The 63,650-nt window shown below is 33.2% G+C and overlaps 5 protein-coding genes across 5 annotated transcripts; 2 read left to right on the forward strand and 3 right to left on the reverse strand.

Annotated features, from left to right (window-relative positions):
• Window positions 1-277: 277 nt before the first annotated feature.
• On the forward strand, window positions 278-24,375 carry LOC129891504 (G-type lectin S-receptor-like serine/threonine-protein kinase At1g11330). The gene is made up of 8 exons (XM_055966891.1): window positions 278-722; window positions 17,256-17,903; window positions 18,474-18,629; window positions 19,348-19,514; window positions 21,151-21,361; window positions 21,778-22,015; window positions 23,056-23,206; window positions 23,851-24,375. Exons 1-8 carry the CDS (start codon window positions 278-280, stop codon window positions 24,151-24,153), a joined length of 2,319 nt encoding a protein of 772 aa, XP_055822866.1. The 3' UTR covers window positions 24,154-24,375.
• Window positions 24,376-26,216: 1,841 nt separating this feature from the next.
• Window positions 26,217-29,324, forward strand: LOC129892989 (receptor-like protein 6). The gene has a single exon (XM_055968486.1). The coding sequence runs from the start codon at window positions 26,217-26,219 to the stop codon at window positions 29,322-29,324; it is 3,108 nt and encodes a 1,035-aa protein (XP_055824461.1).
• Window positions 28,967-32,895, reverse strand: LOC129891507 (pentatricopeptide repeat-containing protein At1g09410, mitochondrial-like). Its single transcript, XM_055966895.1, has 3 exons — window positions 30,624-32,895; window positions 29,883-30,113; window positions 28,967-29,082 (listed from the first exon to the last, which is right to left on the reverse strand). The coding sequence occupies exon 1, from the start codon at window positions 32,728-32,730 to the stop codon at window positions 30,760-30,762; it is 1,971 nt and encodes a 656-aa protein (XP_055822870.1). The 5' UTR covers window positions 32,731-32,895; the 3' UTR covers window positions 28,967-29,082; window positions 29,883-30,113; window positions 30,624-30,759.
• Window positions 32,896-40,040: 7,145 nt separating this feature from the next.
• On the reverse strand, window positions 40,041-45,825 carry LOC129891512 (uncharacterized). Its single transcript, XM_055966900.1, has 3 exons — window positions 45,393-45,825; window positions 41,098-41,121; window positions 40,041-40,522 (listed from the first exon to the last, which is right to left on the reverse strand). Exons 1-3 carry the CDS (start codon window positions 45,577-45,579, stop codon window positions 40,224-40,226), a joined length of 510 nt encoding a protein of 169 aa, XP_055822875.1. The 5' UTR covers window positions 45,580-45,825; the 3' UTR covers window positions 40,041-40,223.
• A 2,190-nt stretch (window positions 45,826-48,015) lies between these two features.
• Window positions 48,016-54,558, reverse strand: LOC129891513 (uncharacterized). Its single transcript, XM_055966901.1, has 10 exons — window positions 54,046-54,558; window positions 53,298-53,478; window positions 52,131-52,264; window positions 51,678-51,790; window positions 50,979-51,102; window positions 50,186-50,341; window positions 49,353-49,505; window positions 48,776-48,855; window positions 48,401-48,450; window positions 48,016-48,261 (listed from the first exon to the last, which is right to left on the reverse strand). Exons 1-10 carry the CDS (start codon window positions 54,403-54,405, stop codon window positions 48,137-48,139), a joined length of 1,476 nt encoding a protein of 491 aa, XP_055822876.1. The 5' UTR covers window positions 54,406-54,558; the 3' UTR covers window positions 48,016-48,136.
• Window positions 54,559-63,650: the final 9,092 nt, after the last annotated feature.

Here is a 63,650-nt window from a genome sequence, read left to right on the forward strand (position 1 = left end):
TCATATTAATACAATATTTGTATAGCTACACAAATATTATTTTTTATTTGGTGTCTAAAAGTATTTAAATTGAAGTTCGATTAAATTTGAAGTTGCATATTGTAGGGCACAATTTTAGAGAAGGCGCTCTCAATATGATTGTTTTCATTCTCAAAGGCTTAAATCTGATATCATTAATTAAGAATGAATAAATTTCAACCATTTCACCACGACTCATTGGTCGTCTGAAACTATATAATATAAATATATCTCACCCAAAATCATACTAGTTTCAGCCATGGCCTATTTCTACACTATTGTTTTCTCATTTTTCTTCCTCCACCAACTAATCATTTTCTCTAATGGCCAAAATATTACAATTAAGGGAGGTTTTTACCTGCTTAGGGACAGTGGATTAGACTTAGACAAAATTGATTTAACTCCTTTCTCTCATTTATTTTGTGGATTTGCTGATATAAATTCCCAATCCAATCAATTAATTCTCACTTCACCAAATTCATCATTCACACAATTTATAAGCATAGTCCAACAAAAAAATCCTTCTGCAAAAACATTATTGTCTATAGGTGCAAATACCACAGCATATGGAGACATGGCTACAACACCAAATTCAAGAAAAAGTTTTATTGATTCATCAATAAAATTAGCCAGACAATTGGGATTTCATGGCCTTGATCTTCGTTGGATATTCCCAGAATTAGCTGATGACATGAGGAATTTAGGTACGGTATGTTGAACTGTGTGGTCATTTCATCTATGAGCTAATTTAATCAACTATTAGATATCATGTCTGAATATTTGTTTTCTTTTTCTTATATATTGTCACGACCTGAAATCGGATGTGATGACGGTTGTCCTATCCCACCGGAACAAATCAGCCTATGTTGAAAAACTTTAAATAATTCATTCCAGATTTATAAGTAAATCACTAGACATAAATATCAATATAAAAGAATGAAAATGGAACACTAACCTTTATCCATGACAATAGCTTGATTGAATGACTTGATCTTCTAAACCTTGAAGATAATTCTTTGTATTATTCTTTATTTGAGATGGAGAGAAAAAGAATAGAATGTATCTTCTGATTTAGGGACCATGTATATTTATAGATTTTGAGGTGTCTTTTCATGTTGAAAAAATACCTTAACTTAGAATGTCTTTCCATGGAAGATACATTTTCTTAGAATACCTTTTCATGAAAGGTATCTTTTCTTATAAGTTTACATCATGATTATAGGAAAGTGATAATGGAATGATAACATATCTATATACAAATATATTAATATGTGAGTCCATAAAATAGAAATTACTAACAATCTCCCACTTGGACCACATATATTTTTGAAGAATCGTACATAAATGAAACTTTATTGTGCACAAACTTTTGCTATCTTAAGTGAAATATCTTAAAACAATCTGGTCCATCGATAATACCAATATAAAATCAAAGGGGTTTTTGTAACATATATTCGTAACTAAACCCATCAATGGTCACAAATATCAGCAATACCAATGACAAAGATCAAATACGAAAATTACATGTAAAACAAAAAATCTAAGTCATGTCTATTTTCAACTAGTCCTACTTTATGATTTTAATAATCCAAAACCACTTTCTTCTACGTTACAAACCGCAATGGAAAGCTAATATCTTTATTTTTTCAGAGTTACCAATAAACACATGAAATTCATAAATTTCATAAAACTTCAATTTGTACAGAAAATAAACTTTAACATGTCAAAAGCATAACAAAAATATAAACTCTCACTAAAGTGACACATCATCGAATCTGATAACACCCATATGAGCCACGTACCTATGAAACACTTTAGGCGGCAAATTGTGAGAGGATCCGCAATCATCGAGTTTGTACTAATGTCACGTCTTAGGAGGGTACCCTAGGCGTTGCCGGCAATCAGAGACTATTGCTAGTCCCCAATCAAACCACTTGGCATGTTTACACAATCATTCAATCAACTCTCTATCAGCGGAAGACTTACTCATCAAGAAAATAACTTATAGAATAAGGCCAAAAGCCAACAATCTATCTAATCCAATCAACAAGACTAGTATGAATGAACTAGCCAAAAGACAATCTCAAATCAACAAGTCAACAATCTAGTCTATAAAGCCTCTATCACTACTATCTAATTGGTGTCAATGACAGGTTCATGGCTACCTCAATTCAAATGAAGAAAACTACACTTAAAAGCTAGAAAGATAAGTGTGGCATCTTCCGGAAGTAGGGAGGACTCACCAATCAGCTGAATACGAATAGATCCTCAATGATGCGCCTGTTGATGATCTCTAGTACCCGTTTCTGCATCATGAAATGATGCAGGCCCAAATGGACGTCAGTATATGGAATGTACGAGTATATAATATGATAGAATAAAATATGCATAAGGTGGAATACTATCAACTCAAATAACTCAAATCAAGAAGTAAGAAACTCGATCAGGATGTTATAAGTCTAAAGCAAGAGTAAGGTTTAGATATAGACCAATCGTATACTATCCGATCCAATCCAATCAAATCAGAGTACTATCAAGACCTATATGCGAGTTTCTCTTATCCGACAACAATCACTTATGAGCCAGTGACCGTATAACAAATGTGTTGCTGTTGCCACAACCGTCCAGTATTTTGCCGGGGTAAAGGACAAATCATCCAATCAAGCAATCAAGTCCTATCTTTTCAGGACATTCACATCAAGTAAAACATCCGACTTTAACGGTTCAATCCTCTCCTATACTGGCTACGTAGTTATTGAGTTCGAGTTATTACTTACTCTTACCCAATTCGTTGCTCGATACTCCTCCGATCCCAAGAATCAATTCTCATAAGGCAATCAATCCCAATCAAACCAATCAACAAGTATCATATGGACTTTTATCAGTTCATCGGTTCTATCTAATCAATCCTTTCGGATAATCAATCTTCCAATCATTCCCAAATCATTCATTTATGAGTAGTTGGGATAATTATTTATGACAACGTTTAGTTGAGACTATTCAATTGAGTTCAATAATGAAGATGCAAAGACTATAAAGTTTCATCAAGACTATCATCATGCTTACATCCCTATCACAATTATACATTCGCAAGTTCAAGGCTCTAGACTCAATCTTTAATCATATTTATCTAATATTAGTCAAAATATCATGAGGGCTTATGAAGTAAATCATCAAAAATCATTTGTTCAAGAACAGGTTCGTAGAAATCATCAATTTTGCAATATTATGTAAAAATATGTTAAGTTTGAAAATTTTCAAGAAACACAATTATGGGGACTCAATTCATTCACAAATCAACCTATCACAATCATGGGGCACATGAAAGAACAATGTCCATGCTTTAGCTTAGCCTTACAAGGTTGGACAATCAAACCGCAACGGATTTGCTTGATTAGCTTGAACCCTAACCTCTTCTCCTCTCCTTAGCCCTAGATTTTAAGTTAATTTAGCATAAAGGACTTAAGAATGCACTTAGGAACTCTTTTAAGGTCGAAAAAGATCTATATCAGTCGTGGGTTAATGTTGTGGCTACAATTGCACACGCAAGTGTACGTAGTCTCTCAAGTAGTAAAACGGCTCTTTCAAGCCAGATATCGAACCCACAGGGACCTTGATAAGGCAAACAGTTTCTTTCAAATGCCTACACTAATTATAGTTATGCAATGAGGTTAAGATTGTTTGTTACTAATTTTCGGAAGTATAAACACTTTCTCGAAGTGAAGACAATGCAATAGTTATGTATATTAATCAGGCTTTAAGAGATTCCAGGGCTATAACATAACGTGAAATCAAGTTTACTATCATTCAATCTTAGTTTCCGAGGGGTTATTTAATTACTGATAAAAAGGGTTAATAATCCAATTATGGTTTTCCGACCTATAATTGCCTATCTTCATTGCCAACCTAACTACATCATTGAGCGGTGATAGGTATGAAATAATAAAAACGCATTTAACTATCATTCTTTATCATAACCAAATGTGGTAAATAGGTATGTGTCACAAGCATCCTATCTACTAATCACGCTAACGTATGTTAGTATGAACATATTTCTTCCCTTCTTTGTTCTATCTACCTGTCCTCTTCCGAATTCAAGATAAACAACATATATATCTTAATGCTGGCCAAACATCAAAATCATAATCACAAGAATGGAAGAGTAATTATAATCAACAACCCATCTTCCACCAAGTTTAAATGCTATTAAATCATGTTTCGTAGCTATAGCCCCGGAATTTGGGTGTTTAGCTACTCATATGTAAATAACAACAACAAGGAATCAATTCCAAATACATTAAAATACACTAAGGTAAGAAAAGAACCTAAGATGTTTTTGTGCTTCTCTTCTTCTTTCGTCTTTCTTCTCTTCTTTTTCTGCCTCCAAAAACGTCTCTACTCTTGCCCTAGCACACCCCACTATTTAAAGTGCTCTCTCTCCTTTCAATTATTAAAGGGTAGAATAATAAATAATTGGAAAGTTGATGGCGCTGCAGTGGGGAATCGCACCACTATCGCGCCCAGAGAATTTCTGAACAATTTCGCTTGCGCTGCAGTGGGGCATCGCGCCACTATCACGCCCCAGAGTATTTCTGAAGACTTTCACTTGGCGCTGCAATGGCGCATCGCGTCACTATCGCGCTCAAAACATGCCTCAGTAGTTTGCATCCTGGCGCGTCGCGCCACTAAAGTCTGTGCAGGTTTTGACGCTACAGTGGCGCATCGCGCTACTATAGCGCCAGGACCATTTTTCCTGCCTTTTGCTTTGCAAAATTCCTGCATATGTTGGACTCATACCTTATTTCACACTTGCTTGATATTCATCCAAAACACGTCATTTGACTTCAATTACTTCTCAGAATGCCACACAACAATGGCCAAACATAGTGCATGGGCTTATAAATGCGCCCAAGATCTATTAAGTAGAGGAGGGGTGGAGAAAAAACCAGAAAGCCCCTCTTTATAAGTAACCTTGGCAGAAAAATTTGGCCTGTGGGGGAACAAGTGCATGACGCAGACTTGTTCCCTCATAGTTCATTTTTTTCCGATGGTAAAAATTGAACTATCCTGGATCAAGTCTGTGATGCGGACTGATCGCGTACTCCTTTGGAATTTCAGTTTTACTCCAAAAAATTATCGTATGATCCGGTTGATCTAAAATTCAACTTTGACCACTTTTCTACATGATTTTTTCCCATGATCGTTATTCCAGCCTTAGATTGACCGAAAAAGTTAAGGATGATGTGTTGTGCAAGCCTTTTTTATTCTAGGGGTATTATGATAATTTTACCGAGTGTAACAACTAATATGCTCAATTGACATAAGACATCTCTGAACTCTTTCTTTAACATCTAGGAATTTTATATCATTATGCTTTGACTTTTAATATTTATCAAACACACACATATATGAAAGGTGAGCCCATCTCAAGATACCAAGTACATATTATTTAGTGTTTGGACAAAAATAATAACTTATAAGTGGTACTCTTATATAGAATTCATAAACATTGATTACTTAAGCAGCCTAACAATATGCCTTTTTTGGACCGACATATTACTAGCATGCATTACAAATGTATCACATATTCATGACTATTCATAATCTGACCAAAATAATCTTCCTCTAGGATAATTATTTCACATAGATAAAACATATTTACATGTTCAAAATAAATAGAATTTACACAATAGAGGTTACTTTGGCAACATATTTTTTAATCTACTCACTCTTAAATAAAAAACACTAGTGACGTAATGATTAAGATATTAGACTTTTAATTCATAAATCAATCAAGTCTATTGTTGATAATCACCAACTGAAGTAATGAAAAAAATTCATTCTAATTAAAAAAAATGATCTTTGACAAAATGAAAGTGAAACTTTCTATCAACATGTTCCATTGATAAGAGTCTCCTTAATGGTTGAACTACAAAATATCAGGAATTTGTCTTAAGGATTTCATATTTACTAACAAAATTCATGGACTAGTACAACATTATAAAAAGAGATCGGAGACTGAAAAAATCTTGCAATGCCACTTTTCATCTATCTAATAACTCTAGAAACTCCAACAAAAGCAAATCTAGCCAAATATCACTTTACTTTACACACTTTTCATAATTGATTAGAGAAAGTTGAGTCATCAAGTTCTGAAACTAGATATCTTATGACAAAAACTTATGGAAAAGTGATGCGCAACAACTGCCATAACATCAGTCATGATCCAAAAAGGTCCATGAGTGACACCCACACTTAACCTTCTAGGTGGGCGAACCAACGTTACAAACCCCAACTTATATTAGTTGTTCAACTTATAAAATACGATAATAATGCGGAAGCTAAAATTTTATTAAAGTAACAAATACAAATCCACTAGAGTCTATTGCATATCATTTCCCAAAATCTGAAAGTCATCACATCAAGGACATGTAATTCTAAAATACTAAGTCTGAAAATATCAAACATCAGAATAAATAAATAACATAGTGTGTCAGAAAACTAAGGATATCATGCCATGACCGAGAGAATCCAACATGAGCTAGCACTAAACACTGGTTAGAGCTGAGGTCGAGTCGAAATCGATGGTACACTCGCTGCACTTCACAATATAAAATAAAGAAAAATACAAGTAGAGGTCAGTATAGAGGAACATGTATGAGTAGGTATCATCGGCCGACTCAAAATAGAAACCAATATACATAAAGTAATAACAGGAAATCAGCTATACCACTTAACAGGTGACAAACAATAAGATCAAGATCAAGTGACAACACAATAGTATCAACAATATCAAGAGTATACATAAGGACTCTGGCCTCCACACCACGGTCTTTTGATATCAAGACCTTGAAGATAATTCTTTGTGTTATTCTTTATCTAAGATGGAGAGAAAAAGAATAGAATGTATCTTCTGATTTAGGGACCATGTATATTTATAGATTTTGAGGTGTCTTTTCATGTTGAAAAGATACCTTCACTTAGAATGTCTTTTCATGGAAGGTACTTTTTCTTAGAATACATTTTCATGAAATGTATCTTTTCTTATAAGTTTCCATCATGATTATAAGAAAGGACTCATGGAATAATAACATATCTATGTTCAAATATATTAATATGTGAGTCCATAAACTAGAAATTACTAACAGCCTAAACCCAACAATTATAGGAAATACTGCAGAAATACTACATATATAAAATAAACAAAAGCGAAAGTCTTAAATAGTCTCAAATAACCCCAAAATATGATTGTCACATGTATAAACCACTAATAAATATAAAATAAAAGATAATACAAGTCTCAAATGTCTTTGTATCTCAAATAGAACTAATCATAAAATAAAAAAGGGACAAGGGAGATCGTTGGACGTCAATCATCTACCTCTCTAAGTCACTTCGAAGCCTCGGAGGATAATGAATAACTCAAACTCACTGTCCGAACTTAGAACCTACACAGGTGTAGAAGCAAGGAGCGAGTACCAAACAACACGATACTCAACAAGTCAACTAACAAAACTAGGCAAATCTAAAGACTACAGGAACTCTTTTCATCCCAACTGAACCTCCATAACAACAACCTACACAGAAAATCAGCCCAACCTAGATCTTACAATACAAAGTTTAAATATGTTCCACAATCACAGTTAAGTCATCACAATACAGAAATCACAAGTATCTCATGAATCAAACAAAAGAATCAATACACCACAAATAAGTATGCAAGGATGCTCAGACCTCGGCATCACACTCTCGCCAGCAAAGACCTCAGCATCACACTCTCGCTTGAAATGACCTCGGCATCACACTCTCGCCAAAAATGACCTCGGCATCGCATTCTCGTCGGAAATGACCTCGACATCACACTCTCACCGAAAATGACCTCGACATCACACTCTCGCCGAAACTGACCTCAGCATTACACTCTCGCCGAAAATGACCTCGGCATCACACTCTCCATCTTATCACAGTGTCCAAGAATAAAATATAATTCGGCATGTGCACACAATAATGAAGCAATGACAAGTTAAAGTAATTCACAATCACAATAGAACTATCAAGGCATATCATAAGATTCACATCAATGTCAATATCAAGTTTTTTACATTTTTCAATCACAATCATAGCAACACCTTGCCTTTTTATTAATCCCGTTCATTTAGTAAGATCAACTCATATGAATATATAACCCATCACCTCATTCTCATTACTCCCTAACGCATATAAGAAAGGAATTTCGAGGATTCTAAAGATTTATGAAAATGACCTCAGCATCACACTTTCGCCGGAAATGACCTCAGCATCACACTCTCCATCTCATCACAGTGTCCAAGAACAAAATATAATTCGGCATGTGCACACAATAATGAAGCAATGACAAGTTCAAGTAATTCACAATAGAACTATCAAGGCATATCATAAGATTCACATCAATGTCAATATCAAGAATTTCACATTTTTCAATCACAATCACAGCAACACCTTGCCTTTTTATTAATCCCGTTGATTTAGTAAGATCAATCATATAAATATATAACATATCACCTCATTTTCATTGCTCCCTAATGCACATAAGAAAGGAAATTCGAGAATTCTAAAGATTTACGGAGTTTTAGAAGTTCACTTGCCTCAAATAATTGAACAATCATTTCAGGACTTGAGACTTTTCATTTCGCTTGGCTTCAAAATCAATGCAATCTATTCAAATAAATAATCACAATAAACTTTCGAAACTAACAACATCTATATTACTATTGTGCACGGTTCGAAGATAACCCACTACAATTCATTATACACTAACCCTAATGATTTTTTTTTTTTTTATGGGAACAGACCCTACACGAGGCTCCCACCTCTCGTGCACAGTCAGGGGTTAAGCAACACCCCCAAGCCTTAACATAAATAATCAAAATAAAAATACAAGGAGGGGGACACAAACCTTACCTCCGATCCTATGGTGGTTCATAAGTTGGCTAACCTATTAAGGTCGGCTAACTCATCCCCGATACAAAAAAGAGACTAACTATAACTAGAAAGCAGTAAACCTGTGAGAGGACTCCTCCCGGTACAATTCAACTATGAAAGCATAAATGAGGGAGACTCTCCCCTTCCATGAGAAAACGAAAAGTAACCTACACTAGTCCTATTCCAACTATGCTACATACCAGACATAGCTTCATTGAAGAAGAACAAGTATACAAAACTTCTATCTCGCATGGGCTGGGAAATTCTTTTCATCTTTGCTCTTTTTAGTCTTGTCGTACCAAGTAGGTCCAGGTGAAGTGTGCCTTTGTATCATGATTACCAGCTAAGGAGGCTGAAAGGAGAGGAAGTATATGGAACTATAGTAGCCAACAGCCTTGGAGTTTTTGTGGAGAATCTGTTGTTGCTGATGTTGTTGAACTTCATCTTTCAAGTCTGCACCTTCAGCTTCAGCTCTGTGGTTGAATTGTTGTTTGGTGTGTGGTTGAGCAGTTGTTTGGTGTTGTGTTCCCACAGTATGTATATGAAGTTGATGGAGATGTAACATGTTACAGCTACTCATGATAGTGTTGTTGGTTCTTGGATGTTATCTCTGAGGTTGTTGGAGTTCCATCTTAGTTCCACTATTGCCTGTATCTCCAACAACCTGCACAAACAAACAAGCAAACAAACAAGCAAACACACAATTCCAAGAGCAGGTCCAACAGTTCTGACTGTGGTGCCAATCCTCTGTTGCAGCTGGCTTCTTTAAATTCTGTATTTGCAATATTGAGAGTCTCCCATATGTTGTTTGATGTTGTTGGTTGTTGCAGTATGTCAGTTCAGCAGCTTCCATGTGTAGGAGTTCTTTAGTATACCTGCACAAGCAACTAAAATGAAAGCATACAAACCTGCCAATCTGCAGGTTGCTGGAGCTTGCATTTTGGACTTGTAAGTGCTCCTTATGTACTGCAGATTGTTGGAGCTCATTTGGTGTACCAAGGCTCATCATTAATCCTATACTTAATGAACTTAAAGTTGCCACCTGTAGGCAGCTTCTTGTTGCCTTCAATGGAGAGATGAGCAGCTCCTTTGAAGGTATTTTATGTGCCTGCACATAACAAATGCAATGGGGCTGCTGCAGCTTAGTTACAGATGTTACAGGGAGGGTGTTGGCATGAATGAGAGTCTGACTATTTGGTGAAGTCCTAGCATGCCAGGTAACCCTAATGATTGAGACAATCATTAGCCATGATTACAAATGATAGCCACCCAAAATCATGTATTCCTCAAGTTAAAAATCGCCATCAACTGCCGGTTGAAGGTCTACAAATTAATTTCTCCCTTTTGCTTTCTCACTTTCACATCCAACAAATTAGTGATGATAACACAACATGACATATATCTATATACATAATTCATAGATTTTTGGTGGTTTACCTGAGAGGAGTTGCGTGCCCTTTTTTTTTTTAATTATGTACTAAAAGTGAGAAACTCTACTTACTTATTTTAATAAAATAAAGTGGTATAGGGTATTAAATAAATTGTCAATTTAGTCCACTAATTTAATTATTTATCTAAAATTATCGGTCAACTAAATAACCGTAGTTATCGAATAGTCCAGAATTTCCAACTTAAATTTATGAAAAGATTGTTTTATGAAAAAGAGAGGATTCGTTCTTAAAATGACCTAACGGGTCATTACATATATGATTGACGAAATCTCTGAACAAGACACCTTTGCCTGCTTTGATGTTATTTTGAATTAGTTGATTTCTCAGATGGTCACTCAACTAATAGTTATTATCTCAGAAAATTGAAGTCAAGTATTAGTTGAGTAACCACATGAGAACCTTACTTTCATATCTTAAAACATCAATATTTATAGAGAGTCCATACTTAGTTAGCTAAGGAAGTAGTTCAAATTTACTCTTGAATTTTGCGAAATAATTTAGATTTGCTCTTCGATAATAGTTGAAGTCCATTCTAAAAGTGAGTAAAATTTGTCATTATTGCCTAACGCAGGGGCGGCTCAATATTATTTGTGGCCTAAAGTAAAATATTAAAATGTGGCCTTAATTTTTTTCTCAAGAAAAAAAAGATTTTAAATATTTTATTTTATTTAAATTTTATTTTTATAACTTTTTAGATGCAAAATTATGAATAAATTTGTTTTATAATCGATTTTATCAATTTTAATTTTCAGATTTTTTTTTCAGCCGAGACACTTGTTATAGGAACTCTACAAACAATATATGCATTTGAAAAATGATAAAATCTTCTTATCTAATTGAAATATTTCTTACCTTTCTACTCCCTTTGTCCCTCACGTTCATTAAGCAAAATAATAAATATAGGGTATAATTTACTTATAAATTATTCCTATTTATTAGATTCTTTTTCTTAGGATTGAGCAATATTGAAAATAATTATCAATTTTAATCTTAAATAATTATTTTTGGGCTCTATCACAACATTAATATGAGACGGAAGATTATTAAAAGTACACAATATTTTGTTTTAGAAAAAATCTACAGGACTATTAAACCTATAATTGCTAAAAATCTAAAGCCTCGGCTTCAGTAGCTTCATGCTGAAGTCGGCCCTGACCTAACGATAAAGGCTTTTCAGTGGAAAAAAAAATTCTACAAGAAAAAAAGGGTTAAATTTACATTTGAAATTAAATACACAAAATAGTTTGAATTTGTCCTTCAACTTTGCGAAATGGTAAAGTTTCATCATGGCAAATTTGAAAGTCTCTATGATCTTGTTTGAGGACTGAGCCTCTCTCATACAGCTAAGAAGAAACAGAGGAAGAAGATGAAGATGCAGAGAGAATGAAGAGAAATCTTCCTTTGAACATTTGGGCTGAAATGCCCTAATCAGTCACAGTACATGATTAGCTATACATATATAGCTAGTTAGTGAGCTAACTGACTAACAAATGGTGGTTAGTTAGTTCTAACTGGATATGTAGTAAATAACTATACTACCCTCACATCTAACTAACTCTTCTAACTTCTTTAACTATTTTCTTTACATCTCAACACTCCCCTTCAAGCTAGGAGGTGCAAAAATGTTCAAATCCCCTAGCTTGGATAGGAGATGCTCATGTTGAGCTCTAGGCAGCCCTTTAGTCAATATGTCAGCTGGTTGTTCTTGGGTTGGTAGATAGTCGACTTTGATCATACCCTGTTGCAGTCTTTCCCTAATGAAATGACAATCTATTTCTATATGTTTTGTTCTTTCGTGATACATTGGATTGACTGCAATTTGAATTGCAGCTTTGCTATCACTATACATCTGCACTGGTACCTCAATTTTAGTCTCAACTTCTTTCAACATTCCCAACAGCCAAAAAAGTTCTGACACAGTAGAAGCCATGCTCTATATTCAGCTTCAGCTGAACTCCTTGATACTGTGGTCTGTTTCTTGGCTTTCCATGATATTAATGAATTTCCCATCTTGATCAAGTAGCCCATGACTGATTTTCTGGTGAGTGCACAAGCTGCCCAGTCTGCATCACAGAATGCTGTAATTTAGTTGTTTGATTTACTGGATAATAGTATACCTTGTCCAGGTTGCTTTTTCAAATATCTGACTACTCTTAGTGTTGCATCCATGTGGGATTTCTTTGGCTGATTCAAGAACTGGCTTAATATTTGGGTACTGAAAGCTATATCTGGCATTGTCATATTTAGGTACAAAAGCTTACCTATAAGTTTTTGATATGCTGCCTAGTCTATCAGGGGATCATGTGATTCTGCTTGCTCCTTATTTATATGTTCATCATACTGCTTTGATGTAAGCTTGATGTTGGCATCTATAGGTGTTCTTGCTGGCTTGGCTACAGTCATCCCCACTTCTGCTATGAGTTCAATAGTATACTTCCTCTGATGCATAAGTATCCCCTCTGTAGATCTTGTGAATTCAATCCCCAGGAAGTATTTGATCTCTCCTAAGTCTTTCATCTTGAAGGCTCTTTGTAGAGCCTTTTTTGTTTCTTCTATCAGCTTTAGGCTACTCCCAGTTATTAACATATCATCTACATATACAAGTACAAGTACAATACTTTCTGTTGACTTGTTGATGAATAAGGAGTAATCATATTGACTTTGTTTAAACCTGAGAGACAATAGAGCTTCAGTAAGTTTATGGTTCCACTGCCTTGGAGCTTGCTTGAGTCCATAGAGGGACTTTGTTAGTCTACACACCTTCTCCCCTTGACTAACAAAGCCCTGAGGCAGCTGCATATATATTTCATCCTCCAGGTCTTCATGTAAGAAGGCATTAAAGACATCCATTTGGTGAATATGCCATCTGCTGGAAGCTGCAATAGAGAGGATAGTTCTGACAGTCACCATCTTCATAACAGGAGAAAAAGTTTCTTTGTAGTCAATGCCTTCTTGTTGACTGTATCCCTTTGCAACTAACCTGGCTTTGAATCTTTCTATTTCACCTGTGGATTTGTATTTGACTTTGTATATCCATCTACAACCAATAGGTCTTTTACCTGCAGGTAATGAAGTGATCTCCCAGGTATTGTTGGTTTCTAAGGCCTGAATCTCTGCTTGCATAGCTTCTACCCATATTGGATCCTTGACTACTTCTTCATAGCTGGTTGGTTCTATCACAGATGAGGTAGCAACAATAAAACACTGGTGAGAGGGTGAGAGATGAGAATAACTTACATAATTAGACAAGGGATATTGGACATTCAGAGAAACAAAGTCCTTTAGCCTTAAGGGAGGCTGTTTAGATCTTGTGGATCTTCTAGTGATAGTTGGACTTCCTGTATGAGGTACCTCAGTGTCATTAGCATCATTGTGTGGCTCAAGTTGCTGCACACATTCTTGCTCACAGCCACCTGTATCAACACATGCATCCCCTTCTGATAGCACAGATGGAACATCACCTGGAACTGATAATGGAGCCAGTTGAGAAAATTGTTGATCTGTCTCACCTAGTCTTTGCAGGTTCTGTACAAATATGTGCTGTTGGGCAGAATTGTCATCTTTGGAAAATGGAAATATGTTTTCTCTAAAGGTAACATCTCTACTGACAAAGAAGGAGTTAGTGTGCAAGTCAAATAGAATATATCCTTTATGCACTTCAGAGTATCCCATGTGAGCAGTTGCCTTTGATCTGGGCATGAGTTTATCATGTTCAGTGAGAGTTTTTGCTAGGGCTAGACAGTCAAGTGTCCTCAGATGAGATAGCACTGGTTTCTTACCATAAAGTCTTTCATAAGGAGTTTTGAACTCAAGTACACTACTGGGAAGTCTGTTGATCAGATAAGTAGCAGCTAGGACACAATGACCCCAAAATCTGATAGGTATTTTAGCTTGAAATCTGAGGGCTCTTGTGACCTCTAGCATATGTCTATGTTTTCTCTCAGCAATACCATTTTATTGAGGAGTGTAAGGACAGGATCTTTGATGTATAATCCCTAGTGATTTGAACATACTCTCACATACTGAGTTAACAAACTCAGTACCATTATTAGACCTTAGTACTTTGACTACTTTGCCAAACTGATTCTTAGTATACTGCAGAAAGAGTTTAAGAGATACACATACATCTGATTTTTGTTTAAGTAAGAATAGCCAAGTCATTCTTGAGAAATCATCAACTATTGTAAGAAAATACTTGTTGCCATCAAAGGTAGTTGTATTATAAGGTGCCCAAAGGTCAATATGTATTAAGTCAAAACAGCTAGTACTTTTGATGATGCTAGAAGGAAAAACTGATCTGATTTGTTTTACAAATGGACATACTAAGCAATTAGACACCTTACACATACTGATTTTATTTATAGTAAACAACTTGGCAAGTACAGCTGAAGATACATGCCCAAGTCTTTGATGCTATAGTTCCATGTCTGCCTCCTTGCTTGTTGAATAATCAACATCAACAATATAAGCAGAGTCTTCTATAGTGTTACTTGCATTACCTTGAGTTAGTTGTCTCCACAACAGATATAAGCTTCCCTCTTCTCTATCAACTTCCTTCACCTTCCGAGTGTAGAGCTCCTGGAAAACACAAAAATCAGGGAAGAAGGAGACTGGACAACCTAATTCCTTGGTTATTTTGCTGACAGACATTAAGTTATACTTGAACTCTGGTATATGGAACATATTAGTTATCACACTTCTAGATGGTAGTCTATAAGACCCAAGGTGAGTTACATGAGTTATACCACCATTTGGTAGACACACATCCTTAGGAGTGTCAAGCTTTATCACAGACTCCTTTAGTAACATCTCCAACTTGGAAACCATATGATTTGTTGCATCTGTATCTACAATCCACACATCACTGTTTTCAGTTACAAGTAATGTTTTACCTACATTGTTTGCCTTATTGCAGTTAGGTGCAATGACTTTTGAATCTGACTGTTGGCTCATCATCTTTAGAATTTGTTCATACTGATCTTTTATGAAGGTACACCCCTGAAGTAGTTGCTTGACATCTTTCTCTGCTTGACTTACAGTCTTGTTAGAAGTAGACTCTTCAGCTGGTGTTTTGATATTTCTGCCCCATACTGATTCATCCTCCACATATTCAGGCCATAAGTGAAATTAGCCTGAACTGCTTGATGAGGTTGACTAGTAAGACCAGTAGTATCAGCAAATGCAATGTTTGCACTTTGTACCTTCCTTTTGGATTTGAAATCTGGTAGATACCCAACAACCTTGTAGCAGGACTCTTTGGTATGACCTTTACATTTACAAAACTCATAGATGAGAAATGTATTCTTCTTGAATCTATTACTGCTGCCTGAACTGCTTCCAACTCTAGAGTACATAGCAATTGAATCCTGACTAGATGTGTGTAGTCCCAAATTGTTGATGCCTGTAACCACAGCCTTTTGACTCTCATCCCCTACTATCATAGCATATGCTTGATTGATGGTTGGTAGAAGATCTATCATAAGAATTTGACTCCTAGCTTGATGATAGGAGTCATTTAATCCCATTAGAAATTGGTACAACTTTTGTTTGTTCATGTGAGCTACAAAACCTATAGATTTTTCACAATTGCAACAAGGTGATGGCACCAATACTTCAAACTCATCCCACAATGCTTTCAGTTTTGTATAATATGCTGATACAGAAACTGTTCCTTGTTGTAGAGTGGCTATTTCTTTGTGCAAGCTGTAAGTTCTCGAATCATCAATTCTGTCAAACCTCTCTTGCAGGTCTGTCCACACACTTGAAGCACTTGAAGCAAATGCAATTCCGCTAAGTAAACTCCTTGAGACTGAGTTCATTAGCCACGACAACACAATCGCATTTACCCTTTCCCATTAGCCCCATAGTTCTTCACTGAATATTTCTTTCCTGCATGTTCCATCCACTAGCCCTAATTTGTTTCTTCCTAACAGAGCAAGTTTAATTGAGCGATTCCATAAGGTGTAATTTTCAACACCTCGTAGCTGAAATGATATGATGTTAATACCACTCACACCTGTAGGACTAAGAAATAGGGGATGGTTATAGTCAATACCTTGTCCATTGTTACTTACAGAGCTTGTAGACACAGGTATTCCAGCTCTTTGGACATTGACATGCGTTTGATTGAGCTGTTGGACTGGATCTGTGGTAGCCTCACCTATCATTTCTTTAACCTTTTTTTGAACCTTTTGTTGCGGAAGTCAGTGATGATTGCAGTTTTAGCTTCAAGGAAGCTCAAATCTGCAAAATGAACTTGACAAATTTGATGAATCTTTGACTCTACTCTTGAGTCTTTGACTCAACTCTACTCGATCTTCACAGTGATTACTGTGACGGATGCTCTGATACCATGATCTTGTTTGAGGACTGAGCCTCTCTCATACAGCTAAGAAGAAACAGAGGAAGAAGATGAAGATGCAGAGAGAATGAAGAGAAATCTTCCTTTCAACATTTGGGCTGAAATGCCCTAATCAGTCACAGTACATGATTAGCTATACATATATATAGCTAGTTAGTGAGCTAACTGACTAACAAATGGTGGTTAGTTAGTTCTAACTGGATATGTAGTAAATGACTATACTACCCTCACATCTAACTAACTCTTCTAATGTCTTTAACTATTTTCTTTACATCTCAACACTCTATCGTTAGTCAATAAGAGTAAATATAATTTATTTATGTAATAACAGGGATATATCTAACCTTAACTATAAAACAAGAAGTTTGAAAGTGTAATCGACTTTGTACTAAGAGCATTTAATGTAAACGTTTGAACGGTTAGCCGAAGATATTCTTTTATTTATTTAATTATATATTATACAGGTATTCTCTTAAATGAGTGGCGCGAAGCTATCAACACGGAGGCAAGAAACTCTAGCGAATCGGCTTTACTTTTCACGGCAGCCGTTTCCGGTTCGCCTGATGTCAATGGTTCGAGTTACCCGGTTCAATCATTGGCAAGAAACTTAGACTGGATCAACCTACTAGCATACGATTTCTACGGACCGAATTGGTCGCCTTCACAAACGAATTTACATGCACAATTATTCGACCCAGTGAAAGGCGTGAGTGGTAGCGACGGACTCAACCAATGGATTCAGAAAGGCATATCGCCGCAAAAAATAGTTTTCGGAATTCCCTTTTTTGGATACGCGTGGCAATTGAATAATACAAATATTCACGATCTCAGGGCTCCGGCTATCGGAAAATCGGACGTCTACGATGGCCCATGGATGACATATGCCCAAATTAGGGATTTTATAGTGCAGCATCGCGCTACGACTGTACATGATGATAAAATTGTTGGAGATTATTGTTACTCAGGAAATACTTGGATTAGTTATGATGATATTCAAAGTGTTAGGACTAAAGTTTCTTACATTAAAAGTAGAGGATTGCTTGGTTATTATGCAATGGATATTTCAGGAGACACTAATTGGAATTCTGTTCTTTCTCATGCTGCTTCACAAGGTATAAATTAACTCCATTTCATTTTGTTATTTATTTTTTATATTAAAAAAAAGGAACGTAAACATTTCAATTTTAAGAATGCATATATAGACATCTTTAACTTGTTTTTATTGTGTCAATTGAATACTCTAACTTACAAAATGATCATCTAGACACCTTCAAAAATTTATGTGTCACGTCAGTACCGGATGTCCACAAGACACAAAAAATCATTATTTTCCTACTGAAAAATGATCAGTAGTTATTTCCACAAATATTTTGATTGAATCGATGAGGAAAAAATATTTTCATATGTAAAAATTAGAAAGTTTCTCAATATTTTAGTGAGAATCTATTTCCACTATACATTTTCCCAGTGAGCTAGTTCGGTGGGACATGAGTGAAAAAATCATGTTCTATAACATAAATTTCTTATTGATTCGCAATGGAAAAACCTTTGTTTCTAAATATGCAGTGTTTATTTGTCAATTAAAATCAAATTTGAGTGTCTATTTATATATTATATCTATGGATGACTCAATTATAATTGTGTTGTTGTCTTTTTAATATAATTATTTTTTATAAATTTAGAAGCTGATGGAATGACAGAAGGAGGAATTGTGAACAAGAAGAAAAAACTCAATCGACTAGTTATCATTTTGGTTCCAATTGGTGCAGTATTAATATTGATATTGCTACTGTTGATAATTTGGTGTCATCGAAGGAGACAAGTACTTAAATTTCAAGGTAACTATCCTTCTGTCTCATTTTACGTGAAGTTATTTGAAAAGTTGATTAAAATTTTTAAATATGTTAGAATTATTAGTTAGGTTGGTTTGTCGAATAATAATTTTTATTCAAAAATATTTCAATAAAAATGGAACTTGAGCTTACAATTTTAAAAGTATAGGATTTTTGTCTAAGCTTATAAATCTGCCAAATTAATTTATAAGTATTTTCTGTTTTTGACTTATCTATACAGACTATACGTTTGGTAACACCAAAGGTACTTTTAAATCAAGGGTTTATAAACCAAAAAATCGCAAAAAATCATATGTTATTCACTCTTATAATTTTATAGCTTATAAATATTTTTGATTTGATCAAAAAAAATTATATAGGAGAATACTATAAAATTTATAAATTTTTTATAAATAGATTCAAGGACGTTATAGTCATTTTTATGAATAAAGTATCTATCAATAACTTTTTACGAAACACACTACAATTTACCTTCAATTTCAACACTTCTATCCATATATGTAATAATTTATTTATAAAATATGATTCAACACTTGATGCTTATCGATACTTTTAACCAACTTAGACAAATGGACTCTAAATTTAATATTAAGAATTCTAAAGATCAAATTAATCAAAAAATAAAAATAGATTTGTTTTTAAATTTATTGTAATTAAAGAGGAATTGAATTAAGGGGTATTATTGATATTCTTTTTTTATTAGAGTTAGAGAGGAACCAAAGGAACAACATGGAAAGCAAAAATAAAGCAAGAAAAAGTGGAGATAATAGCAATTTGCAAGATTTTAGTTTTGATGAGATGAAAGAAGCTACAAACAATTTTTCATTTGAAAATAAGCTTGGAGAAGGTGGATATGGACCTGTTTACGAGGTAAATTCTATCGATATTTATATTAAAGGATCAAAATCATTTTTCCTCGAACTTTGGTTTAAAAATCAACCCCTCCTAATTTTCAACAATAATCATTTTCTCCCTTTTTTTTATGAAATTTTTTAAAATATCTATTTTACCTTTTGTATTATCAATCTTTGTCTTTTTTTTTTTTAACCTTTGTATTATCAAACTTTGTCTTTTTTTTTTACTTCTTTAAAATCATGAATTTTTATTTTTTATTCTAGGTAACAAATTTTCTATTAAAAAACATAAATTATTTTTTCTATTCGAAAAAACTAAAGTAAAAAAAAATCCTAATTGAATATATAAATTATTGACGTTCTATAATGAAATAAATGAGTAGAGTAAAACGTGAATATTTTAATAATAATCAAAATTCTAATGTATACTATTCATCTTTCTTAATCTAAGTATTTATAGATTTTTATTAAAGCAAATTAAAATTATAAGTATAATAATTTTTTTATCATTTTGTCATTAAAATTTATGTTATTTTTTATTATTATTATTTTAACATTACATGCATTTAATATGTATATGTATTTAAATGCATGTTTCAATTTTCTCTTATTCTTAAATGTCTGAATAGATAAATAATTTTTGTTTGTCAAAAATGAAGTATTTTTTAAATAAAATAATAAAAAATTACTTACAATACAAATAGATAATCTTTTAATTTTTTTATAGGATATACCTTTATTTTTATTAATATTTTTGTATTATTTTTGAAATATATTTAAAAGCTATTATATTACCTATTATTTTTATTTGTATAAATAGGTGATGGAAGATAAAAAATCAAGGGCAAAATGGACATTTCATGACCAAAAAGGGGGGGGGGGGGGAGGGAAATGATTATTGTTGAAAGTTGGGGGTTGATTTTTAAACCAAAGTTCGGGGAAAAATGATTTTGACCATTATATTAAATCAATAAATATAAATATTTGAATTTTATATATATTTATTATTTTGTTTAGTTTTTTATAATTAGAGACTATTGGGGCACGATACCTTTTGAGTCTTGAATATGAGGAATAATTAAAGCTAGAGCAATTCTTTAATACTGGGACACATACAACAAAAATGATGCCACATAAATTAGGACGATGAAAATATTCATTATATTTATGCTTTATGGCGAAACATAGTTAAGCATGTCATTCATTAATCCAATAAATGGTGTATTTTCTTTTTCTAGGTCTATATATTTGTGTATTGAAGCTCAAAATATTATATATTACGATAGATATTGGGTGCACCTCTCTAGGTCAAGTTAAAAATTTTAATTTTATATCTATTTTATTCCTTTTTTTTTTTTTGATACACTACCTTTCTAACTAGTTATTAGTGTTTTCTTTCTTTTCTAAAACTTGGTGTACCTAAGTTGTCATTTGGTGTTATGTCTTGCATTTTATTAAGCTATTCTTTTAAAATTTTATTTGATCACAACATCTTTGATTTAGAGTATAACTATATATGTAAAACAATAATTAGAAATTATGTGTCATAAGAATTTAAAGGTTGAACTGATTACAATTTTATTTGAATTCACCTCTTCATAACAATGCATCAATCTTCTCGAAATTCTGAATCTGCTTTTAAATTCAATTAGGGTAAGTTAAGGAATGGAGAAAAAATAGCAGTGAAAAGGCTATCAGAGACTTCATCTCAAGGATTGGAAGAATTTGAAAATGAAGTGATTCTTACAGCAAAATTACAACATATAAATCTTGTAAAAGTTGTGGGATTTTGCATTGAGAATGAAGAAAAAATGTTGATCTATGAATATATGCCCAACAAGAGCTTGGACTACTACATTTATAGTAAGTCATTCTTTGCCCTTTCTTTTTATATTGAGTTTAACTTATCTATATCATATCAACAATCGGTATAGTGGAGTGGCTATAGTCAATTAAAAGATGATTATAGGTAAATATCCATATATTTAAAGTTAGTTATATAAAAAAGGATTATCTTTTATATCAGGTTAAATTACATTAATAATATAAAAAAAATTATTTTTATAAAAAATTAAATTATATTGATAGCATAAAAAGTTCACTATATTGTTAGTGCTGATTAATACTAATATGTATTGCTTGATCTAGGCATCCATCTAGATCTTCTTTGTCGAAAAATTATATTATAGTACAAGGTCTAAATTATTATTATTATTATTATTATTATTATTATTATTATTATTATTATATATTCATCAATTGAATTTTTTTTCATGTAGATCAAGAAAGAAGATTTCTTCTAGATTGGGAGAAGAGAGTGCAAATAATTGAAGGCATTATTCAAGGGCTATTATACCTTCAAGAATACTCAAGATTGACAATTATTCATAGGGATATAAAAGCCAGCAATATTCTATTGGACTTACAAATGAAACCAAAGATTTCTGATTTTGGAATGGCAAGAATGTTTAAGGAGGATGAAGTTGAAGCAAATACAAGCAGAATAGTTGGAACAATGTAAGTATTATATCCATCGTAAAGAATTTTTACACTATCAAATTATTTTATATATGTGATAGGGTAAATAAGTAATTTTGTAAGTGACATTTCATATTAATTGTCTCCTTCTGCACCCATTCCCGCCGCCTCCAACCCTCATCCTCCAAATTCCCATTCCTCTCCACTCTGCCCTCGTAGTATGTGCATAAATTATATATAAATGCTCTTGAAGTAATAGTTAATATATACTTACCAAATACATTTTGATGGTATGAAAGAAATTTTTTTACTTGGTCAAATTATTTGAAAAATATTTCTTTAGGAAAATAACTTCCTTAAAAAAGAGGAAGCAAGCAAGAGTAGGAAAAATAAATTCAATAAGTGTCATTCTAAATTCATTGTCTCCTCCCCACCTATAATGCCCCCAACCCCCACTCCTTGACCACCCCTCAAAAAGTTTACATGTTTGGTATTTTTTGAAAATATTTTCTAAGAAAAAACAAATTTCTTAAAAAAGAGGAGAGTAACTTTCCTAATGAAAATAGGAAAAACAAATTCCATTAGCGACATTTCAAGTTAATTATCTCTTCCCCCGCCCATAATGCCTCTAACCCTCACTCCTTGACCACCCCCCTCTACCCCTCAACCCACACTCCACACACCAACCAATAGTGTTTTTCTAAAATATCATGGATCAATATTCTTTTTCTTGTTTACCAAATATCAAAAATTAAGCAAGAAAGTTATTTATTTTTCATGAAAAGTTTTTCCAGAAAAATCATACCCAACACAACCCTAGACGTTTACACCAAACCATATCAACCTACCATGGTAATTAAGTGATCGAATAAAGAGAAAATATCTATTAATTATTCATGATTAAATGAGAGAAGCCTATATGCAAACACATGCTATATATTTGTTACTTTTGATGCAAACGTTACTCCGTGACTTATCTTATTTTCAAGATTATGAAATTGTTCTTTTATGCAAGTTACATTATAATATAAAAAGTTGTTTTTATGTGAATTACTTATAATATATATATTTATTTGTAGGGGTTATATTCCACCTGAATATGCAATTGAAGGTAGATATTCAACAAAATCTGATGTTTTCAGTTTTGGAGTACTACTTCTTCAAATCATAAGTGGGAAGAAGAATACATGTCTACATGGTCCAGATGACAACTTAAACCTTCTTGAATATGTGAGTTGCAATAACTTTTTTATTTTATTTTTATTTCGTAATCGATATTTATATTTGATTTGATTAATTAAAATTTTGCGTTGCATAAGACCTATCATAAAAGAAAAAGTAAGCTTTCCTTATCAGGATTTTTTCTATCAATCCCACTATGACTTGTATAATTTTAAATGTAGTTATTATTACATGTATGTGGTGGCTACTTAGTTATAAATATAAAAAATCTATTTATAAATATTCTGTAATAATTATTTTCCTTCTAATATATTTAGGATCTACATTAAATTGAAAAAATATATTTTTATCTTTATTTTCTCTATAAATAATGAGGTAGTCTTTTATTTCGATTCAATACAAGAAATAATAAAGTATAATTATCATTTTTCTCTTTACTTTCTCTGAATAATAATTAGGGTATATACACAAATAGAGGTGGAGTTAGAATTTTTTAAAGCTTATGGATTTAGGATTTTAGTCCTTTTAAATTATTGGACTCCAAATTAGTAAGTGTTCAATTACCTTCTTACGACAAATATAGGATTTGAATCAAAGTTACTGAATTCAGCTGAACTCGAAATGTATATTTTTAAACAAAATGCAGGGTTTAACCTTCTTTTTTTGGCTATGTTAAAAAAAAAATAATACAGGCATTTGAGATGTGGAGAGATGGTAAAGGCATGGAATTTATGGATGAATCACTTGATGATAATATATCATATTGCAAACTATTAAATTGCATGCAAATTGCACTACTATGTGTCCAAAAAGACCCATTGGATAGGCCTACAATGTTAGAAGTTTCTAATATGTTTAAAAATATTGCAAATTTGTTCATGGAGTTCCCTAAGAGGTCTGCATTTTCTGTAAAAGAAGATGAAGAAAAATATGGCTTAGTGCAACAAAGAGAAGAAGTTAACACTGTAACAATCACACAATTGATTGCAAGATGACTCATGTTCACAAGCATTTTAGTGGTGTTAATCGTTAGATTCGATTTAGCTTTTATACTGTCTCAATCATCTTAATTTCTATTCAGTTTCGATATTGTTTCGATTGACAATAAGGGAATTAAATGTGCCTTGTTTTTTGAATTTCCGTCTGGTGTTCGAATTGGAGTACGATTAATTCAGATACATATATTAATAATAGTTGTCTTGTTTTCTTTCTTTTGATCTTTATACTTCACTACAATGTCTCCATTGTGCGGCGCTATGAAAGAGCACAAGCCTATCCCCAAAATGTAGTGCTAACGCTTCATGTTCTTTCTATTCCATCCCATTTCATTTTGAGATAGGCGGCTAATACAAAAAATAATAAGTGATGTAGTCATCGTCTGACCAATCGACTCAAACACTAAACCATCCGTGTCTACTCATTTGTTTTTCGCCTTAAATAGAATAACTCTCTTAGTTACGTTGCACCCCAACCTGAGTCCCAAGAATGTTATTTAGTGAGTTGCTAACAAATATTTGTTAGTTCATCAAAAGGGGTATGAAGTCTAAAAAGAAATCAGTACCATCACTATAGTTGTGACTAATCAAATATCATAAAAACATAAGTAGTAGAATTGGAAACAAACCTTGGTGGCTTGTGCTTAAAAATTGCAAGAATCAAATTAATTTCTCAATAGTATATGCTTGACATCAAATGCTAGTAACTTATCATCGTTCTATCATATGGCAGGTATCAAGCCTCATTTTTTTTTCTTCTAAAATAAAACTTGCTAGCAAAGTTTTTGTCATGTGACCAGGATTCAAATGGTAGAAATATCCTCTTGCAAAAATGCGAATTCATAGCACATCCAAGAGGGGGGTGGGGGTGATTTAGTTATATAGAGACCGTACTCGGGCCTTAAATTATCTAGTATATTATGTTAATACTTTACACAATCCATTAGAGTGGACCAAAACTGTCTCCATTTTGTAATTTTAGAGGGATGAAAATAATTCTAGCTGTATACTTGAGGGACTATCTCGATATTTTTCTCAAGATAAATGGAGTAGAAGAAGTCAATTTATGATTTCATCACATTTATGATATGTTATATTATTATACTCTATATAGACAAACCTGTATGGAGCTTTAACTACTTAATTACTTGTTCTAGAAGGAGTCAAGGAGATAATTATGAGCCATCCTGGAATTGAATCTTGAGCTTTCATCTTCAGATGAAGGAGACATCATTAGCTCACTTGTCTTGGTTTAGTCTTTCGACCCTAAAAGTATAGAGCAGACTCATTTTATGTAGGGTTAGGCCAATTACCATAGTAGCCTAACGGTTGACCGGTCACAAAGGACACTTGAGACAGAGCCCTCTTAACGAAGGGTACCTCAAAAACAACTTCGAATTGGGAGGGCGATCCTCCCGGTGAACTGACCGTACCCCAAATCGACACAGGTGAACAAGTAGAGTATACTAGGGCGCTTGAGAGAACCATGTCGAAGGAACTCGGCAAAATGACCCCGGGCTCAATGGAAAGACAACCCCGTTCTACACTTCATCAAGACGAAAATCAACCCTATTTTTTTTTTTTCAATTTCGAGAATCAACCAACGGAAAAATCCCTTTCACTCAGCGACAGCCAAAGCTACTAGAGAAATCAGCCATCTATGACTATTAAAGTTCAGAAGAGGTGGAACAAAGAAAGCGGAAGAAGAGGGAGAATGGGCACAGCCCAAGCACTTTATCGATCACTAGATCAAATCATTGGGTGACGGGTGTCTAGTCATCATTTGTATATAGAGTCGCAATTATCTGAATTTTATCAAATATGAATGTCAAAGATACACCTAGCGTGATGAAATCGTCAGTCAAACAGAAACAATAAAGTTGACATTTAAGATATACACACACAAAATTCTATGATTGCAAGCTGCTTAATGATTTGACAATCAATTAGGCTGATTTTTATTACTTGTTCTAGAAGGAGTCAAGAAGATATTTCATACCTCAAGTATAAAATCTTGTGAATTATTCCTTCATTCCTCCAGTACTTTTGTTTTTGTGCAGATCATGGGATGCCTACTTCTTCTTCTTCTTCTTTTTGTGTTACAATATCCACTTGTTATCTTTTCAAGTCATCTATGTCGACGAGACGAGAGTTTGGTTTTGCAAGAATTGAAGCTTAAATTGTCCATACATGACACTGCTTCTGCTGATTGTGAATCCAATGACTACTTTCCCTATCCAAAGACACTTTCTTGGAATAGAAGCACTGATTGTTGTACTTGGGATGGAGTAAAATGTGATAAAGTTACAGGTCGAATTACTCGGCTTGATCTTAGTTGTAGCCAACTTCATGGAACAATTGATTCCAATAGCACCCTCTTCCAACTTTCTCATCTTCAAAACCTTAATTTAGCTTACAATGATTTCTCCCCTTCCCAAATTTCAAGCAAATTTGGCTGGTTTCCAAGTTTGACACATCTTAATCTATCGCGTTCTGGTTTTTCAGGGAGAATTCCTTTACAAATCTCATATCTATCTAAGTTGATATCACTTGATCTTTCTACAGGTCTTGAAGAGTTGAGATTTGAACCTCACACTTTCAAAATGCTCCTTCAAAACTTAACTCAATTAAAGGAGCTTTACCTCACCTCAACGTACATATCTTCATCACTTCCATCAAACTTGTCCTCTTCCTTACAAGTACTGAATCTTGTCGGAACGGAATTGTCTGGGAAAATCCCTGATGACATTTTCCATTTACCAAGATTACAAATACTTAACCTTGGGAGCAACTTGTATCTCACAGGGCATTTGCCAAAAACTCAATGGAACAGCAGCAACTCTTTAAGGGAATTAGATCTTTCGTCGTCAGGCTTTTCGGGGAACATACAGGATTCTATTGGTCATCTCAACTCTTTAAGGGAATTAGATCTATCAGGCTGCTACTTCTCTGGTAACATTCCTCCAACTGTTGGGAATCTCAGAGAGCTTACGAGTTTGCGACTCTTCTCCAACAACTTCAATGGTCCACTACCATCAACAATCTCAAATCTGGTGCAACTTGTTGAGTTTGATATCTCATCTAACAACCTTACAGGCAACATTCCAAATATTTTCAGTAACTTCACCAAGCTCAAATCTTTATCCCTTTCATATAACCTCTTTTCGGGCCTTTTTCCATCCTCGGTTACAAACCTGACAAAACTGGAGAGTTTAAACCTCTCAAATTGTTCGATAACTGGTCCTATTCCTTCTATCATCCCCACCGGATTCCCAAACCTTGTCTTGCTCTTCCTACCACATAACTCCTTTAGCGGAGAAATACCATCTTGGATATTTAATCTTCCTTCCTTAAAATACTTAGTTTTGAGAGCTAATCAACTTACTGGTCAACTTAAGGAAGTTAGATACAACTTGCTAGAAGTTGTTGATGTCGGTGAGAATAAGCTAAATGGACCTATTCCAATATCATTTTCTAAACTAGTGAACTTGACAACACTTGATCTTTCTACAAACAACCTTTCTGGCAGTCTAGATATTGGTATGTTTTCAAAATGCAAACAACTTAGACGTCTTGGCCTTTCTTTTAACAATCTGTCTGTACTTTCCAGTCAAAAAGATGCGACCTTGCCAAGTTCTCTTGGAAGTTTGTATGCATCTTCTTGCAACATACGGGAGTTAAATTTCCTACGAGCTGCAAAATACATTGGTAATTTAGATCTTTCCAACAACAACATGTATGGAAAAATTCCTGATTGGGCATGGTCTAATTGGCAAGTCTCAGTGTCTTATTTGAATCTTTCTAGCAACTTTCTAACGGCTATTGATCCGTTTCATCACTTTGAGAGTCTTTACTATCTTGATATTGGATCTAACTTGATTCAAGGAGAATTAACTGCTCCACCTCCCTATTTGTTCCTCTTCATAGCCTCAAACAATAACTTCACGGGGAAGTTACCTAATTCACCATTATGCAAAATGAGTTCCCTTGTGATTCTTGATTTGTCCAATAACAGCCTGAGTGGCGTAATTCCAAAATGTTTGGTGAACATGAGCACAAGTCTCTCAGTGTTGGACCTGCACGATAATCAGTTTAGTGGGACAATTCCAAATAATTTTGGTAAGGGAAGTACTCTGAGAAGTCTCAATTTGCGGAAAAATAAACTAGAAGGAACATTGCCAAGAAAGCTTACCAATTGCAGAGGACTCGAAGTAGTTGATCTCGGAGAAAACTTGTTGAATGACACATTTCCCAAATGGTTGGGATCACTTCCTAGGCTGCAGGTTCTCAGTTTGAGATCCAATCAGTTACATGGCCCGATTACCATTTCAAGAAACCAAATCTTGTTCTCAAAGATGAAAATCCTTGATCTCTCTTATAATGACTTCACTGGAAATCTGTCAGAAAGTTTCTTCAACAACTTGAAATCCATGATTATAGAAGATCGAACAAGAACTCCTTTAACGTATATTGGAGAAATTCGTTACCATGATTCCTTGAGATTAGCTATAAAAGGGCAGCAGATTGAACTTGTGAGGATTCTTTCTATCTTCACAACCATTGATTTCTCAAATAACAAATTTAAAGGTAATGTACCAAAATCCATTGGCAATCTTGGTTCCCTTCGTGGGTTGAATTTGTCCCATAACAACCTTATCGGACCTATTCCTCAGTCTTTTGGAAATTTATCTGTTCTTGAGTCACTAGACCTTTCGTGGAACCAACTGTCCGGGAACATTCCTCAAGAAGTTGCTTCTCTGAAATCTCTTGCTGTCATGAATCTCTCACAGAACCACCTGATGGGACGGATACCTAGAGGTCCACAGCTTGATACATTTGAAAATGATTCATATTCAGGAAATGCTGGATTATGTGGATTTCCCTTGTCAAGAAACTGCGGAGATAATGAGATGCCTCCTTCTACTGTACCTGATATTGAAAAAGACGAAGAAGATTCAGGTTTTATGGATTGGAGAGCTGCGATAATAGGATGTGGTTGTGGATCAGTGTTTGGGATGTTTATGGGATATATCATTTTCTTAACTGGGAGACCAAAATGGCTTATGAGATTTGTCAACCAACAAATCAACAGGATCCTTTTGAAAATTGAGGCAAAGAGAAGAATTGAAGCAAAAAAAAGAAGACGACAGAAAAGAAGAGGGATGAAGTAAATACCGCAACTCCCTTCTGGTTTTTGTATATACTTCATGAATTATTGCCTTGCAACATACACAGTTTTAGCTTAATGTTTCTGTTGTTGTTATTGTTGTTTCTAAACTAGGTATCTTTGTATTTCTAATGAGTATTAACTCGTTTTGCTCACCTCATGCAAGGATTTATGATAGAGAAATGTACATATGTGCTTTTATTTTGCGTCAACAAAGAAATGCTTACATGTGCATTTTGTTAGTATAATTAAAAAAAAAATCTCTTTCTCGAGAGTTAGCTGGAGCACGGTTCAAAACTCAATGGATAATGAGTCCCAAAGTTTACCCTCTGCTATTTAAATACCAGGCTTTAGTCTTTACAGAGCTTGTTATGCATCGTGCTGTTACCTTTGAAATTAAACATAACACATTGAGCTCTTTCATGTGCATATATTGAAGGAATAACATATATGAGCCACTTTGAGGCTTTGAACTCGTATAGAGAATTGATACAACGAACTAGAGTAATAAAGGTAAGAAACAGATATGACTTGCTATGAGAAAAACAGAATATCAACTTACAACTATTATCTCATTCAGCTTTCAAAACTAACCACTTTCATACCCATTTGGTAGGTCCTACAGACTTCATGTCCATCACAGCATTACATTTCTCTACCTCAGTGAACTCAGTAGCTAATCTTCTTTACTCCACAAGAAAATGTAGGTTCCTTGCCAGCGTTCAAGCAGCTAGCTCTTCCTGATAATAACTGTTCAACTGCTTCTCAAAGTCTACTTTGAGATCAGGTTCGCCTATACATAGCAACAAGAGAACATCATCAGAAATGTAGTTTAACATGATTGGAGTAAAAACTAAATCCATAACTTAAATTTAAAAAAGCCAGCTAATTATAGAATATAATCAAGCCAAAAAGCTTTATGAATAGCACTACTTCTTAAGAAGAATTCAAAAAGAAGTGGAAGTTAATGATGTGGAGAATTGGCAAGCCTGCACAAGCAGAAATGAAAGACTGGGAAATGATTGGTTTAATTGGTATCAAGTTCTAAACAGAAATGGACCTAATCGTTCCAGAAAAGAATTGAGGGAATGCAAATAGAAAATAATTTATTTTATTTTTTTTGCAAAAATAAAGAAAAACGGTATAAAAACAGGATTTCAATTTTATGGGTTCTGAATTTTAGAATGGTGACTTCAAATGATAATAACTGTGTTTGAAATCTGATATTTGTACATTTTTAGTTAGTTTTTTTTTTAAAACACAAATACACTGTATGAGCAAAAACTATTGGGTTTGGCCAAACCTGTATCCGAGCTTCTAGCTCTGCCCCTAGATGAGCAATGGAAGGGTCTAGAAGGTGGCCAGAGTGAACTAACATTTGAATAGGAGTGTAATCTAGTCGCCTGACCTGGTCGCCTTTCTGCACTGAGCTTCAGAACTTACATTAGCGAATGGTTCAAATGAAATTCTTCAATACCTGGCTTTCGATATTCCTCTAAATCATCTTCTTGCATTAGAGGCAATAAATTTTCTTTAATAAGTGTGTAAATCTCCTCTTTCTCAGGGTGAGACTTGTCTCCCACAAAAAATATGTGATTTTTCCCATTGACTTCTATTTCACTAAAACCGGGTACTTTTTTCACTTTCCTCTCCTTCATTTTCTTCCTTACTTGCGCAAAATCACCCCATCTCCCAGAAGCCGCATAAGTGTTTGCCATTAGTACATAAGCCCCTGAGTTACCTGGTTCAAGCTCTAATATTTCGTCGCAGATCTGGTTTGCTGCTCCAACATCTCCATACAACTTACAAGCGCCAAGTAAAGCCCCTAGAACAGCACCATCACGTTCCTCTGGAGGCATCTGATGCACCACCCTTATAGCTTCATCAACTAACTTACCACGACCTAAAATGTCAACAAGGCAACAATAATGTTCCGCCCTCGGTTTTAAATCATAGGCATGCCTCATTGACTCGAAGAACTTTTGACCTTTCTTAACTAGACCAGCATGACTACAAGCTGACAAGAGTCCCACAAAAGTGATTTCGTCTGGCTTGTTACCGGACCTTAACATCTGCGAGAAGGCTTGCAATGCTTGATTGCCAAGACCATGGTTAGCATATGCCAGTATTATTGCTGTCCACGAAACAACATCCTTTACTTTGAGATTGTCAAAAGTGATCAACGATGAGTTTATATCTCCACATCTGGAGTACATTGTGACAAGAGCATTATTAAGTGAAGTGTCTTGGTCAAAACCTAGAAGTAAAACAAGAACATGAGCTTGCATTAACTCTAGGATGCCCCCACATGAGGTCACTACACTGGTAAGAGTAGTCTGATTCGGCCTTAAGCCCGATTGAAGCATGAGAATAAAACGCTTTAAGGCTTCACCCTCGAGGCCAATTTTTGCATACCCATCAATCATTACATTCCAACTTACAAGATCTTTATTAGGCATCGAATCAAAGAGTTCGTTGGCCTTAGCCACTAGACCTTCGTCAACATATGCTGTTATCATAGCATTCCATGCAGCAGGATCCCTGTTTGGCATCTGATCAAAGTACTCTCTTGCCATTTCTATCATCCCATTCCGTGCAAGACCAGTAACAATAGTTGTCCAAGAAACCGCATTTCTACATGGCATTGCATTAAACAGTTCCAAAGCTCTGGTAACCCTGTTATCATTTAAACAGCCTTGAATCATAACATTCCAAGAATACAAATTACGTTCAGGCATCTTATCAAAGAGCTCAAGAGCTTGATCGATCTGATGATTTTCAACGAAAGCCCTGATCATAGCCGTCCAAACAATGACATTTTTCTCAGGAATCTGATCGAAAATACGTCGTGCCTCAGTAATCAAACCATTTTGAGCATATCCCACCATCGCTGTAGTCCACGTAACTACATTTTTCTCAGGCATTTGTTGAAGCAACTTTTGAGCCTCGTCCACTCTACGGTTCTGAAAATACCCAGAAATCAAACTGGTCCAAGCGTAAACATTCCTATCCGGCATCAAATCAAAGATTCTCCGACCCTCATCGATCCTCCCAGCTTTCGCGTAAGCATGAACCATAGCAGAATCAGACACTACATTCCTCTCAGGCATGGAATAAAACAACCTCTCTGCTTTAGGAAGTTCTTTATGTTTAAGATAAACAGTAATCATTGAAGCATAAGAAACAACATCTCTCTGAGGCATTTCGTCGAACAGCTGCCGTGCTTCTTCAACTTTGCCTTGACGGCTTAAGCTCATAATCATTTTATTGCAGCTAAAAATGGACTGTTTTTCTAAGTGGGGTTTTGATTGCATTTGCAATGGAATCTGTTTCTTGGGTTTTGAATATGTTCTTGAAAGGAACTGACGGCTTAGAAGGCTTATTTTGATCAAACTTCTAGGTTTATACATGATTTTTTTAAAAAGGGATTAAGCAATTTGTTGTATGAAAATTGTGGTAAATACACAGATTAATGGTACATTGGAGCAGAAATTTAGAGATTCATTTTCTTGTAAGAAAGCTGAGAGGGAAATTTGAAAAAAGAGACATTGGAATAACCAAGGATAATAATGTACTAGGTTAGAAGCGTGACTTGATGTAAAGTTATTTTATTGTGATTTATAAGTCATGAGTAGCGAACTTGAATCGTAGAAGTAGTCATTAATTATTGCATTATAATATGTTATCTACGTTACAACTCTTAAAATACGGCCCTTTTTTGAGCCTTAAGTGAATGTGGAATATTTTGTGTGAAGTAAACTAACTATTTTGGTTATGTACTTAGGTTATGAAGCACAAGGTGGTTTGATTGTTGGTTAGGTCAAGATTAGTTATGTCTAATTTAGTTGTTTTGTCTTTTACTCCATATAAAATACGAGTATATAAATTAACTCATAATTTCTATATATTTTATTCATGCTAGATTGTAAAATGATAAACAAACATAATATATTTTGTGTGATGAATTTTTTTAATATAAGAATTCCTGAGCCCAAGAGTTAAAAATAACAAGTTTTTCTTTACCTAAAATTGAATACTCGCTTAAAATAATAAAACAAATGGTATTCGTTGAAAAGTGCAAAATCTTTTGAATACGATTCTCATTTTGTATCTTGATTGATTGGATCGTTTCTAAAACAACTAAAGTTATCAAATATGACATTTTAGCCATGCTAGTTTTAATTCATGAATAATTTCCTTTCTAATCAGCAACCTAACGAGCCTTAAATGTATTGGAAGGGGGGAAAACATTTGAAGTGAAGTTGAAAAAACGAGAGTATTTGAAGAGAGTATTTGAAAATCTAAGTTCTTGGTTTTGAAAAAAAAAATGACCGGAAGCCATATCATCAAATTATTCATAAGCTAACACACACGAAAAATGAGAAAATCGTTTAATTTCACTTGAGTGGCCCCTAAATACTATAAATATATCGTATATCGTGGATCGTGCTGAGGCTACACGTACTTCTCTCCTCAGTACATACGGAGGGTTTCGTAAAGGTTTCAGAAAAAAATGACCAAAAGTCATACCACCAAAATATTCATGGGCTAACACACACTAAAAATGAGAAAATCACTTAATTCCTCTTGAGTAGTCCCTAAATGCTATAAATATGTCGTGGATCGTGCTGAGACTACACGTACTTCTTCTTCAGGTACTTTTGATGGGATAACACACACAAAAAAATAAAAAAATTAATTAATTCCGCTTAAGTGGCCTTAAATGCTATAAATTTGTTGTGGATTCTTTCGATGCTGCACTTACTTCTCCCCGAGTACTTACGGAGGATACCGAAAAGTTTTGAAAAAAAATTGATCGAAAGCCATATCACAAAAATATTTATTGTCTAACACACATGAAAAATGAGAAAACCGTCTAATTCCTCTTGAGTGGTCTCTACATGCTATAAATAAGGCTACACATAATGGTCTCATAAAGGTTTCAGAAAAAATTGACCAAAAGTCATATCATTAAAATATTCATAGGATAACACGCACGAAAAATGAGAAATTTATCTAATTCCGCTTGAGTGGACCCTAAATGGTATAAATATATCGTGTATCGTGCCAAGGCGACACGCACTGCTCCATCGAATACTTACATTGGTTCTCGTGAAATCTTGGAAAAAAATTAACTGAAATTTATACCACCAAAATATTTATGGACTAACACAAACTAAAAATGAAAAAATCATCCAATTCGACTTGAGTGGACCTTAAATGCTATAAATATTCTGTCGATCTTGCAGAAGCTACATGTATATCTCCCCCGAATACTTACGGTAGGTCCTATAAAGATTTTGAAAAAAAATAACCAGAAATCATACCACCAAAATATTTATGGGCTAACACACATGAAAAACTAAAAAAATCATCCAATTCTGCTTAAGCGGCCCCTAAATGCTATAAATACATTGTGTATCGAACCGAGGATACGCATACTACTCCCCCAGATATTTACGGAGGGTCCCATAAAGGTTTCAAAAAAATTAATCGGAAGCCACACCACTAAAATATTCATGGACTAACACAGACGAAAAATAAGAAAATCGCGTTATTTCACTTAAGTGGCCCCTAAATGTTATAAATATATCGTGGATCTTGCTGAGACAACACGTAATTTTCTCTCGGGTACTTACGGCGGATCCCATAAAGGTTCAGAAAAAAAATTAATCAAAAGTCATACCAACAAAATATTCATGGGCCAACACACACAGAAAATGAGAAAATCGTCCAATTTCGCTTGAGTGGTCCTAAATGCTATAAATATGATGTGGATCGTGCATAGGCTACATGTACTGCTCTCTCGAGTACTTACAAAGGGTCCCATAATATTTTCGATAAAATATTGATCGAAAGCCACACCACCAAAATATTCATAGGCTAACACACAAAAAATGAGAAAAATTATCTAATTCCACTGAAGTGGCCCCTAAATGCTATAAATATGTCATAGATCATGTTGAGGCTATATATAGTGCTCCCCTGGATACTAAAGTAGGGTCCCGTAAAAGTTTAAGAAAAAACTGACTAGAAGTCATACCTCCCAAGATATTCATGGGCTAATACAAACGAAAAATGTTAAAATCGTCTAATTCCGCTTGAGTGACTCCTAAATGCTATAAATATGTCATGCATCGCGTCGAGGTAACACATACTGATCCTCCGAGTACTTATGGAAGGTCTCATAAACGTTTCAAAAAAAATTGATCGAAAGTCATACCATCAAAATATTAATGGACTAACACACACGAAAATGAGAAAATCTCTCAATTCCGCTTTAGTTACCCTAAATGCTATAAATATGTTGTGGATCGTACAGAGGCTATACATATCGCTCCCTCGGATACATCCAGAGGGTTTGTAAAGTTTTCGAAAAAAATTGACCGAAATTCATACCCCTAAAACATTTATGGTCTAAGACACACGAAAAATGGGAAAAAATTGCTTATTTCTGCTTAAGTTGCACCTAAATGCTATAAATATGTTGTGGATCGTGCCGAGGCTACACATACTCTTCACCCGAGTACTCATGGAAGTTCCCGTAAAGGTTCAAAAATAAATTGAACTGAAGTCATTCCACCAAAATATTCATAGGCCAACACTCACGAAAAATGAGAAAATCGTCTAATTTCGCTTTAGTTACCCTAAATGCTATAAATATGTTGTGGATCGTATAGATGCTACACATATAGCTCCCTCGGATACTTATGAGGGGGGTCCCATAAAGGTTTTAAAAAAAATTGATAAAAAGTCATATCACCAAAATATTCATGGATAACACACACGAAAAATGATAAAATCACCCAATTCAGCTTGAATGACTCCTAAATGCTATAAATATGTCGTGGATCAAGCCAAGGGTAATTGAAATTCTCCCCGAATACTTACGGAGAGTCCCATAAAGATTTCAAAAAAAATTGACAGAAAGTCAACCACCAAAATATTAATAGGCTAACAAATACGAAAAATAAAAATATCGCCTATTCTCCTTGAGTGGCCCCTAAATGCTATAAATATGTCGTGGCTTGTGCCGAGGCTACACGTACTTCTTCTTCAGGTACTTTTGGACGATCCCATAAAGGTTTCGATAAAAAATTGACTGTTAGTCATATCACCAAAATCTTCATGGGTTAACACACACAAAAAATAAAAATACCACCTATTCTGCTTGAGTGGCCCCTAAATGCTATAAATATACCGTGGCTCATGCCGAGGCACACGTACTTCTCCTTCAGGTACTTTCGGACAATCCTATAAAGGTTTCGATAAAAAATTGACTGTTAGCCATATCACCAAAATTTTCATGGGCTAACATACATTAAAAAAATGAGAAATCGCTTAATTCCACTTGAATGGCCCCTAAATTCTATAAATATATTGTGGATTGTGCCGAGGCTACACGTTCTACTCCCCCAGATACTTACGTAGGGTCCCATAAATATTTTGAAAAAAATTAACTGAAAGCTATACTACCAAAATATTAATAGATTAACATACACCAAAAATGAGAAAATTGGCTAATGTCACTTGCGTGGCCTCTAAATTTTATAAATATGCTGTTGATTGTGCGGATACTATATGTAGTGCTCTTCCGTGTACTTATGGAGGGTCCTGTAAAGGTTTTGAAAAAAAATTGATTGGAAGTCATACCATCAAAATATTCATGATCTATCACACACGAATAATAAGAAAATTGCTTAGTTCTGCTTGATTGTCCCCTAAATACTATAGATATATCGTGGATCGTACCGAGGATACACGTACTGCTCCCCCGGGTACTTAGGTAAGGTCCCATAAAGGTTTCTCAAAAAAATTGATCGGAAGTCATATCCCCAAAATATTCATGGGTTTACAAACGCCTATTTCCTCTTAAGTGGACCCTAAATACTACAAATATTATGTGGATCGTGTTGAGGATACACGTACTACTCCCTTGGATATTTACGGAGGGTTTCATAAAGGTTTTGAAAAAAATTGACCGGAAGTCTACTACCAAAATATTCATAGGCTAATGTCGCTTGAGTGGCCCCTAAATTTTATAAATATGTCATGGATCTACCGAGGCTACACGTACTGCTATCCTATTTACTTACGGAAGGTCCAGTAAAAGTTTCAGAAAAAATTAACCAAAAGCAATACCATCAAAATATTCATAGGCTTACATACACGAAAAATGAGAAAATCGTATAATTTTGCTTGAGTGGTTCCTAAATGTTATCAATATGTCATGGATGATACGTCCAAACTTACACTCCAATTAAGAAGTATAAAGCGGTCGATGTCAAATATAGAATCCAATTAGGTTGGGGCCGAATCCACAGAAAAGTCTATTAGCACTTATATTCAGTGGAAATCATTATTTCCTGAAAGTAAAAATGCATGAACTAAATTGGGTTTTACTTGTTTAATTCAGTAACAAGAAATGATGTTCGCAGTAACAAAGTAAAAAAAACTTAAGGTGTTGAAAAGTATTAGAAGGTAGCTAAGACTATGTTCTCCATGAAATGTAACTCAGTAGACATCTCGTATTGGTGATACCGTTCCAATGCATCACATGCAAAATCTAGCAAGATATGTACATCTGACACTCCTCTAAAGTGCAAGGGAGGGGGGTGAATTGATTGTTTTAATTTTCTTTAGTCAACGGATAAATAAAGCAGTTTACTATAATAAGCAAAGATAGTAAATGAATAAGTAATTACAAGAGCATAAAGAAGAAGTGACGCCAGATGTTCTTATACTGATTGGGATCCAATGTCGATTTTAGTCCAATCCCCTTGAATTGTAAGGGTGTTCTACTTAAGCTTGTGAATGGGTTACAAAAGGATACAAAAGTAGATCCTGGATCTACACTCAATTCTTTTCTTGATCTCTCTTCTTTTGATACAATGCCTCACCATTCAAATATTATCTCTTCTCTTTTTGATCACACAGAAATTCACAAAGAATAACAATGCTTGCTAAAGTAGAATAGAGGTTGTATGAATGTTTAAACAATCGTCGCTTTTCAGCTATAATTGTTCAGTTTTTTATAGATGACAAGGCTGAATGCAAGACCCAAAGTATTTGATCCTTGGGAGAGGAAGGTGAATCCTTCTTTCCAAGAATAAGGACAAAGTCTTTGAGGATTTTGTGATTCTTAGCCATTGGAGATCTTCATCTTCTCCTGATTGATTTATCTACTATAGGTAAGGAATCTCCATCTTCTCTTGAATGATTTCCTACATAAATTAAGGGTCTGATTTTCCCTTAATAGATCTGCAGATTTCCTTTTCTTCAGGGATGATATCAATAAAATTGATATCCCTTCCTTCTTCGCTGATTTCGTGAAAAACTTTTTCAGGGTTTCTTTTTAATGACTCCTTGAATCTTGAATTAATTTTATGTATAACTTACATAAATCACACGGTGTAAGGAGCAAATTGCATTTTATCCCTACCCTTTACCAATTTACAAAAATTCCTTAAAATTTGTCTCATCCGGATACATAACAGTCACCCGGATACATAAATTCTGATACATTCAGATACCTTAATTAACAAATCAATTGAGCTAAAAAAGGAATTATGTATCCGGATATGTCTTGTGGTATCCAGATACATTAATTCGGATACATTAAGTAACAAATCAATTGAGCTCAAAAAAGGAAAAGAGAGTAGCAATTATCCGGATATATTAATTCAGAAAATAGTCCATCCGGATACCATGGTATCCGGATACATTAATTTGGATAAAGAGAGTAGCAATTATGTATCCGAAAAATTAATTCGGATACATTAATTCAAAAAAATAGTCCATCCGGATACATCATGTGGTATCCGGATACATTAATTTGGATAAAAAGAGTAGCAATTATGTATCCGAAAAATAAATTTTGGGTGTAAAAAAAGAATTTTTAAAATATTTTGAAATGATAGAAAATATTTCAATATATGGTAAATAAAGTGGTGTATATATGTAATTTTTCCTAATTTTATCATTGTCCATCCTTTTTTCTTTTTGTGTGGTACTAGCTCCAACACAATAAAGATTACTAGCCTAGGGCACGAGCCTTATTGATTGTCTATTAACCCCATCCAGGTAAGTAGGTTATTCATTTGGTCCAACCCAATTTATGTAACAATAACATTTGCTCATTGTCTGTTCATATTGGCCAGGTGGGATTAACTAATGAATATGGTTAATCACATATTAATTAGGTAGATGATTTATCCTAATGTTAGATCAAGAGTCTTCCCCAAAATTTCATTAGTAAATATGTCTAAATTAGTCAGTTTAATGCTAAATTTCATACTTTTTTCGACTGAATTTTCGTATAATTTGTATTTTCATTAATGATCTATTGCGAGCATTATTAACCTCTGAAATTATAATGAGTTCATCGCGTTATGATCAAATTAAATAATTAATAAAAGTAAGACAATTTTCTCAAAGTACATGGAAGGAGAGTCTTAGCACAACCACTAATACTCTCCCAAATCCTATGTGAACGCAAAATGTTTTTTACATCATATTGTTTTTTTTTTTTACATTGAAAGTAAAATAGACAAAATGTATATTCAACACTCACTAATTCAACTAATTCGGAATCACGCCTAGAAGGCCTACTAAGGTGGGGACATTTCCCCTAATGAAAAAATTCTCAATTGTCATGACTCAAACTCGAGAATAGGTACTAAAAAGGTCAATAAGGACATCAATGAATGGGTGAACATCATAGAACTATAATGCGAAAGTTTATATTTCATATGATCATGACAAGGTACACATGAGAGTGAGTAAAATACATATATTAGAAAACATGAGCAATCTTGTGCTCATAGAGAGAATACAACTAACAGGAGCTACAACAGTGGACAACAAAATTTGAGCTAATGTGATGTAAACTTCATTTTTGTATTTAGTCTTTCCAACCAGCTTGGCGCGCTCTGCGTTCCCAAAGGGAAGTCAACTTCATTTCCTTGGCATACAACACGACAGCTCTTTCTCTCCCGACTTCACATGTTTCTGTTGTAGCAATGCATTTCTCAGCCTCCTTTTGGTATTCGGTAGCTAACCTTCTCGCCTCCACAAAGGTGATGTTCATATGATGGACGTGCTCCTTGTCGACAGCCTCCTGTAGTTTTAGCTCTTCCGATAGTAAATCCACGAACTGTTTCTCCATCTCCTCCTTAAGATCTGGATCATCTTTTCCGCAGTCTGTTGCCAATAGGAAACATTACGATGTAGATGTCATGATTTCAGCTTAAAATAATTTTATGCACAACTAATATCTCTGAACTGAGGCTTTCTGGTTTAAGCACTATACACTCTATCATTGTTCATAACCGCATCTGAGAGTCCAAAATATGCTATAGGACAAGTTGCAGAAAGAGTATTTAGGCGGCGCACTATAAAAGGCTAATAGTCAGACAGTGCTCACTTAATAAAGTAGCTTGGTTTAAGATCTAACGAATCGAATCTCCGAGTCGGAACTTACTTAAAGGAAAAGCTCAAATTCGATTCGCTCGTTCAGGAGATTTAAGTATTATCCATCGTCAAGTTGAAAATCAATTTAGGGATGTTTGCCACTGTTATCTAGTTAGCCTTATTCTGAAGGACTATAATTTTTTTGGTATTCCTCAGAAGGGCTTTCAGTATGCATAACCTTAGAAATAATTGTATTAAGGGAAGAAAAACTTCCAAGTTCACTAACGAAAACGTGACATAACATTCTTTGTTAAAGAAAAGAAGAAAGGGTAAATAGTGAAGAGGAGTTTGAAAAGAAAGCTCACCTGTAATTGTAAGATTCGCCAAGCCTGCACATGCGGAAACCAAAAGTAGGACAATGTTAGCTTAATTGGCATTGAAATTCCATCAACTGCACCTTATACATTATTTTATATATAGAAACTATCACAAAGAGTTGAAATATAAAAAAACGTGGACATTCAAAACCAGAAATCAAGCAGCTATGCCATAGAGTTCAGTTTAAAAGCTCAAGCAGCTATAGAAACAAGAGTTTTAAGTTTTATACCCCGTCAATATAAATAATTTTTACACCATCAGGTCATTCAAAGGTTATCTACAGGTAAACTTCCTTAAAATGTGAGATTTGAAATCTCGAAAATAAGATATGTTACCTGCTACAACAGGAAAAGATGACCTGATAGTGTAAAAATTATTTACATTGACGGTGCATATTACATAAACTCTAGAAACAATAACCTTTCAACAAAGTATAAGCAGCTAATGGTCATTAGGATCATAAGCTTCGGAGCGTGATATATGCCCAAGTCTCAAAAGCATAAAAGACGGCACTTGCACTATACAAGAATATGAATTGACAATCTTGATGCGGGAAGATCCGAATAGAGAATCTTATCCATCATACAAAATTGATAAGATGTCCCTTGCAAAAAGGAAATTTCCCTTACTAATGTCACTTTACTATAAATCATTATGTCCTCATTACATGTTATATGTAAAGTTTGTTAGTATCATTTATTAGTAAAAAAGAGCCAATGAGGAGATTTGGTGCTTGGTACTTCTTCAGAATTACCTCCGTTTCTCAAGAAGAATCGAAAAGTTGACCCAGCACGGAGACTCTGCATGGTACTTTTTCAAAAGTATAATGTAGGATGAAAACTTCACATCATGCTTTTAGAGACATCGGAAAAGAACATATGGAATAATTAATGAACGTCCAATAAATGTAGCATGTAATTGAAGTTCTACATCCTTCAGCCCTTAGTTTTCAGTAAAGTCAGATTCTTGAAACTCTATGATAGCAATAACTATAGGCCTCAACCCAAAACTAGTAGGTATCGTCTACAGAGATCCTTCATACCCGTTCGGCATTTTGTACCAGATCAGTACCAAACTGGTACCGAGTTATATCAATATATTACCTTTTACTTCATTTAAAAAAAAAAGAACTTTTATGCCCATTTCTCTTCATTTGGACCCAATTCATCCAAATACTCTATAATTTGTCTTTTAAGAAACTCAGGGTTACACTAAACTTAGAAGGAACTGTTAAGTTCAACGGGACAGAAGGATTTCTCTCATTTTCTTCACAGTTAGTTTAATTATGGGGGCAGAAAAGTAGAAACTTGAGATGAGGCTTGATCGACAAACTCCAAAACCATGAAGGAAAAATGTGTAACATAGTGCTTTGTGACAGTATCCAACAGAGCTATTTATTTTCCTACATGGTATCGGAGACTGTCAATCAAAGCTTCTCTTAGGCTTCTACTAAACCTCAATCTTTACTAAGATCGAACAATAATCATAAGATTAGCCATTTATTTTATGTAAATAATGTCTTTATTTTTTTTAGAAGCAAGACCTTCATCCCCTCTTTTTGCTAGGCAAAAAGTTTCTGATAAGGTGCGTGAGGAACAAGATAGTTAATGAAAGCATTCATCCATCTGTTTTGCTTTGGTGGGTTTAACCCAAATGCAAAAGCAGAATACATCCTTTCACGCGCCCTCAAATTTTTACCAGCCTCCAGGACTAGTCTTCTTTTTTTTTTTTTTACGAAGAACCAGTTTCCAAAATTAACTTAAGGATTACATTGACTAAATATATGGTAGGCAGGATTTTCAGGGACAATTTCAAATATATACAATAAACTAATTAGTTTACAACAAATACAGCCATGTTTTATTTACATTACTTATGCATGAGTTATACACTGCATATACATTATGATACACTCAAAAATAGAATATACCTTGACTATACATGAAATATAAACCGACTATACATGCCTATACAGCGAATGACCATTTTTTTAGTAATTACTTTTGCCGAATGGCCATGCGACGTAATTATCCCTTTAAAGAAACATTTGCTTCCTTAGACTTTTGAATGTTGTTACCACATAAGCAAAAAATCACATCTTTACTAAGCTCATCTTCCATTGTTTGCTTAATTACGGGGACAGAAAGGTAGAACCGTAAGGCGAAGCTTGATCAACACACTCCAAAACCAGGAAGGAAAAATTGTAGCAGAAAGCTCTTTATGACAGTACCTAACCACAGCTCCCTTATTTTCCTTCATGGTTTCAGTGCATGCCAATCAAAGCTTTTCTTGAACTTCTACTAATCCAACCTCAATCATTACCAAGCTCGATAAATAATCATAAGATTTGCCATTTATTTTATCTAAATAATGTCTAAATTTTAGAGACAAGACCTTCATCCCCACTTTAAGCGAGGGGAACAAGTTTTTGATGAGGTACGAGGGGATATAGTTCGTCAATGAGAGAATTCATTTACTCTGCTTTGCTTTTCTGGGTTTTAACCCAAATGCAAAATCAGAAAAAGACCACATCATGCACCTTCAACTTTGATCACCCTCCAAGTCTAGCTTAAAGGATTAGATCGTTTTTTTATAAAATAAAAAAAAATGATGACCGTGGTGTCCGCACCAGCTTTCGCGCACCTCGACTAATTCCATGGGATACTTGCCACCTCCCACCAACAACGGGTACCAGGTAACTCTATCCATCAAAGCTAGAACAGATGGGAAGAATCACTTAGTATTTTTTTTCCTCACCTAGTGGGAAGAATTAGATTGACCAAATTCAATATTGCAAACAGGATTAAAGATTCATTCACTTCCTAATCCTTTTTATTTACTTGCTTCCACATAAACAAAAGTCACGTCTTCGAACACAATGCTGCAAAAGAGATGGACCAGAAGGGTCTTTAGGAAAATCAAATCCAACAACATTGCTACAATCATCTTTTCACTGAAATCTTATCTTTGCAAGAACCAATTGGTTGAAACTTGGCAATCAAAAGAGCAGTTTTTTTTTGCAGCAGCAGAAGATCACAAGATAACTAAGAGGTTACTTAGTAAATTCTTCACATGTAATTGAAAATCTACAGTCAATCTAAACTCTACAACCCACAATCCAACCTCAACCCGAGAAAATACCAAAAAAAAAAGTACTGATGGCCATATGTCAACTCAGGAACCCAAATCACCAAAGACAAGATACTCAACTTAACCCTCAAAACTTGCATTAAAACTAATAGGATTTTTGATAAGCAAATCATAAAAATAGGTCGAAACTTGGCAATCAAAGAGCACTAGAGCAGTTCGTTTGAAGCAAAAGATAACAGTCGACATGATAATTAAGATGTTACTCAATAAACTCTTCACATGTAACAGAAAATCTACAGCCAATCAAACATTACAAACACACAATCCAAAGCTCAACATGAGAATATACCCAAAGAAAATTATTGATGTCCATATGACAGCTCAGCAGGGGACGGAGCTTCCATGAAGTTTCCTGATAGTTTTGGCTCAAATTCAATATTTATGCTTAAAAGTCCACTAAATATGTACAAGTAATTCATCAGGATCTGCTATGTTTCTAGAATCTCTATAGTATTTTGACATGACTTCTTTACTCCTCTTAATTCTTTTTTCTTGAGCTGAGGTCTATGGAAAACCACCTCTCCACCTCCGGTGCGGATAAGGTCTGCATACACTCAAAACTCCTCATACCCCACTTGTCGGATTACACCAGACTTCACCTATGGGATTACACTAGGTATGTTTTTGTTGTCGTCGCTATGTTTCTAAAATCCAAAACTCATAATAAACTCAAAATCCTAACTCCGTCTCTGCAGCTCAGGAACCCAAATCACCAAAGACAAGAAGATCCTCAAACTTGACCCTCAAAACTTACAGTAAAGCTAACATCATTCAAAAGAATGAATCAAATAAAGAAACCCCATCAAAGAAAACCAGACAACAAACCTTAAAAACATGATCTTTTTGATAAGTAGAGCATAAAAATAGGATGAAACTAACACCATTCAAAAGAATAAATCAAATAAAGAAACCCCAACAACAAAAACCAAGAAACAAAACTATAAAAACAGGATCTTTAGGTAAAGTAAAGCATAAAAATAGGATGAAACTAACAATAAAACTAACACCATTCAAAAGAATAAATCAAATAAAGAAACCACAAAACCAAAAACCAAGAAAAAAAACTATAAAAACAAGATCTTTAGGAAAAGTAAAGCATAAAAATAGGATCTTGGATCTAAAACTCACATACCAGGAGCAACTTCAAGCAAGGAAAGAGGAGGAGAACAATCACATTTACAAGGCATACAAGATTGTGCAGCTTTTACTTTTAGTTTCTTGAACTTCCAATAAATAGCAGGCCCAGATACACAAAGAGCAGAAACTACAGCAAAAATTACTAAACAACATCTTAAACAATTCCCAGATTGCCTTGCCATCTTTCTTTGCTTTGAGAGCAAATTGGGAGTGAGATCTACAAGGCAAAATGGATCTACTATAATGGGGTTAATTGGATTTTTTCATATTGATAAAGATGTTGAGCTGAAAATGGATGTTGATTAATTTACTTTGTACTGCTACTTTCGATCTACTTTCTTGAAGGTGTCTAACAGTAAATTCCCACTGTTTTTTTTTTGTGTTTTTTTGGGGGGAGTTGTCGGTTGTTGTTCAAGATGACACTTGGATTAACAAGATTGTTGAAAGTCCACCGTCAAGTTCCTTTGCTTTTTTTTTTTTTTTTTAAGTCCGTTTGGATGGACTTAAACAAAGTAATTTTTATGTATGAAGTACTTTTAGGACTTTGAAATGCTGAAAGTTATTTTTATAAATAAACAGTTGAGTGTTTGGATAAAAGTGCTTAAATGAGTAAAATGATATGAATTTTAGGATTAAAAGAATAAAAAGGATAGTTTGGGAATTTAGTTAAAATATAAGGGATATAAAAGTAATTTCCATGGTCAAAGAAAATGACTTTAAGCACTTGGAAAAAAAAAGGTTAGGAATACTAACTTTTCATTATTGACTGACTTTAAGAACTTTATGGCTTAAAGTCAGCATTAGGTAAACACGTCCAAAAGCTAAAAAGGGGCTTTAAGTTGATTTTGACCAACTTAAAGCTCATCCAAACGGGCTCTTAATTATATTTTGAACCGATTAAATCTGAATTTGCGGGTGTCTATTATTTTTTGGGGCTACACTTCCACTAATAAGATTGTTTTCTATTCTCAAAATTTAAATTCGAGACTTTGCATTAAGAAATCGCAACTATTCCAGCACAATTCGTAGTTCTTTTGCTTTTTGCTTTTATTTTTATTTCCTATTTTTATATTCATATTTAAGTCTGATTAAATTTGAATTCACGTATTGTAAAATTTATTTTTTAGAAACACACTCTCAACATATTTTTTCTCTATTAGACTTAAATCTGAAATCTCGTATTAATGATAATGGATATCAATCATTTCCAACACAATTATAGTTCCTTTGCTTTTTTTTTTGATTCTCCATATTTGATATTCGTATTTGAGCATTATATGATTAAATTTGAATTTGAGTATTACATGATCCATTTTTAACGATGGCATTTTCAATATGATTTTTAATATTCACAAATCTTGAATCAAAGACTTCATATTAAAGATAAAGAAATTTCAATTATCTCAACATAACTGATAGTAAAGCGGTGAAGTAAGAAATTTAGTTTAAAATATTTAAAATTTAATATATATAATATAATTTTTCGACGAAAAAATATTTGACTTATCGCGGGTGGCTATGCCACTAGACTGCATAGTCCCTTTGGTTTGCTTCTCTGTAGTTTCCTTTCTGGGTTTTTTGCTCTTCACTCATTTCCTCGTTTTGCGGGGTAATGTTTTCTTTTAATGAGTGTTTAACACCCGTTACAAAATATTTTTATAATTGGATCATTTTTTAAAATAATTATAATTAATGCTCGTTAATAATTTAAAATTAATACTAACATATTATAGCATAGCAAGTTATTCTATTTGAACATATAAAAGATTTATTATAATCAAGCATATTTAATTTACTTATATCTCATCTTAATTTCCTCATTCAAGACATGTTAAAGCGAATTATAGATATGTTCAAGTTGGTTAATTAGTTTCTCCTTTTTTTGTCTAGCCTCTAAGTAATTTATAGGCGAGTCAAAGAAATAATACTCTTAATTTATATAATATTGTAAAGAAATTATTTTATTAGATGAAGTATATTTTAAAAGTTTAGAGATAATAATAATAGTTATGGTGGATTAATGATATTAGTCGTTAAATATCAATGGGTAATATTAATAATATATCGTTGAGGAAGTTGGTAATATGGCTCGAGGTAGTTTTGCCCTGACGATTAGAGATGAAGGTTGTGTGGTGATGACTAATTAATTAGCGATGATAATATTTGCGCATAATTCTAAAATATGTGTAATATTAATTTAACACTCGATTCATTAATTATTATCATTCAAAGACATTTTCTGTTAAGTGGAGTAGAAAGGAAATTGATACAAAATATGCTATTGAGTTGTAATCAAATTAAACCAAGAAAAAAAATTATACTCAGGCAAGCATAAGACGATGTAAGACCTATTGTAGAAAAATACATGTGGTAGCTTTCTTCAAAGTATTCGTGGATCGTAATCCTTACTTCCAACAAATTCCTTATCTATTTAAATTGGATTTCACTTATACAAGCTAATCATATTTATTATTTTATACTTTAGCTCAATTTTGCATGTTGTAACATGTTGGCCGATTTTATTTTTTTTCAGGTAATTAATTTCACTAATTATATATAATTATATAACTGATTTAATAGCGTAAATACCTTTTTTCAAGTTTTAACTTATAGAAATTAAGTCAAATTAATATTATTATTTTTTTCATGACACCTTTTTATTTTCTTCCACAATAATGTCCAAAGTTACATGATGTGCCTCAAACAAAGTGACACTATATATTCATCTCATATTTAATTTTATTTGATATCTCTGTAGTACTCTTCTAACCACTTTTCAATAATAGCCACTTCTTGCTTCCTTTGCATGATTAACCAGTCTGGGTCACTCTTTGTCTCAGATCGAAAATCAACATGGTGTGCACCTAATTAATTACAAAAAATTAAACATGAAATTAGTACTAATTAAATAAATCGATATCTCTAATCAAAACTGATTTTTTTTTCTCTTTCAAAAATGCATTTAATTCAATTAAAATGATGATATACAAAACCATATGGTACCTTTTTGAGTTACCAGAGCCACAATGCTAGCTGATATATTGTTCAGTACACTGTCATAGAAAGAAGAATGGAAATTTAAAATTAAAAAAAAAACATTTCGAGTATTACTTAACAGAGGCGAATTCAAAATTTATAAATTCGCAAATTCATAATGAATGTGATCTTCTTTCATGAATATATTTTAAAATTTCTCGCATAAGTATACTCTTCAAATCAAAAGCGTATATCAGTTATAGTGGATAATATATTTTATTTTTCAGGTTACTAATTTTACTTTTGATGGACGATAATCAATAATTATCTTTAAGTTAATTGATAATGTTAAAATTCTTTATATTGTCAGTATAAAAAGTTATAATACTCTCATTAACTTACCCTCCTCTGCTCCATGGATCTTGCATTCCATTAGAGAATATCATGTTGCTTCCAAATCTCTTGAGGACTTGCTCAATTCTCTGAAATTATAGACATATTTTAGATTCTTATTATCTTGAAATCAAAAGTATGTAATTAAGATTATTTTTATCTGACATTCAATATTTACTTTGGAACACGATTAATCCAGACTCGAGCAGAAAGGTCCTACTTATGATAAATCGTTCCAAATCAAAAGCTACTTCATTTTAAGGGTTCGAATCAGAGAACTTTATATATATATATATATATATATATATATATATATGGATGTAGTAGTATTTATTACTTTCCACGATTTTTGATGATTGTGAAGAACATTTGTAAATGACTTACAACTTAAAGAATATGAAAGAAAGTGGGAGTAATAAAGAGTCTTACATCCTTAAATAGAGAATGGGGTTCGAGCCTGAATACGAAATTGCCTATGTTATGTAGCACTTTATCTTTCGGTGTAGAATACTCTGATGCGAATTTAAATTTAATCGCACCCTAATACGAATATTAAATAGCAGATGGAAAAAGAATGAAAACTCACGTAGCCACCAAACTCAGTAGTGATCCAATGTGGTCTAGGCTTTACTCCATAATTCTTCTTGCAATCCTGAGTGAATTCCTTATAGCTAAAGGAAGATGGAGGAAACATACTTTCATTTGAACAAGTCATTGGCATAACCATTTCTGTACATGCCTGAATCACAAATCACAAAAATAAATAAACAAACAACTAGTAGATCTTAAATATTGGACAAAGATTTTGAGAAACACTTTTTAAATCAAATCATAACTGAAATAAGTCGGGAAAAGATTCAAATTTGCCTCTGTACTATTTAAAATATTCAATTTTGTCCTCCGTTATACTTGTCCATTCATACCCTTATCGTTAACGAATTATCTAGTATTTCCTTTGCCTTTAACAAAAACTTTTAAATAGATGAATTGCATATGTCCAAATTTTATGAGAAACAATATCCAAATTTACCCTCAAACCTTTGATTATGATTTAAAATTACCCTTAATTTGAAGGTCCGTTAAGGATGAAAGGCAAAAATTGGGGTGCTATAAAATTTCATGAACCCTACTTCTCTTTCAGTGCTCGGGTTATCCTGAAGATGCTAACATGTCTCTTTCAACTGAGTGACGGAATTCTTTCTTTCATAATGGTACAAAATAATAGTATCATTAGGGTAGATACACAAATCACCTTAAATCTACAAAGTCACGCCTACTCTTTCAGCTATTATCATAATTATAAGTAGTAGTGAAAAATCCAACAATAAGTTCATGGATTAGCAGTCGTTTAAATTCTGAATCTGCCACTAACACGTAAGAAGGATAAATAAAATGTGTATCATTTAAAGTTTTATGTACCTGCCAGTCCCAACCATGAAGGCCATGAGCATCAGTACCACCTTCTAAATTGAAACATTTTTCTGTTTGTGTATAATTGTAATATAAACTTGCTGCAGAAAATGCCCTACTAAGCTTTGAAGCTCCTTTTGGCAATCCATCAATTATCTTGCACATCTTAATTCCAACCAAAAAAAAAAGTTACAATAACGAAACAAGAAATTTCACTTGAAAAGTCAAAATAAAAAAGTAAATAGACAAAAAAGTCAAAGAGAATTTAACATTCAATATATATATAAGCATAATAAAATTGCCTATCTACCCAATAATTTTCAATTGACACCCCTTGGACAAAAGTGACTTCTACACAATTAGAGCACTTACAAAGTCGATCCTTACATGTAAATCTCTATGATAAGCATGTCATTCGTAATTGGTAAACGGATAAAAATAATAACTAATCTATTATGTTGTATTAATAATATGTTAAGCTACACTAATTAGGTGAACAATCTTTATATTATCAGCATATATAATCCAAAATCCAACAAAAGAAGAACATGTCATAATTCATAAAGAAGTAAATGCACGGAAAAAATCTAGAAAATTCAACATTAAATATATGTGCATAAAAAATTGTCTATTTAAACGTAATTTTCAATTAACCCCCCTTGAACACGAGTGACTTTCATTTTATTCATGGTACTTAATTACAAAGTCGATCTTTACAGATAAATCTCTATGATAAGCATGTTATTACAAGTAAACCGTTTGTAATTGATAAAAATAATAATTAATCTACTATTATGTGTACCTCTTCTACTGGATATGCTGGCAATGGCATCATAAAGTTAGCCTCAATAGGATAATTCACCATAGCTGTGTATACAAAAGCTTCCCATAGCCAATCTTTAGCTGAATAAACTGAATGCAAGCCCCTGAAAATCATATATATATTAAATCATATCATCTTTTAATTTCGTCTGTGTGAGCTTGTTTACATTGTCGGTCTCAAGCCTGAATAAAAGCGAAGAGTTGTTGTAGACTGGCAATAAGCGTAAAACTTGTCAATTCATGATAAATCCTCATAAACTTTATTATTATTATGTTGATGATATGATATGAGCTTAAATGACGAAATGAGGATTCATATAGTTGATTCCAACTTATTATAATTGAGATTGAAGTGTAGTTGTTGTTGTAATCAGAAGTCATCTTTTTATATATATTAAAACCATATCATCTTTGAATTCCCTGGGTGTGAGCTTACTTACACAGTCCATCTCAAGCTCAGATAAGGAAGGGGGGTTGCGGTAGGCAAACAATCAGCGTAAAACTTGTCAATTCATGATGAATTCTTATAAATCTATCATGTTAATGATATATATGAGCTTAAATGACGAGATGAGAATTCATATAGCCGACTCTAATTTATATTAGACTGAGGTGTAATTATTATTAGTGGAATCAAAATTCATCTTTTTATTTTATTGTTGTATTAAAAGAGACTTACTTGCAAGTTCTGAAAAGTTTACTAACTTCAATCAATCCATCTTCATGTGTTGATAATACATCCAACTCTGCCCAACTCTCCTTTATCACTTTATAACAATTCAAGCTTGCATCCTATTTTATGTGAGGAAAAAATAATAAAGAAAATTATTAGTAATCGTTAATAATAAGTGAAACTCTTAAACTAAAAAAATAAGGCAAATTATCTGTTATTGCGTTTGTCGCCTCTTACTGTCAATATATATAAAACAAATCAAAAGTGCCATATGATGCATGAATTTGAGCCAGTGGCATTGACAGAATTATCACTGAGGAGTTCATTATCTATAACATATACATAAAAAGATATCTATGTTGTAGAAGATATACCCCGTAAAATGAAGTTAATCCAAACAACACGATTATAAAAAATAAAAAAATAATTAAAAATGTGGGGAGGTTTTGTATCACAAACCTTGAAATCTTGGGAAACTGCATCATAGAAGCTTGACCATGGTGTGATTTTGTCAAACTGCAAGATTGGTGCTGAAGATGCCACTGCACCAATGGCTATATGTGGATACTTTAGTCTAAACCAAGCAGCCAGCACTGAATTAACCAAAAACAAAAAGTCAAAAGAGGATAGACAAACAAATACTCCCTCCTTTTTACTTTACTTTATGTGACACAATTAGAGTACAAGTGTTAAACTGACTAATTTTTTTATGTAAATTTAAACATAAAGTTATATAAAAAGTACTTACGCTATGATATTTAACGATTTAAAATATTAAAATAATATTTAAAAAATAGAATAGTAATATTATCACATAAAGAGGGAATTATACTAGTAGAGGAATCTATATATGAATTGTTGGACTATGTACTTGATAAATTGACAAATCCTATTGTAATTAACATGGATTGGACATTCAAGTTTATCAAGTAGGTCCATTTCATATAATGTCATATCATCTCCATCTACAATATTATGTCAAGGGAAAATAATATATTCTTGTATTCTCTTCTTTTTTTTCATATACTTCTTGTATAAAAAAAGCAAATGCAGTAATTAAATGGAAGAAAAGTTGTTTAGCAGCCATAGAAGGTAAGTTCTTACTATAAAAAAGACGTGAATTTCTGACTAACATTTTTTATCATAGTAACGTTTTTATCAAAATGTCGTCGTAAAAAGGACCACCTTGGACATTTCCATGAATAATTTACATTATTTTTTTTGTAATGTTAATGTCTATTGATTCATATGGATTGGACACTCAATAGGTCCCTTCATGTAACATGTCATGTCATTTCCATTCATAATATACCAAGGCAAAAGATAAGCTAAAAGCTGAAACTTTCTCACTTATAACTATTACTTTTCTATATCACTTTTAAGTAGTTTGGTCCATATAAATAAGATAAGGTGTTATGTGAGATATTTCATGATATATTAAGTTTGAGATAAATAAATTTATTTTGAAATAATTTTAATTTCAAACTTAATCTTGTATATTTCACCTTATCTCATCCAATTGAATCAATCTAAAAATTATAAGTTCAAGATTATAAATCTAGATAACTTAGTCCGTGAACCAAACGATCAGTTACTTCTTTTTTTTCTTCAATTTTAACTACTTACTTCCTCCATAAGAGCCACCAAAAACCACAACAGGTGATGAATCAGAAGAAAGATTTTGCTTCAAGCTCCTTATGAGAACAGCATAATCAGCCAGTGCTTGTTGTGAATTCAAGTATCCCAAAGTCTTTGCTGACTTGTAAGATTTATTTCCAAATGGCATTGAATCTCCATAAAACCTATGCTAAAATATTCCAATATTAAAAAAAAGAATATCAATTTCATTCCCACTAAAAAAGATAAATAAGAAAAGAAATTTAAGAAAAAAATAGTAAAAAATACTCATTTACGATACAAAATATCTTAATTTTATCCTCTGCTATATTTTAGGTCCATGTATACTCTTGTTGCTAATAAAAAGTTTCATATCTACCCTTAAAAGAGTTCTAAACATAAAAAAAAAACTTATATATGCAAATTGATTTTTAACAGAGAAAATTCAGATGAACCTTCTTTCCGCTCCTTTAGCTCTGCTCCTGGTTGGAGAATTTTGGTAACATAAAAGATAATTTTAAATCATAATAAAAAGTAAATGAATATTTTGGATCTTTTTCAAAATATTTTGACTCATAAAATCTATTCAACCACGTTAGATAAACTCCATTAAACGAAAAAGGTAAATAATGAGACCATTTGCTAATAATAAGAGTATGAATAACCCCCTAAAAAGTAATTGAGCATAAAATTAAAATATTTCTCATAGTAAAGAAATAAAATAATGAAAGTATTTTCAAGATTAATTTTCACATACTTCAATAAAGACTAGGAGAGCATTGAACTTGGGAGCAATATCAATCATGAATCCGGTGTTTACAGCAAACCAATCAATATTCCCTTCATTGCCAGTGTATACAAAGATGGGCCCTCCTCCTTCTTTATCCCAATATTGATCATTTATGAGGTACTTTTGATAAAATACTTTAGAACTCTTTGGTAGAAAAGTGAAATGATCAAGAATTTGAGGGAAATAATGAGTTTTAAAGGGTATTTTTGTCTTTTCATCATGTTTCTTTACAAGTAGTGAAGATTGGTAAGTACCTGGAAGATAAATTGACTTAGCTCCAACAGAAATTATGAACAATAGAATCAAGAAAATGTAAGAAGAAGCCATGGATATTTTTTTTTCTTAGGTTCTTTGATGAGGATGAGGATGATGATGATGATTTATTTATTTATTCATCACTCGTGTCTTTTTCTTGGCTAACTTTTTATGATGTCTATACTGAAAAAGCTGTTACATAAAGTTTTTGGTATTTTTTGGATGATTGTGAATCATTTTAAGGCTTTTTATATCACTTTAGTTTGTTATATACATGAAGAAGGATAGGGGGCAAATTTGGTAACATTTCACAATTCTTAGCTTAAAGTTTGTTTTTCGTCTGATGCTTGGTATCTATTTTGGGGTCCTAATTAAATTGGATTTGTATTATATAAGACTCACTTAAAGGGAAGCAATTTTTTCTAATTTTTTTATTCTCATAAGGGTTTTGATGTCGAGATTTTTGATTAAAAATGAAGGAATCTTATTTATCTCATTGATTTGAATTGTTAAGATCTTTCACCGCCCCAAATAACTCTCATTTTTGGAGCTTCTTTTTTTAAGACGTTAAATATCTAAAATTTATTTTAAAGAAAGTTGCCTTGAAGATCCTACAATTTTCGAAGATTCATGTACACTTGATAAAAGATAAGGTGAAAAAGATCTATATAATTGATACCTAACTATTAGTTGAGAATATAATTTAGTTGTGTTGACACTTTTATACTGTTGACACCCAATTTTGACCCTTCACAAACGAAATTAATTTTTATATAGTAATTTTTTCTTATAAATCTAACCATTTTTTTTTACTCCACTCTTAACCAAATTTCAAATCATTTTTTTTAAACTCAAAATTTGGGCCTAAATTCATCTTAATCCAATATTGTCATCCACTCTCTACAAGTCCAATAACAACAACAACCTACAATATTCTAACACCTATTCACCTAAAGCCCAATCCTTATAATAGTTTTGGCCCAACACCAACTTATTACAATACATATATTATACATATATTATACTTATACAATATTATACAATACATATATTATACTTATACAATACTAACCCCACCCCTTTTACTTTTTCCTTTTCCACCTCCCAATCCCACCTAAATCATCTTTTCTTAAAATCCCAAACATCATCATTCTCCTATCTTCATCTTTTTCCTTTTCCTTTTTTTCTTTTTCCTTTTTCACCCCACCAAAACCATCATTATTCAAAACTTCATTATTACTCTCACCAACCCCATTCTTTTTAAAAGACTTCTTCATCTTCTTCATAAGAAAAAAAAAAGATGAACAAAAAAGAGGGAGACACCATTTTTTCACCAAGAACACACACACACAAAAAAAAATGAAGAGCACACACAAAAAAAAAGGAGAGAAAGGAAGAAGAACAAAAGGGAGAATTAATCTACAATCATCAATATTCATCAATATACAAGAAGAAAAAGAAAAAAAAAAGAAAGCAAGAACATAATACTACGAAAAAGAAAATCATAAAAAAAAAAAGTTTAGTCTTGTATTTTTCATTTTTTTTTAGTTCTTTCTCTCATTTCTTGATAGGTTAAAGGAGTTCATCGCCCTCAAATTCGTCGTCTCAAGCGCTGCCCGAAAATAGGTAAGAATCTTTTCTCGATTTTATTTACTTAATTAATAATTATTTCATGTCTTCTATGTAGTTGATTTGTAATTATTTTTTTTAGTTAGCATGTGTTAGAATCAATTAGATTAATGATAAAAATGAAACTTTTTTTTTTGTCTTGCTTAAAGTGTAGAGACATCTTATAAAAAAAAAGAAAAATCTCAATTTCGTTCATGACTTTTTTAGTAGTTTTGTTTGACCATATAGATTCTCATATTTTTAATTTTTTCTTTATCATGATTTAAATAATAAATATATACTTAAGTTATCATTGAGTTAGAATTTTCATTTTTTCATGCCTTAATTGATGTAAATCTTGCTTTAAAATTTGAGTTAGTTTACTATATAGGTTAATTTCATGTTCTTTAGTTATTTAAATATATATATTTTCTACATGTATGCATGTTGTTAGTCACTATATTGATGTAAATCTTGCTTTAAAATTTGAGTTAGTTTAATGTATAGGTTGATTTCATGTTCTTTAGTTATTTGAATATATTTCTCTCTCTCTATATATATATATATATTATTATTATTTTCTACATGTATGCATGTTGTTAGTCACTATATTGATGTAAATCTTGCTTTAAAATTTGAGTTAGTTTAATGTATAGGTTGATTTCATGTTCTTTAGTTATTTGAATATATATATTATTTTCTACATGTATGCATGTTGTTAGTCACTATGTTACTTTATATGCACTTCTAGTTGCATTCTCCAAATTGACATAGAAAGATAATCTTCAATTTATTGTCTTAAAATATTATGTTATATTTGTTTGTTCAATTTAAAATGAGTAGTAGCTTATATGATTTTATTTTGGTGCATGTGACACCATCCGAGTCCATCTTTGGACTAAATCCTCGCATATCATTGAGTTTTGAGTCAACTTCACCCTTGTTTGAATTTTGAAAGCTGATACGCAGATGTAAAGGAGGTTTACTATAGGTTCCGGAGGAAGAAAATAGACTGATATACAATCTATATACAGGAGATACAGAAAAAGGGTGACTGTATATATTGATATATATTTATATATAATCATGATATACAGAAACGAAATGGGCCAAAGGTCCAAAATACAGGTGGCCCAATATCTTAGTCCAGGTGTACAGAAACTAAGTATTGGGCCGGATTTTGTTTTGTTTATATTGTTATTCTATTTATTTGGGTTGTAATAATTTAATTTATTTATGGTTGTGTATACTTGCTTAGATGTTAATTTTTAGTTTGGTTTGACTTAATCGAACTCTCCTTAAAAGAGAAACCATTTTTCTGTTAATTTGCTCTAAAAATGACTTTGTTCAAGTATTTTTCTTTTAGTTAGATATTTAAAAAAAAATAGAATTTTCTTTCAAATTATCTTAAAGTTTTTTTTTATATATAAGTTGATGTTCTTTCAAATCAATTGAGTTTAAAGTGTCTTTCGGTAAAAGAAAAAATATTCTAAATAGCTCAAATAATTTTTCTTATGTAATCAAAGTCTTAATCATCTTTAATTTTGCTAAAATATATTAGATCTACCACTTCTCTTTAAATATATTTAAAATCCATTTACTCAGTCATTTAATAGAATATATTTTCTTAATAAATTATCTCAAATATCTCAAGTTGATTTACTATTCAAATAAATATATTTATCTTTACTACTTACAAGTAATTTTTTAAAGTTAGTCAAATACTTTTCAAATCGTCGGATAACCGCACGTTAGCGGCCATTTTGAGTGCTCACACCTTCTCAAAGTGGAAATAAGAACCTCGTACCCTTTTCTCTGAATTTTTAAGACTTAAATCTGTTAGGGTCTTTTAAATTAAGTTTTCTTAATTTCTTTAAAAAATTAAGTGGCGACTCCTTTTTTTTCTAAAATTGATTTTTTCTCTAAAAAGTTGAAATTAATTTTAAACCATCTTTTTTCGATATAACAGAAATGGCGACTCCGCTGGGGAATAATTAGGTTCTAACCATTAGATTTGATTGTTTATTTGACTAACTATTTGGGTTTGTAATAATTAGTAATTCTTGTTTTCCTTATTTGTGCAATTATGTGTTTAATTTATATATTAAATTGTTATTTGCATTTCATAGCATTTTTCCTATTTAATGTATAGTATATTAAAGAACGATTTTGCGGTACCGCAGTCGGGCTTTTTATACTTAACCCTTTTCGGAACGATCGACAATTTATTGATACGTCATGCGTCCAATAGTTGTCGTAAGTTCCAGCCTGAGTTGTCCGCTTGGGTTACCAGTCTTGTAAAAGCCACTCTTAGTCAACCTAGCGTAGAGCAAAGCCAAATCCCTAATTTAGTGCATTGGCCTAAGATGACCCAATACCCAAGGCGTATTGGGCCCATTAGAAAGACCACCTTGAGTTCAAAACGGCCCTCGGCCTAAATGGACAATCATACCTATATGTTTAAATTTGAAGGTTTTATACGCGGTTTGGCAAACCATTGTCCCTCGGGGTTGGGAGTTTTTTTTGTAGCTTAGTCTAGTCAAAGAAGGACCTTCAGTGAATGACACTTCATCCAAAAGGCGTTGACGTTCAGAGATGTCAAGAAATCAAGAAAGAAGGATTTTCCACGAAGGCTTAGTTGGGATTGTACCCCTGCGTGGGACTGATTATTTATATTCCTTTTTTCTATTTATGTATCCCCATTCAAATTATTCATAATATTTGTATAAATATAAGTTTTGGGGCAATGGAATGTTTCAAATGACGTAATACATCCTTCAAATCGTTAGGCCTACCTTTGGCACAAAAAGGTCACATATCTATTTAGGATGTGCAATAATTGTTTGTGTGTTATATGCTATAACTGTTTTGTGAATATGTTGCTTTATTTGGAGACATGCTAGTCTACTCTTTTAGATTTTTTTAGAGCCTTATAGGCATAAATATCGAGTCATTATCGATAGTGCGTCCAAATATTCAATGAGTCTTTAATTTCCTAACAAAATTCGAACTTTACACTCAAATCATAAACTTTGCTTTCTCATATCCACAAAAAAAAATCAAGTGGTCGAACTACGTAGGACCTGAATTCTCCTTTGTGAGATACGTAGGCAGTCTTTCAAGGCTCGGTCCCTGTTTTTGAAGTTTTCAGTTTTCCTCATTCTTTCAAAGAAATTGAGAACTTTTTCTGCATCTAAGAAAAACAAGGGTACAAAAGTTGAAACGCAAAAAAAAAAAATCTGTGATTCACAAGTCAACTTTTCTCACACATTTATCATAAAATTAATTTTTGTCCGTTTACTCTTTCTTCACCCATAGATTAGTTTGTCTTAAAACAAAGCAACATTTATGTGTTTAGAATTATGTGATATTTTGCATTAATTATTACAAGCACAGACTAATACTTTGGCTTTTGAGTTATTTTTCTTTTTCAGAGAAAGACTAATTTATGTCGGAAAACAAACTTGCTTACTTCTCAAAGATCGAGGGTTCAACAAAGTTGTTTCTTTCTTTGTAGGGGCTGTTATCAAAGGACATCATGCGATAAATGAAAGAATCTCAATTTGGAGGTCAATTCCCTCTCCCTAACTAAGAAGTTTTCTTTGTACACAGAAGAGACGACATTATTTCAAGAGAGGGGATCACGGGACAAAGAGTTCATGGGAAATAACGATGACATTAAATTTCACAAGACACCAATACACAGCCTGAAAGATAAATCGGGGGAGTCTTTGACTATGAAATCTTACTCCTATATCTTGTTACTTATTTTTTTTTTTTATATAGAATGGCCCCGCTTTCACACTTTTCTCATATCTTTGCAGGAAAACTGTCCCCGACAATAGTCGGGGATGGTTATAACAACGTATGATTCTTTGAATAGTTGGAAGAATTCAAATCATAAGAGACAATCCTCAAGAAAAACACAACAACAATAACCAGAGCTCAAGAAATTGGATTTATTGGAGAAGTATCAATTTGAGGAAGAAAGATATAGGGTGATAAACATCCAACGTCTATATTAGATGAAGAATTAAAGAGATACATATTCCAAGAGTCTCCTAAAAAAATGATATAAAAATTCAAGATAAACAAGAAATAGATACTGAGTATGACAGCATAAAATACTGAAAGCAGAGAGCTAAATATTGGGACAAATTATTGGAAACAAGTGTTCAACAGGATGCAAATACTAATTGAGAAATTATAGGAAAGCATAGAAAACATTAAAAGACAATCCTCTCTAGTAGAAGAATTATCCCAGATTCTGAAAAGAGCAGATAATTTCGTACAATTTGTCCTCCAAAATGCACCTGTTATTATCCGTCACCAGGACAATGAGTTATGTTATCTACAATTGTTTGTCAAGTCTGCATGAAGAGGACATCATCAATAAATAAATGTAAAGATTTTACTAGTACTGATGTAAAGGAATCTCGAGACTTCAAATGAGAGGTTTTGGAAAGGGGAATATCGGCAAAGAAGGGATTATTTGGGTCAAAGAATTTTCTAATATATGTTGAACCTGTGTTCAGTAAGGCAGGAGAGACAATTGTTGTAAATTACATAGAAATGGAGATAACTGATCAGATAAGGAAAAGAGAAAAAAAAATGGCAAAATTGCAAGAAGAGATAGTTGTACATAAAGCCAAGGAGACTGAACTTAACAGAGAAAACTATGCGAGAGAAACAAATGCTTGCAACCATGTCTCATTAGATTAGATCCTTTTGTCAGGAGTGGTCAATATGATCGAGATTTTTTCTACCATAAAATTAGATAAGGAACTTCGTCAGCTTGTGAATGTAATATTGTCTTCAGGAGATTTGGTTCTTCAACTAATAAATGACATCATTGACCTTTCCAAAGTCGAATCAGGAGTAATGAAGTTGGAAGCCACAACATTCCGACCAAGAGAGGTTATAAAGCACGCTGCAGCATCTCCACAGAAAATATTAATATTGGAAGACCACACCAAGTTTGTCTAAAGCTCTGAATTATTTTATATATCATATCTGCAAGAACTACGCACACCTGATTCTCATCTCGATGAGATACGTAGGCAGCCCTTCTTGGGTTCGGTATTTCTTTTTTCAAAAAAAAAATGATTAAAAAAATAGAAAATAAATAAAATAAAAAATTGTGTACATATGTTAAGTGTCATATCTTCTTGATTGGAACGAATACAGTTAGGAGCATGCGAAATATTTGGTATGATGAAAATGATTGGCTTTGTGGTAAACCATAGCTTCTGTTGGTATCTTTCATTCGTACTTTTGTGATGCTTGAAAATTCTCTTGCGGGCATTCAAGGTAAGAATATAACCAACCTCATGGCTTCATGTGCATTGTGTGGTGAGCTTTAGATTAAAATTCAATTGCATCGCACTGTTGATCTAGAACTTGGCCTGATATGTTTGTTGAGGCGAAATCCTGAGTTATGTTTGGTTTGAGAAAGGATTGTAGGCCTTTTTTGACCCGATTGTGCCTTTCAGAGCCTACCAAATAACATTAATCCCTAGTTTTCCCACCTTGAGCCTAAAACCTTTTCTTTGGACAACCACATCTTAGCCCTTTCCCTTCTGAGTGCTTACATGCACTATCCCTCTCTTGGCCCAACCTCCTTGAGCGCACCAAAGACGCGCAAATTATAGAAGAAGATCCAACTTCGAAATTGCCAAAGGCAAAAGACGTAAAGTCTCCAAAGTCAAGAAAGCAAAGACGACTTTCTCATAAAAAAAAAAAGAACCTCCTACAAGGTCGATGTAAGACAAAAAGGAAACTACTCCAACAAAAAAGGAGAAACCTCAAAAAGGAACGAAAAGAGAAAAGCTCTAACAACTAAGGACTCAAAGAAGTCAAGACAAAAGAAAGAGGTGAAAAGAGGAAAAACTCTATCAAATAAAGACTCGAAGAAGTTGAGACAAAAGAAAGAGGATAAGACGTCAAAAGGCGTATCGATCATCAAAAGCACAAATTCAGTGTGATGCTCAAGGAGAGATTAAGTCACTTTTATCCCAAATTAATATCCCACCCGTTCCCTTAGCCTACATTACAAACCAATAAACAAGCCCTATATGATCTCATTCCAAATATTCTCACATTAGTGGAGACTTACATGCAGGCCAAGCATATGGTATCACAGTTGCATGCGTTGAACTTTCTTGAGAGTGTGAGTGCACTTTGTAAAATGTTCTCAAAATCAAACACTTCATATATGTGCGAAATAGAACTTTCTTTATTGTGGGGGCACTTGAAACATGATGATTGGTATAATTCTAAACCTTTGTTGGAAGCAGGATGAAAAAAAATCTTGTCGACACTTAAGTATGTTTGAGGTACTACTTGAAGCTATAAGAATTACCTTGAAGTCAATCTCAGTTATGAGAAAGGAAATGAGAAAGGAAATGAGAAATATTTCTATGCATTCCTAACTGTTGATACCAATTGTAGTCAAAATTTGACTATCTCTTTACATTCACTAAAAAAAAAAAAAAAAAAAAAAAAAAAAAACTCTTGCATTTGTCCTTTGAAAGTGGGTAATCCCATTGATGTGAGATGCCTATTTTACTTCATTGGATCGTCCATATCAAACTGGTGGAATAGCTCGTGTTTTAAGCTGGAAATGTTGTAAGTAATACAGTTTTCCATGTCATTATGCTCATATTACACATGTGTCTACTGATTATCTTGTCTCAGATTTTGCAGCATTCATCATCCAGAGAATTGGAACTACATTTGACCTGATTCCTGCACCAACAGGATATGTAGGCGCCACAATGGCTCGGTCATGTTCCCCGTAAGATTTTCATTTCTCCCTTTTAATGAAAACTGGGACAGAATTTTTGAGATCTTCTCAAAAATTCAGAAGAAGATACTATCTCCAGCAAGTCAAGATTGGAGATCATGTTAATATATGCAACTGGGACAGAATTTTTGAGAAGATCTCAAAAATTCCATCAAGAATAGTCAGAAGTTCGAAGTCAACTTCAAATAATCTCCAACATTGCTAGAATGAAGCGAACTCAAATTCAAGTTGCGAGCCACCGAGGCCTCGTATAACTTCTATCAAAGACATGAGTTCCAACGAACACAAGTTGTTCAAAAATAATAATAATAATAATAATAATAATAATAATAAAAAAAAAAAAAAAAATTGTCAAATCATCCAAGAAGATGACAATGCATTTCATTTCCATTGCATTTTCATTGCCAAGAGGACCATTGCATTTTCATTTGCCAAGAGGGCCATTCATATTTTATTTTATTCATATTATATTATCGGAGGTGGTAATATCATTTGCCAAAAAGGTCATTCATATTTTATTTTATTCATATTATATTACCGGAGGTGGTAATATCATTGCCAAGAGGGCCATTGCATTCATATTATATTACCGGAGGTGGTAATATCATTGCCAAGAGGGCCATTGCATTCATCATTGCCAAGAGAGCCATTGCATTTTCATTGCCAAGAGGGCCATTGCATTTTCATTTGCCAAGAGGGCCATTCATATTTTATTTTATTCATATTATATTATCGGAGGTGGTAATATCATTTGCCGAGAAGGCCATTCATATTTTATTGCATTCATATTATATTGCCGGAGGTGGTAATATCATTGCCAAGAGGGCCATTGCATTCATCATTGCCAAGAGGGCCATTCATATTTTATTTTATTCATATTATATTATCGGAGGTGGTAATATCA

The sequence above is a fragment of the Solanum dulcamara genome, chromosome 6 (assembly GCF_947179165.1).
Source record: "Solanum dulcamara chromosome 6, daSolDulc1.2, whole genome shotgun sequence".
NCBI classification, from domain to species: domain Eukaryota; kingdom Viridiplantae; phylum Streptophyta; class Magnoliopsida; order Solanales; family Solanaceae; genus Solanum; species Solanum dulcamara.

What these genes read in the sequence shown, in the direction of transcription:
- LOC129891504 (XM_055966891.1), top strand. Translation starts at nt 278, where the DNA reads ATGGCCTATTTCTACACTATTGTTTTCTCATTTTTCTTCCTCCACCAA. An exon ending in TTCTCATGCTGCTTCACAAG is followed by an intron (nt 17,904 to 18,473) that starts GTATAAATTAAC and finishes TTATAAATTTAG; the next exon opens with AAGCTGATGGAATGACAGAA. An exon ending in ACTTAAACCTTCTTGAATAT is followed by an intron (nt 23,207 to 23,850) that starts GTGAGTTGCAAT and finishes AAAATAATACAG; the next exon opens with GCATTTGAGATGTGGAGAGA.
- LOC129892989 (XM_055968486.1), top strand. Translation starts at nt 26,217, where the DNA reads ATGGGATGCCTACTTCTTCTTCTTCTTCTTTTTGTGTTACAATATCCA.
- LOC129891507 (XM_055966895.1), bottom strand. Translation starts at nt 32,730, where the DNA reads ATGTATAAACCTAGAAGTTTGATCAAAATAAGCCTTCTAAGCCGTCAG.
- LOC129891512 (XM_055966900.1), bottom strand. Translation starts at nt 45,579, where the DNA reads ATGGCAAGGCAATCTGGGAATTGTTTAAGATGTTGTTTAGTAATTTTT. An exon ending in CTTGCTTGAAGTTGCTCCTG is followed by an intron (nt 41,122 to 45,392) that starts GTATGTGAGTTT and finishes CCGCATGTGCAG; the next exon opens with GCTTGGCGAATCTTACAATT. An exon ending in GGCGAATCTTACAATTACAG is followed by an intron (nt 40,523 to 41,097) that starts GTGAGCTTTCTT and finishes TATTGGCAACAG; the next exon opens with ACTGCGGAAAAGATGATCCA.
- LOC129891513 (XM_055966901.1), bottom strand. Translation starts at nt 54,405, where the DNA reads ATGGCTTCTTCTTACATTTTCTTGATTCTATTGTTCATAATTTCTGTT. An exon ending in AAACTTTTCAGAACTTGCAA is followed by an intron (nt 51,103 to 51,677) that starts GTAAGTCTCTTT and finishes TATGATTTTCAG; the next exon opens with GGGCTTGCATTCAGTTTATT. An exon ending in GATCCATGGAGCAGAGGAGG is followed by an intron (nt 48,451 to 48,775) that starts GTAAGTTAATGA and finishes TTTCTATGACAG; the next exon opens with TGTACTGAACAATATATCAG.